This window comes from Nuphar pumila, chromosome 1, assembly GCF_984573655.1.
Source record: "Nuphar pumila chromosome 1, dmNupPumi1.hap1.1, whole genome shotgun sequence".
Taxonomy (NCBI): domain Eukaryota; kingdom Viridiplantae; phylum Streptophyta; class Magnoliopsida; order Nymphaeales; family Nymphaeaceae; genus Nuphar; species Nuphar pumila.
This window is the reverse complement of record NC_143249.1, coordinates 149,786,653-149,858,741: the sequence shown is the minus strand read 5'-3', so window position 1 is coordinate 149,858,741 and position 72,089 is coordinate 149,786,653. Positions and strand designations below refer to the sequence as shown.

Here is a 72,089-nt window from a genome sequence, read left to right as displayed (position 1 = left end):
CTAGGTTAAATTCCTATAGAATTGATAGTTTGTACGTCAAACCCCTGCGGAACCAATGTGATTTGTAGGTTGAACCCCTTTCAAACCAGTCTTATCCTCAAAAATTCGATATGTAGGTTGAATTCCTATCGATCCCCAATTCTTAGGTTGAACCTCTTCGGAACTAATCCCACTGCCAAAAAATTGATTTGTAGGTTGAAGTTCTCCTGATCTAATATTCTTTACAGTCCTTAGGTCGAACTCCTTTTGGATTGGTATTTTTCAGATATTTGATCTGTAGGTTGAAGTCCTCCTGATCCACATTCTTAGGCTGAATTCCTATTGAATCCATGTCGTTCCCAGTGAACCGATGTCGTTCTCAATTGAACCAGTGTCATTCTTAGGCTGAATTCCTATTGAACCCATGTTGTTCCCAATAAACTAATTTCCAATTTCGACCTCCGAGTCAATCAATTTCAAAATTTCCAATTTCCAATTTCCAATTTCCAATTTCCAATTTCCAATTTCCAATTTCCAATTTCCAATTTCCAATTTCCAATTTCCAATTTCCAATTTCCAATTTCCAATTTCCAATTTCCAATTTCCAATTTCCAATTTCCAATTTCCAATTTCCAATTTCTAAATTCAAAATTCCAATTTCCACCCTTGGGCCACCCAATTACCAATTTCCAAATTTCTAATTTCAACCTTCGGGTCAATCAATTTCCAAATTTCCAATTTCGACCTCCAGGTCAACCAATTGTCAAATTTTCAAATTCGACCTTTGGGTCAATCGATTCCAATTTCGACCTTCGGGTCAATCAATTTCCAATTTCCAAATATCAATTTCCAAATTCTGAATTTTCAATTTTCAATTTCCAATTTCCAATTTCCAATTTCCAATTTCCAATTTCCAATTTCCAATTTCCAATTTCCAATTTCCAATTTCCAATTTCCAATTTTCAATTCCAATTTCCAATTTCCAATTTCAAATTTCAAATATCAAATTTCAAAATTTCAAAATTTCAAAATTTCAATTTACAATTTCGACCCTTTTGGTCACCCAATACCAATTTCAGTCATTTCCTCTTGCGAGAGACCCTTTTTACAGGGAGAGTTCAAGGGAGCTTGTTCTTTTTGCATGCTATCCTTTGTTTACCTAGCCCCTTTTCAGGGAGAGTTTGAAAGGACTCGTGTCTATGTGAACCGTTTGCAAAACAAAATTCCAATTTCATACAAGGAACCCTTAGTTTAGGGAGAGCTTCGACGGAAGTTCATTTTCCTTGTGATCACAATTTCATACTAGGCCATTTCATCATGAAGGACCCTCTTTTCGGGGAGAGTGTGATGGACTCGTTCCTTCATGACCAATTCACCGACCTCACCATTATCGGACCCCTTTCCATAAGAGAAGCCTAATGTTAGGAAGTTTTGACGAAAGCTTAATTTCTCTTTGAAAGTTCGTTTTGCAAACACCTCCTCTTCAGGGAAGAGAGGAGTAATTTCTATTTCCAATTTCTGAATCTTCTTTTTTGGGGAAAGGAGAAGAAAATTTTTGTCATGGATGTGTTGAATCGTGCTTCAAATGCTCGCTTTCACAAAGGATTTCAAGAAAATCTTGCCAATTTGTCATTAAATATTTGTTGATTTCAAAATTTTTATTGCACAAAAACATTACCTCAGAATACCTTCAGTATTACTTCCGAAAGGACAAAGCTTTTGCGAAGAGGGATTCAAAATTCAAAATCTTTCAATCGGTCAACCAAAAGGATGAAGAATAAATCCTCGATATGGCCAGCAAAGAAAATTCAATGTTGTTGCAAAGCCATAAGTGAGCGGTATTGATTGCAGTCAATGGCACATTTTTAAAGATCATTCTTGAAAAATAAAGCAGTCGAAATATCTTGGGTGATACAGAAAAATCCATACAATCGTCATATCTCCTCAATCACCTAAGCTGCAATTAAATATCCGCAAAAGGGATCTCTCAATTGTCGTCAAGATGAAGGCGAATTAAGCGAGTAGACCCCCGGGGCCAAAGAAGATTCGGATCATCTCCGAGATGAAGGAGTTTGTGACGAATCATTCCAGGAAACGTTTAGAGCACCGTCGAGATGAAGGTGACTGCGATGAGCCTCCCGACAAACCCTAAAAGATATTTAATTTCTGCTATCATCAAGAGATTTTCAAGCAAAGAGCCAATAACTGTTAATATAATCCCTGAGAGAAAAGAAGGATCGAAACATCTCTGAGATGAAGGAGTTTGTGACGTACCCTTCCAAAAAGAGAGAAAAGTCAGGACATCTCCAAAATGAAGGATGATGTAATAAAATCCCCGAAAACCCAAGAGAGCTCTAATTCTGCCAAAAAAAAAAAAAGTGGGCAGAAAGATCGTCATGAGAAAAGAATCCCAGGATATCAGACAGCCGAATCTGCCAAGAATCCTCTTTAAATTTTGTGAAATTCTATTATCAATATTCTTTCATCAATGATTTTCGCAATATCAAGAATACTTTCTTTTTGCTCATATCAAGGAAATTGATAGATTCCTTGAAAGAAAGTCAATAGCAAGCAATTTGAATTCGAATCTTGATTCTACAGAGTTAAGCTCAGTCGAAGGTAATACTTCAGGTAGAAAAGAGGGAATATTTTCAAAAAAATGTGCATCATTTTCAATTATTTTAAATCAACAATAATTTTCAACATTTTGACAATATTTTCTAGCTATCCTGGCATGAAGCGAGAGCTTGAGGCTCATCTTTGACGCATCCTGACATCAGTTGTTATCCCTTTTAAGGACTTGATAATGGGAGTTTTCAAGGTTCCTTCCCTTCTGTTGGTATAATCTGAGCGCCTGAGCTCTCAGATTCGCACACTTCCCTGTGTCCCCACTGTCCCACCATAGACAGTTCAATTTTGGCTTGAGGTTAAGCCACCAATCATTTTCTCGCAAAAGGTCACCAATTTCAAAAGTTATTTAGTCTCAGCAATGAGATGCCCAAAATCAAACCCCTTTTCAAGCTTTAGGGACCCCAATTTCATCCTTTTGCAAAACCCCTATCAGATTCATTGTGCAGAAGTCCGAAGGTTCCATCATGGGTTCTTCTTTTGAGAATCCCTTCATTTTCTGCCCAATCAGGATAAGGGTACAAACCTAAGCCTCCTTTGATGAGGTATTTCATTTTTCTCCCAATCAGGATAAGGGTACAAACCTGAGCCTCCTTTGATGAGGTATTTCATTCCCCGGTCAGGTTAAGGGTCAAACCTGAGCTTCGTTTCTACACGAGGTATTTTCCGTCCCATCCAGGCTAAGGGCAAAACCTGAATCTCACTTATTTTTGAAGTAAAATTTTCTTCTTTATTCTTCACTTCATATCTATCATTTTCATCAGGGCTAATTTCTTCATACCCAGTCAGATCCTTCAAATTGGGGCATTTTTATAGCCAAAATTTGGTGTGTTTTTCTTTGTCACTAAGCTCGTCTTCAAGCCGGCTTAGTAGCAAAGAGGGGCATCTGTAAACACCCCAAATTTTCCTCATCCATTCTCAAATAACCCTTCTCGTATAGTGCCAACCCTGTTAGGTCAGTGTAGGAGTCAAACCTCGAGTCAGTTTCAGAAAATTATCATTTTACTCACTTTCATTAGAAAAATTACCATTTTACCCCTAGGTCATCCTGGACCCTAGTCAGTCGGAGTCAACAAAGCTCACTGGTCAGTTCAGAACATTTAGAATATCAGTCATTCCAAAGCTCATCTGAGCTCACAGTGAGAAGACCATTTTCATTTCTGACAATTCCTGCCAAAATGGGATCATTTCTTCAGAAATGAGCTCATTTCTCACTCAAATCTAAGCCGAGTATAACTTGATTTTAGCAAATAAAAACCTCCGGCACCACCCTTGTGGGAGATCCGAACTGTCCTCCAAAAATTACAGTGGATTTATGATTGAATCTACTAGTGATCGGGAAATTTTTAGGTTTTTCCAAGTAGTTTTAATCTCTGAAAAAAATCGGATTTTCCAGACTTCTGGGAAAATCTGGATTTTCCTTCGTCAGGGTATAGACAAACCCTAATGCACCGAGTACATCCAATATGTAACCTTTATGCAAAAACTTTCAACATGAAAGTTGTTCCTAACATAATTTCCTATCATTTCCCAAAATTTGGGAATTTTTTGATCTATTTCAGTATTTTTTATGGATTTTTAATTTCTGTCTGACAGCTTTCAATATCCAGAAATCTCAGAGATTTAGGTCTCTGATAATAGTATGGCCTTTTCCAAACCGTAACCCGAATCTCAATTGTGTCAAAATATCAAACTTTTCCCTGTTTGTCAGGGACATTTTCTCACAATTTCAGCCTTTTTCCCATCTGTTTACTATTTTTCCCATATTTTCTACCGAAACCTGTTTGTTTCCTTCATTTACTGGAGTCGCCGGATTCCGATCTGACTTGCCGGAGTGGCACAGCTCCGACCATAGGTCAAAACCAGAAAGTGTAAAAGGAAAAAAAAATTTCCTTACTGTCCTCTGTCACCCCCATAAAATTTGGAAAATTTTTATGGAAGTTTAATATCCTAAATCCCCTTTAGAAACAACATTTTAGGCAAAAATCACCAAATTTAGGGTTTTTACTTGAATTTCTATATTTAAAAATACAAAAAAATTAGATTTTAGAGCTCCATTCTATTTTTAGGGATATTTTAGGTGTCCATGCCAAATTTGGCTTAATTCCAAGTTCATTTGCTCCATGTGTTAGTTTATCTTTAAATTCAGAAGCGAAAATCAGGTTAAATTTGATATTTTATGATATTTTCATCATTTTAGGGTTTTTATCATGTACATGAGCATATAGAATCATATTAGGGTTAATTTCAATCTCATTTGCATTTCATATTTTTCAATTTTACAAAATTTATTTCAGAAAACCCAGATTTCAAGGCCATAGTCTTGTTATCAGGGGTATTCTGGTCATTTTGACCTAAATTTCGAAATTTCAATCTTTAATTTCATAAATTTTCATGCATATCATCATATTTTATCATATTGTATTTGATTTATTTCATTTGATTTTCAAAATTCCAAAATTTATAAAATTTCTTTCAGAAAACATTGATTTCAAGGTCATCATGGGTATTTTGGTCATTTTGACCCCAATTTTGATTTTTCAAGTTTATTTTCGAAATGTATTCATTATTTATCATGTTTATATAAAAAAGGGTATGATTTTGGGTTTATATCTGAATAATATCCGATAATTTCTCTTATTTTCGGATAAATTCAGAAAAACCTATATTTTTGTGCTAACCTTGTTTTCTAGTTTTGCAGGAACATTCAAGAAGAAGATTTAGCTTTTATTTCAATTCAATGTAAAAATCAATGTAATATTTGGAATAAGAGTTAGTTTTCTGCTTAGAATAGGGTTGCATTGCATATAGTTTAATTTCTGCAAAATTCCAATATCTGATGTATGATCCATGTGTATTTATTTCAAATCCACTATGGTTTACACGAATGGCACGTGCACAAGCTTTTATGGAGTTTATAAACTCGGTGGGATTCGTATTTATGGCCATAGTCAGAATACGAAGAAAACCAGGATTTATGATCTTTATATCAGCCACATTCAGCCTACACTCTTAGGCTAACTTCAAAATGCACTGCATTTCTCAAAGTTTTAAAAGGATTTCCCAATTCCTCAATGAAATTCCCCTTTAAAATTCATATTCATTCATTCATAGTATTCGAATTGCAAATTCATTTTCCAATTTCAATTTCAGAAAATTCAGTTTTCTCAAGAATTTCCAAATCTTTCTCAGGATCTGATTTCCTCAAAATCCCGAGTTTTCAAAAGAGATTTCAAAGCATTTCCTAAGTTCAAGCCAAGATTTTCCAATGTTTTAAAATTCTCAAATTCCAAAGTCTCAAGTTTTCAAAAAAATCGATTTTCTCGTACTTCTCATTTTCCTGAGAACCCAGTTTCCTGAGAATTCATTTTCCATTTCAAAAGTCCTTTTCCAATGAATTTCTTAGATTTTCTCAGAATTCTCAAATCCATTTTCTTAAGAAAAGCAAATTCCAAATCTCAAAAACCGATTTTTCCGAGATTCAAGTTTTCCTGAGAATTCATTTTTCAATCCACTTTCTGATTTCCAATGAAATTCAATGATTTTCTCAAGAATTCAATTTTCAAGTACTTTTCCAATCAATTTTCAAGCATATTTCAATTTTTCCAAAGCAAACATCATATTTTCTCAAACTTGCATTATTTTCAAAATTTCATAGCACAAGCCTGATTCTTTGTGCATTCTAGGAAAAATAGAGCATAATTTAGATATTTGAGTCAAGTTAAAGTACGTATTTGATCCTTGATTCAATTACCCCTGGTAAAGGCGCCAGGAACGGTTGAACCTCGTACCGACAGGCAGATCCCATTCCATGGAATTTTCTCGCAAATTTTCAAAACGGAGGCGAGTAATTTTTAAAACCATTTTCAAAACTTTGGTCGAGTTTGACTCGCGAAATTGATTTCTCTCTCGCAAGGGAGGAGAAAATTTTGCGATGATAACAGTCTGACCCCTGTTTCATAGAGATTACAGTTGATGAATAATCTTCGGTGTGGTGGCGCGATACAGGGGCGAGGCTAGGAGACCATGTTTCTATCCTTCCATTGATCCTACGATATTTTTTGTCTTTGTAAGCCCCACAATTTTTTACCAAAATTTTGAATAAATTCATGAGGCATTTTCATGTGAAAATAGCATATGAACCCAAAATACGAAACAAATCAATTTCAACAAACCAGTTATACTTATGATACACATATCCTCACGAATATATGCTCAAACAATCAGGGAGTCATAACTTCCTCCTTGAGTAAAATTAGAAGATTTGTACGAACCAACTTTCTTAGTTTCGTTGATACGAAGAGACTGGCGTACTCAAAATTTTTCAGAAAAAAATTGCCAAAATCCTAAAATTTTTGCGGGACCCGCAAAAATGTTGGCGAACCTCACAAAATTATTCCTCAAAAAATATCTTATGGGACCCAGAGAATATTTCAGAAAATATTCTATGTGGGCCCTATACAAAAGAAACCTCCAGTCTTTATCTGGAATGAGGGGCAAATTTGTAAAAAGGGGCAATCTAGAACTTTCAAGAAAGGGCTTCCTTGGTCTATAAATAGGAGCTCTCTCTCTCTCTCTCCTTTTATAAAATTTGACCCCCCCCCCCCCTCTCTCATCTTCTTCTTCTCTGTCTAAAACCTCCCCTACCTAGTCTAGCCTGGCCTGGTTTGAGCCTACCTAACCTGGTTTGAGCCTATCTGACCTGGTTTGAGCCTGTCTGACCTAGTCTGAGCCTACTTAACTTGGCTTGAGCCCAACTGGATCTAGTCAAACTTGATCAAGCCAAACCCCATTTTGGTTCTAAACCAGGTTTGATTTGCCTAACCTAGACCTAGCCTACTTTAGCTAAGTCGGAACCCACCTAACCCAGTTGACTTGGATCGAACCTAGTTTGGTTCAAACCACTTGAGTTCAGTAGCATGGTATGCTCTTCCTTTTTCTCAACTAGGTCGAACTCATCTGACCTAGTTTAGCCTTTCGAAAGAATGATCAAACACATTTTGAAGTAGGCTAAGCAGCTGAAGTCGTTCTTCACTGATCAAAACGTAAGTTTGATTCACCGATCACTCTCTCTCAAGTATTTGCTAGTTTTTTTGTTATTATATATATCATATATGTTCTGAAAGTAGTATCTGACCCCCGTCCTTGGTTTACACCTTCTGGGACACTTCGATGTTCGCGCACATCTCCTTGCGACTATCATTGGATATATTACGATAAAAGCTCTTGCTTTATGCAGTATATATGTATTTAAAATTACCATCGCGTTAAACGATGCTAAGTTTTTTTATTTTTGCATATTACATATATATGTATTTGAGATTGTCATCGTGTCGAACGATGCCAAGGCTCCTACTTTCTGTAATTTACTTTATGCTTTTAAGATTGTCGGCGCGTCGAACGATGTCAAGGTTTCTATTTTCTGCAATTTACTTTATGCATTTAAGATTGTTGTTGCGTTGAACGATGCCAAGGATCCTGCTTTCTACAAATATATATGTATTTGCTTTCTGCAAGTTATTTAGTTCATTTTTCTCTGCCAAACATTAAATATGCTTTCATTTAAGCTACTGCACTATAAAGCACAGTCTCCTACTTATATTATATATAGTTGCGCATAAATGAACGTTCAAATGGAGATCAACTCTAAATCGCTAATACAATTTCATATGTCGCACATCGATCAAGATTTTGCTTGACGAAAGAAGCCCCTATTGGAAAGGCTTTGCTCTTGCACAAAACTGTTTTTTCGTAAAAACCTAAGTCACTTGCGTATGGCCTAGCTAAAGCCCAAGGTTCCAGTGAACCTCGATGGATGCGAAGTACGCACAATGGTGTGCATTTATCCCCAAGTTAAAGTGTAATGTTCCTCCATCAAAAAGGGGAAGTGCTACTGAAATGTCTTAAAAGATGCTCACCGAGCTTAAAAGAAAAACATGTTTTCTCCATCAAAGAGAAGAAGTGCTACCGAAATTTCTGAAGAAACTCAACAAAACTGATAAAGATTGTAGCATGTTACTTCGTTGTACAGAAGAGGTGTTGCCGAATTATTGTCAAGTACTTTTTACAAAGTAAAAAGAGTTGTCTCGCTTCCTCCGTTGAACAGAGGAAGTACTGCCAAAATGTTTGGCAGAAAGCTTACTTGAATGGGACAAAGATGCCCTCTTGTCAAAACTCTACCGAAATGGCTCGTTCCACCTTCGCTTGTAAGGGAACCTTACTCGGAAGGGCCGATGCGCCAGAGTAATGGTTACGCCTTGACTAGGCCAAGTGCTCATTGCGGTTATATACGTCAAGCAGTCGATCCATTGAGATCATGTCATATGCATTCTCATGGAAAATATTATTGCACAACTAGACTCATATGGGTCGAAGAGCCAGAGTTCTATATTCAGCCGAAAGAGGTGAGGTGCTCATGATGGCCATAGATGCCAAGAACAGAGTCAAGCATGCATATGAATAAAACCTAATGGTTTTCTGGACCACACAGTCGGACCGTGCTTCAGAATACTGAATGGGGCCAGAGTACATATTTTTTTAGTGCGGGATGCACTAGTTTACCCAAGTGGCATTTGAATATCCGACAAGTAACTGTTAGACCGGCGGACTCCTTCAGGACTATTGCTCACTGTGGCAGATGGTGATGATACAACCGCGAGTAACATGTATTTTATTATGAACCAAAGAGTTCAAGGGACCTCCCGCCACTCAGGAGGTTTGGAGATCGAGGTTATCCTTGAGATTTGAGGATTGAACCCAAGTACTGCAGTAGAAGATGCATCTGAACCAGCCTGATAGAGTTATCCCAGTATGAGTTCTACCGCCCTATCATGGATAGGGTCAACAGGCCTCTGGGATATCTAAAATAATAAACCCCCAGAACGTCATGTTGATGTCAAAGTTCAGGTTTCTTTCTTGTACCAAGGAGTGAACGGTTAATATTGAAATAACACATTAGTTATAGGTTCAGCGATGTATGAATGTATGAATGGATATGTGTTGTTTTGAAAAGTCCTGTATAACCTTGAGAAAAGTGTCAATATCGGTATACTACTGGACTGATAGGGCAAAGACCTGTGTTGTATCTGCATGACTGAACTAAGCTCGAGGAGCTCTCGCTTGGATTCATGGGATATGGATGTGCCAAGTCTTGGAGACTTGAGCTTGATGTTCTAGTTGAGACCCTGAAAAGGCTTATGCTAAGTTTTAGAGACTTGAGCAAAATGTTCAATCATAGCCTTGAGAAAGCTTTCGCGATATACACTAAGTCACGAAAGACTTGGGCATCGTTATTGTGATCTATGGCCCTGAGTGGTCTGTGTATATTATATACTTGATTGAATGTGTGATTGAATATTTTCTTACCAAACCAGCAATGGTTCTGACCCCGTTTAATGGAAAATAAAGGTGTTGAACCTGTGATGTGATATGTAGAGCGAGGCAGTATCGAGTTTCAGGGTTTCTCCAAATAGTGTTGCATTGCTTCCTTTATAAAACCAGTTTCATAGAATATTGCTTTTTCAAGTAGTGATGTTTGTAATAAATAACTCATTTTGATAAATGAAACACTTTGGTGGTCAATGAGTGCTTGGCCACATACCTGTGACTTACTCGGTATTTTCTAAAACCAACGATTCATTATCATCTATTTTTGCTGCTAAAACCTTTTTTAAGTTCCGCTTCAAAGAAAAAAAAAAGAAATTCATGAAATTTTAACTTAGTATTATTTTGGAAATTTGAGGTGTTACAGACTTTTTGCATCTCAGTTAGACTAAGATGAACTTTGGACTAATATGTATAAACATATTATTATTCAGATGATTTATGTCACATTTTGATTAAGTTGGAATGATACTGCTTTTATTTCAATCTTTGTGGAGGCGAATTCCTGATAGAATCTTTAGTATGCAGACTTGGATCACTAAATAGGAATTGAATCCAATACAATTTAGAGTTATAGTTTCTGTAACCCACCAAGGATTGTCTAATTCAAAAACCAAAATAGTTTTCATTGTGTATCGATCCTCTCATTCGAGTTGGATTGTATTTTAAAAAAAAAATTGGTTGCAAATTTTCACTTATTTTGAGTTGAAAATTTTATGGCGTTACATTGGGAACCCTGGACCAAATCCAAAGTCGGGTTCCTTGGAGGATTTGTAAGATCCTTTTGTGGAATCATGGTTTAAGATCTAACACAAATAAGAGTCTAAACAAATCAAACAACATACAAATCAAGATTTCAAAAATAGGTTCTCTAGCTCAACTCGAATGCTCTATAGACCTGCGAGGTCTGTGTCAAATGAGGTTCTAATAGGACGAACTTTTCTTCATGTTGGACCTTTTGTGATATACCAAACTAAGGTTCCTGAACTATGAGAAAGTTCATGGTCTCCTTGGTCCACCATCGATATACCCAAGTTGATAGCTTCTAGTACTAGTGGAGGATCTGAAGATCCAAAATGATTGGACAGGATGGGGGTTTTGAAAATTCATATAGAAAAATAGAGGCTCTGCAATCAAAGTCCTGAGAAATGAGGATAAAAAAATAAGGGCATACACGAAACAAATATTATCTTGAACAAAATGGTTTCCATGCAAAAAAATAAAAGCGGATCATATTTTGGATCTGGATATAGACCTCATCCAACAAATCTACTTGGGTCCAAACGCCACAAAGAACAAAATCAAGATGCAAACATGGTTGTTAGGAACCTGGGCTTTGGGACCCAAAAGAAAAGAAATCTAATCTAGAAAAAAAGGTTTTACTGTATTATTTTCTATTGCAGAATAAGTAGTGACTTTTTCTACTAATTTTTTACCTAAAAACCCACAAATTTGGGAAATCACAAAACAAAGAAAAGATAAAAAATAAAATATCTTTTCGACGATATACGGCAGGTCGAAAACAGACAAGAGGGTGTTGAGATATAGCCACAAAAGTGCTCCTAAAAACAGGGGACAAGCAGGCATTGGTGCGCCTGTTCTACATGATACAACATATTTTCGATCTCCTACACCAGAAATCCAAAAATACAAAAAAAAATAACAAAACAAGAGAAATCGTTATCTTTCCAATGCCACTGAGATCACGAAGATCTGATGACAGTTGGGGAGATACAACTTTTGGAAGGCAGACAGGTCAACGGTTTCATACTACGAACACTTTCCCAGATTCTGTTTTGAATCCCAGAAACGAGAACTTTAGATGGTTTTTTGCACTAGCTTAAAACTAGAAAGCCTTAGATCTATTCTTTAGCTTTTCAACGAATATGAGAACATGAGTTTTTGGTGTCGGTTTGCAAAGTTATAGATGTGAAAACAAGAGGATTTCTAAAAAAAATAGTCAAAACAATGATTGTTTTCCTATTTGAGCATAGTTTCAAAGGTCGTAGGATCGAAATATGAGAATATGTCAAACATGTTAAATAAAGTGTCAATCATTTGCTTTTCAATGAATCCTAAAATGTTGAAAAGTGAACTATGGTCAGGGAGATATAGATCTGTCAATATAACAGCGCTAGTGTTCCACCCTCAATATATGGTTGAATCAATTTGGAGCTTGGATCAGAAGAGAGCCCAGGGTTAGCAACAGACGAGTACTCTAGTCTGAGCCCGACAGAAATGTGAGGATCATGTCTATGGTTCTTAGACTTTCGCAACTAGAACAAATGTGTAAAAGGGTATCAACCTTTGTTGAACACGATGGGGTAGAGGCCTAAGGTAACTGTGATATAGAGTTTAGGTGGTTCTGAGAAAATATCTAAGGAAACAAAGAAATTGAGTAGGCTAAAAATGACTCGAGAGGCTAATCGTGATAGGGTTTCAGTTCAGATCCGAGGTGGATTGAACCAAGGGTTGGTTGTATACCTAGGGATGTGTGTCAAGGTTAGGATAAGATGTTGGAGGTCAAGGAATGGTAAATAGGTCATTGGATGGCTGATGAGGTCAAACAAGCAAAACTACATGTTCTACAGAATCGACAAGGTGTGATTTTGGTATTTTGGGTCCCAGATGAGGGTGGGGTCTTAGTTAAGGTTGAAATCAATTGCAGGGGTCTACACATTCAAGTATGATCAGGGTATGTGTAGGATATTAGAAAAGTCAAAGCAGCCCACGTGACTGCAATACTATTTCGAGTGTGATCTTGGCCTAGAGGGCTTAAGCAAATGTAGAGAAGGTTAGAGAGTGGTCCTAAGGTACGATAGGGATCTAGGGAATGCATAAATACCTGACACAAGGCTGGAAAGATGATTGGTCAGCAAAACCACAATTGATAGGGCTCTAACATTAGCTTTTGCAAGTAAGAAGATGTTCCACTGAACTTTGAGGATACGAAAAAGGCTTGGGCACTTAGCAAAGGTGGACGACCAGATCCACAAATCTGATCCACATGAGAGAGAAAGGATCATTCAAAGAGAGAGGAACAACTAGAAGGAGAGGGAAAGAGCTTGAAAAACTTCAATATATTTTCAGACTCCAATTGGGTTCTCCATCTCTCTATTTATAATGTAGAGGTCTAGAGTCCAATCCTAAACTAACTATGACTTCATAAAGAATTTTATCAAGAATATGAAACTTAATAAAAGATATGCTTTTAAAGATCCATCTCTATCAGGACTCCTACATTAATTAAAACTCCTAAACAATTAAGCAAGAAAAACAATTATAACTAACTAATTAATGACTAATTAACTTTAAGAATGATCAAGAAGCCTCTAAAGGTGGAGAGAACGTCCCATGCTGATCTTCTTGTTCATATCTCCTATGCGAGCCCTACTAGGTAGCCCTTATTGGTTCTGACACTGACATGTGCCAAACTCTCCTTTTTAGTATGGACATATGTCCATTGACATTTTCACATGTGAGCAAGACACATCAGCTGCCCCATCACTCTCTTGGGTCTTACCTAGGCCTGAATGGCCCTCGATACCTATAAAGAAAGGCGTGTGAATCCTGAAACTCGAATCTCTTCTGAAATTCAGACAGTAACAGACCACCACGCTCTACACTACTTTGTCACCAAAATGAAGACCACAATCCTCTGAATTGTTGCACCGCCCAAGTCAAAGAGTATCAGTTGTGCATCCCCCCAACAAATTGTTAAGGATGTTTATCTTGGTTTACTTATTTCCAACAACCCAATGCAAAAAAATGAAAAATATAGTGATACCATTTGACTGAATATGTAAACGAAGATAAATATATGGTTGAGAACGTATAGGTAATTATATCCAACTTTCAACATTTAAAGAAACTCGGAGATCAATTCACATAATTTTTATGTTTTTTCATCCAAACAAGTGAATCATGGTCCGATGAGAATTATTAATACCAGAAATTCTTCACCTAGATATCCAAACATCACTGTAAAGCAAGGTTACAGGAAGCATCTACACAAGAAGCTCACATACTGATAAGTAGGGGTGGCAATTTCTGACACGACCCGCCAACCCGCCTCTTAGGTGGGTTCGGGTTGGGCTTAAGCCAACCCGTTTAATAAACGGGTCGACCCGCGTGACCCGTTTATTAAACAGGTCGGGTTTGGGTTGGGGGTATGCCAACCCACCAACCCGGCTGACCCGTTTAATAAACGGGTTAGGCGGGTGGGTCAACCCGCCAACCCGTCTGCCCGACCCGTCAACCCGCCAACCCGACCCGCCAACCTGCCTACCTGCCAACCCGATCCGTCAACCCGCCAACCTGAAAACCCGTTTACCCGACCCAACCCATTTATTAAATGGGTTGGTGGGTCATGTCGGGTTACCCGTTTATTAAACGGGTCAGGTTCGGGTTGAGGTATGCTGACCCACCAACCCGACCCGATTGCCACCCCTACTGATAAGCTGCTTCAGAAGCTGAAAGCCAAGGCTTCCGAAGGTCAGTTCCCTTTTCATGGGAAGCAAGCTTCCAAGAACGTCAAGTTTCAATATAAAAATTAAACATTTTACAAAAAAACTAAATCATATAATCAATAAATTGTGATTCCTATAATTGATCTATTTTAATTAGATTGACAAACAAATCTTAAATGACTATCATTCATTCACTTGAACGCTACCTATTAATCTCTCGCTTTTCATTTTACGTATCCTTATGAACCTCTCTTGTCTCGCCTCTGCTTCCCACATCGTTTCTTGATTCTACATCCTCTTTTGGAAACACCTTGCGGTATACCGTTGCACTGCAAAGTGGTGCGACAACTTGCCACAGTAGAACCTGAGTCAAGTCTCTATCAGTCAGATCATGTGTACATGTATCAGAAGAGAATGGTAAAACAGAATAGGTTCAGGATGTGTCCGTGGGTGCACACAAGCGCATTGTGTGTATGTGTGTACAAACATCTCATTGTCCAAACAATGGACGAAACATACAAAAATGACTAGGTTAATAATATCAACTATAGGCATCCTAAATGAAATAACTGAACATCAGAGTAAACAAAATATGCCACAACCAAGTCTCATGGATCCAGCTGCTCATGATGAAACAACCTCGTCCATTACAAAAAAGCACGTCTTCAAATGCAAAATTGTTGCCTTAATTTTTGGATCCCTTTCCACATGGCAAAATTCTTCCCAGCTACATTAAGTTCCTCGATACAAAAGAACACTTGTACCAGGAGATACAAAATGCGTGCATTGATACATGATCAGCATCTGATAGGTTTCACAGTATTACAATCTATAGGATATTTTTCTTTCAGGCAGTTATGCCAAGGACTGAAAATGATGTCAAAGGAAAAACCATTTAGTTCTACCTAATAAGAGTGCAAAAGCTCTTTACATACAGAACGTTGTGGACCCACTTCATGTTTTCAGATCCCCCGAAATCGCTGATGGAATACAGTGTGTTTTGAGAATATCAAGGGTTGCTGCCTTGGCTGTCTTAGTTTCTAGAACAACTATCTGCAAGAGGCAGCCGTATAAATGTATGTTTGTATGAGAGAGAGAGAGAGTGAGAGAGAGAGAGAGAGAAAGAGAGAGACCTGTTGGTATTCTAGATCAAACTGCAAAAATTCACCATCATAACTTTCCACCATCTCTGCCAGTTGTTTTAAATTCTTTATGGGTTTGTTATTGAAAGCAAGAACCTGCAAGCAATAGTTGTTTGAAATACAGAGATGAAAAAAACACACAATTATAAGATTGACTCAAAAATGAGATTTCATAAAGGGTCCAGTCCTCACTTGAGTATTGACGATGTCCTCATATCCAATGTTGATATCTGACACCAGCACCTACAATTTTCAAGTATCAAACATCTTGGCATTCTTTAATAAAGTTCAACTATGAAACTAAAGCGTTTGAAAAGGCTTAGATACAGATATTGGAAGGCTAAACGATCATGATTCTTAGTCCCACAATAAATAATCAATCCTAACCTGAGATACAACAACCAGTTGTTCATCTTTTGTTCGTGCCATCGAATGTAATAATTTATCAAGCAGCTTGACTGGTGCATCATAGTCATAGTCCTTCCCATACTGAAAAAAAACAGAGTAAAAACTCAATAAAATAGATTAACCAGTTAATTTATGCAAAAGAAGACATGAATCACTACAAATGCATGCACCATCAAATAGATTGTCCAAATGCCAAAGAATTCAATTACACATGAACTAAGCAGATAGATCTATGGACAGTCAAGTGGCTCAATAACTTTTTGAGCACTGGTTCTTTTGGAAGCTAAACTAGAGACCAACTATAAAGTTACACACTTTTTTCGTCTCTTAACTTTTAATGAAGCCCAATATGCAGGGAATGATGTGTCTACAACAACAACTACGCCTTCATCCCAAAACAATTGGGGTCGGCAATATGAACCAAAAATGAAAATCATTCTGGGTCTTCAACATGAATCCTCCTCCAATCATTTCTATCCAATGCCATGTCCTCGGTGAGGTTCAAAGCATTCATATCCTTTCCTATCATCTCCATCCAAGTCTTCTTAGGCCTACCCCGACCTCTTTTAACTAATATATTTTCCCTTTTATATATATTTATATATATATATAGATAGAGAGATACATATACATGTATATCTTATATATATATGTATATGTATCTATCTAACCATATATGTATAAATATGTATAAATACCCGATAAGGGTAAAACTGTCTTTTTACACATTCTTTTTCAAGAATATGTTTGTAATTTTGTTTATTTTTTGTATATTTTTATTTTCTTTATTTTCTTTTTTTAATTTCCTTGTTTAGCCATGAGGGGGCCCACAACATATATGTTGGGGCTCCCTCCAACGGTTATATTTATAACCGTTGGAGAGGCTCCAACATATATGTTGGAGCCCCCCATGACTCCCACATTGTATAAATAGGGGTTATTCCCCTTTAGTTTCTTCAAGCTTTTTGTAAGCCTTTTGGTATTCATTCAATAAAGAGGTTCTTTATTTTTTTATACCTTTGTGCACTTGTGAGAGTTCTCCATGTGCCTTTGTGCACACTTCTTATTTTCAAGAATTATGTTTTGTTACAGATACTTTCTTTACAGAGATTTTCACATGGTATCAGAGCGAGGTGCTTAAAGAAAGAGGATCATGTGGCTCTTCACATTATTGGGTGTCTCGAAAGTCGAGCCTTCAACTTATTGTCTTGGTGATTGGCATGGAGACCTCTTTACAATCAAATTTGTGAGAAGTATACCACAACAAGTAAGCTCTAAAGACTTATTGTGGTAAGTAACTTTATCCTTCTACTCTCTTCTCAAATAGGTGAAAAAGATTCTCATTTTTTTCTTGGCTTCAAACTTAATGACTCAAACTATCATGTTTGGGCCGGCAACATGAAAGCCCATATCAAAGGAAAAGGGGTTTGGGGTTATGTCCAAGGCTCAATTCTGGAACCGAAACCGGAACCGAAAATCGCCTTGGTATAGAAAGTTGAGATTAAGATACTTGAAGGAGAAGAAAGAACTAAAGCTCTTAAAGAATATAGCAAGAGACATGATGAGTGGGAAATGAAAAATTTTAAGATTCTATCATGGATCTTTTCATCCGTTGAAACTAGAATCAACGCGAACATTATAAAGTTCAAAAAGGCATCTCAAGCATGAGAATACCTTGAGAAAATGTATACCTCAAGAGACTTGTCTCATAAATACTATCTTCAAAAAAGGGCCTTGACCCTTCTTCAAGGTGAAATGCCTATTAAAGAGTATTTCGCTGAACTCTCCTCCATTTGGGATGAGTTTGTCATGCTTGAACCAAAATGAAGTGAAGAAGCCATAGAACTTCGACACAAGCAACTAAAAGAAGATCGATTTTTTAACTTTTTGAATAGGCTAAGACCCGAATTTGAGCAAATTAGATCTTCTGTCCTATCTTCATTCACTTCTCTCTCCCTTGAAGATATTACTCGTATGGGCATAAGCAAGGACAATCCAAGTGTCCTTGCAATGCCTTCTAATTAAGAAGAAAATGATGGAGTAAATGTCGTTTCTAGTTTCTAGACCGAAAAATCACTTGAGAACCTACAAACCTCCTCATTTTAATGTCGATTATTCCTTTGTGTTTGACTTATTAGCTAAGAGTAAATGACATTTCTAGTGATGATGATACAGTGATTGAACAATATAGTGAACCTAGTGAGTCTACCTCCGAATATGATATAAATCCTAGAAGAGCTAAAAGAACTAGAAAAACTCCTTCTAGATTCGTATCCTTTGATTCATTCCCACCTAAATATAGAGCTTGTCTTAGTGACATTCACTCATATTTTGAACTTAAAATTTTTTAGGAAGCCAAAAAATGCGTAGAATGGAAAAAAACTATGAAGAATGAACTCAAAGCTCTTAGGAAAGCTAACACATGGGAATTTCAAAACCTTCCCAATGAAAAGAAAATTATAGGATGCAAATGGGTATTTAAAGTCAAAACCAATAGTATTGAATCTCTTGAAAGATATAAAGCTCGCTTAGTAGCAAAAGGGTATAGTCAAGAATATGAAATTGACTATCATGAGACATTTGCTCTGGTAGCACGTATGGTCACTATCAGAGTCTTGTCACCATCGCCTCAATTAAAAAATAAAATATTTTTCAAATGGATGTCAAAAATGTCTTTTTAAATGGAGATCTTAATGAAGAAGTCTATATGGATGTTCCACCAGGTATGAAGATTCTTAAAAGTAAAGTTCTCCATCTACGAAAAGCACTTTATGGTTTAAAGCAAGCTCCAAGGCTTGGTATGATAGATTTAACAATATAATGATAGAAAATGGTTTTTCTTCATGTTATACTGACACTTCATGTCAAGAAATCTAATGCAGGAATCGTAATATTACTATTATATGTTGATGACATGTTAATAACAGGTGATGATACTAAAGGAATCAAGAGCATTAAAGCCACATTGACAACAAAATTTGAAATGTCAGATTTAGGATTTCTGACATATTTTTTGGGAATTGAGGTTGCCTATTCTGACAGAGGCTATTTTTTATCTCAAACTAAACTTGCTTGTGAGGTTATTGACAGATCAGAAATCACATATGACAAGGTCTGCGAAACTCCTGAAATATTGGGTTCAAAGATGAAGATTGACGATAGGATTCTTCTAAAAGATCCCACCCCTTACAGGCAACTGGTTGGATCATTAACATATCTCAACATTACCAGACCTGATATCTCTCATGTACTGCATGTTCTAGTCAGTTTCAACATGCCCCTACTACAGTTCATATGAGCGTCATTCTCCGAATTATCAGATATATCAAGGAAACTATAAACAAGGGGGTATTTTTATCTTCTTCCTCTGAATTAAACTTAATTGCTTATACTGACTCTGATTGGGGAGGTGACCCAAATAACTGTCGCTCCACCACTGGTTTTTGCATCTTTTGAGGGGAATCCTTAGTTTCTTAGAAATGCAAGAATCAACAGAAAGTATCTCTCTCATCCACCAAAGCTGAGTATAGAACCATAGCAACCACTATCATGGAAATTGTTTGGATTCAAAGATTGCCGGAAGATATGAATATACAAGTTCAAGAGCCTACAAAACTATGTTAAGATAATAAAAGTGCAATCTACATTGCCAAAAATCACACATTTCATGAGCGCACGAAGCATGTTGAGATGGATTGTCACTATATTCGTGAAGAATACCTATATAGATCTTCCTTATGTAACATCTGAATATCAACTGATAGACTTTTTCTCCAAGGTGCTCTGTTCTCCAAGATTCAACTTCCTTCTTAACAAATTTTCGGTTATTTCACCCTGAGTTTAAAGGGGGTGTTAAATTGTAATAAGGATTTGTCCCTTTTATATATATTTATATAAATAGAGAGAGAGATACATATACATATATATATATGTATGTATGTATATGTATCTATCTAACCATATATGTATAAATACTCGATAAGGGTACAACTGTCTTCTTACACATTTTTTTTTGAGAATATGTTTGTAATTTTGTTTATTTTTTGTATATTTTTATTTTCTTTTTCTTTTTTTCCTTTTTTTCTTTTTTTTCTTTTTTTAATTTTTGTGTTTAGCCATGAGGGGGCCCACAACATATATCTTGAGGCTCCCTCCAACGGTTATATTTATAACTGTTGGAGAGGCTCCAATGTATGTTGGAGCCCCCCATGACTCCCACATTGTATAAATAGGGGTTATTCCCCTTTAGTTTCTTCAAGCTTTTTGTAAGCCTTTTGGTGTTCATTCAATAAAGAGGTTCTTTATTTTCTATGCCTTTGTGCACTTGTGAGAGTACTCCTTGTGCCTTTGTGCACACTTCTTATTTTCAAGTATTGTGTTTTGTTACACATACTTTCTTTATAGAGATTTTCAGTGTCAAGATGAAGATGATAGCCCAAAGGTGCAGTGCAAGATCACAGTAAAAGTTCTAGACTTCTAGTTTATCCAGATGCTGAGGTTAATTTATAACCAAAATAGTCCATATGCCAAAGGAGGAAAAATATCACTGTTTGATATTAACATGTCAACTGTATTAAAGAATCCAGGTGGAATACACCTCTTTGCAAATATCCTCATACCTTCTATGGCATATCAAATTACTGAAATGAAATTTAACAGAAGACACAAAATAATGACCCCTGAGGTGTAAGTTCAGTTAATGATTTGCATAACAGGATACAACAATTAAATAAAATTATTGAACACTGCATACCTCAGAACGGAGATATGGAACAGAGATGGCTGAAAATACAAATCCAGCAATTATGTAATATGATGGTGGCTTTCCCTTGATGTGTGCAGGAACAAGGCGTTTGTGGGTTGCAACTTCTACATCAAATTCAAGAATTTTTGATCGCCGAAGGACTTTAACTGTAGCACTTTCTCCAGTATACTTTTGAGAAACAAGGTAGCTAAAGCCAATCCGCTCCCCATGCCTAAAAGGAACTGAAAGACATAGGTCATATAAATGAAAGTAACATAAGACAAACTTCAAAAGAAAAGGAAAAAGACAAAAGATAAGAAAAATTAAATAATACAATAAAGTCCATATTTGATTGGGATTACTGTCACTATGAAGCAGAGATTGTGCTTTGCTTAGCTACAAAGAGATTCAGAAGCATCTACTCTAGGGATTAGGATAAAGGTCGATATCACAGTAATTTGCAATAGTATCAGCAAGGATACAGCCCATTGTGAACCCAGCAAATAAGTAATTAAATCCTACAAAGAATATTTAATATGATGGAAACATATGAGGCACATAGAGCGTTAAATCCTACAAAACATATTTAACATGATAAGCAATATGTACAATTTTCCATAGTTAACAATTTTCAGGAAATGCCAGCTCACTTATTGCACCAGCTACAGAAATCAGCAAACAGTCATTCCTTCATATCATATTGCACAATCATCCTATGTTGAAATTGGATTTGCCTACATCCAGAAGAACGCATTCTTCAAGGGGGTGATTTATTGCAACAAAGGGAAATTTATCAGGAAAACACAGGGCTCACATCCTTCTCTCATGCATAAGAAAAGAGGCACAGAGAGTGGTTTCCACAGGAAAAGAAAAAGGACACACCTTAAGGAGTATGCTTCCTTTTTTCTCATTTTGCAATATAATTATTAATGCACCTTCCCTTTTTCATCTGGAGGGGCTAATAAACTCCCCTTGCTAAACAAAAAGGAAATTGGAAAAGAATCTCAAGGGAAAAGCATATTCCTAAAAGTCCATCCAAAAAACATAAAACCAAGGGCACATTTGTTTTGGTCACAGCTGTGATCCCTCAGCCTATGATTCTCAGCTGAGATTCTTCATACTGTGACTGTTGGATTGTTGGTCACAAGTTCACACTTGTGACCAACTTACACAGGTTAAAAGGCCTGAACTTTCACAGTTGAAATTTCAGAATCACAGGCAACACCTTTTAACGTGTGTAACATGTGATTCCTTTATGATTGCAATAAAGAATCACAGATAGCTGAGAAAGTTCAAGAATCACAGGGAAAAGTAAATGTTCCCCAAGAAAAAATAGTTGGCTGCATAAAGATAAATCAATGGCCACAAAGCAGGCATTTGTTTAATATAAAATAGAACTATATACATGTCTGGTCAGAATATATGGCAACCAGGGAAGACCAAAATCCATCCAATTTATATGTATACTATGAAAATAGCACGTATGGTGTCAGATTTAGGCAGATTGTAGAGCCATTTGGCAAGGTGGTCACGCATGGATTGAAAAAAACAAAAAAAACTTGATGGCCCAATCATATGGCAGTGAAATCTAGGCTCAATCCAGCTTGCCCAAGACATGGGCATCAGGATCATGTATACAGATGAGAATTGATTAAGTGACAGAATGACCCTATTAGGCTCCATACTAGCGAGCCAAGGACAAACATGGTGTCAAATTATATGTATATATATTCTGTTTTCGTGTGTTGTGTAAACTGAAATACCCATTAGGGGTATTTCAGTCCTTTCTCATGTAATAGGTGTCAGTCCTCTAGGTACTGACTTTTTGTTTTGTTTTTTTGTTTTTTTCTGTTTGTCCTTTTATTATTTTTTTGTCATATAGCTGTTGGACCAGCCCCTTGTATCTTGGAGTGCCTATTTTCTCTCTTGTTTTTTCTCATGCTTGTTCTAAGCATTCGGCTTTCAATAACAGTTATTTTTTTATTTTTGTTGTGCACTCTTTTGGCTCTTTGAAGCTTGTATTTGCACTTTGTGCTCTAGTAGTGACTTAGTGTCTTCTGTTGTTGTAACGCCCCAAAATTTCAAATTTGTGAACCTTTCAGAAAAAAGGCAAGAGACTAGAAAAAATCTCTTTCCTTTTAGAGTTTATTTATAAAATCAACGGAAGACTATTTTTTTGTTGAATTTAGAAAGGAAAGCTAACAACTTTGGGCATGTTAGCTAAAAGAACTAAAACTCACAATCCATGTTTACTTGCAAAACACTTGGAAAAGTCACTTTCATTAAAAGAAGTTCCCAAATAGTGCAAAATTCGGATATTCCAAGAAAAATCCGTTACAAAACCCAAAAAACATGCAGGACGCGAGCTAAAAGCAAGAAAAAAAGCAATCTTGAAGTCATATTGCATCGCGTCATCGCCCGTGGTGTACCTAATCATCACCTGTACCCATAGAATGGGTTAGTTTCGCGAAAAATTAGTAGGTGCACAAGAGAGACTACAGGAAATTGAATTAAGTACATTTAATTCAGTATACTAAGCAGTTAAACAGGTAAGCTGTTTTAAACAAGTAAGCAGTTCAAAACAGGTAAGCAGTTCAAAGCAAGTAGGCAGTGCAATTGTTAAACGCAGCATGACGATTCATTTTATCGTAAGCTATGAACTACCACGCAACAAGCTTGTTTTCGTTCCTAGAATGGGGTCTCTGCATTTAATCATTATCAGGTCATCGTTTGTCGCTCTCACTATTTCTAACAAACTCTTTGTCCAGAACAACCTTAATTTATTTTTATCTCTTAAGGTCTTACGCGGCCAACTGTCACCTGTCATGACTCACTTAAGGCGTCATACTTTCTTAGAAAAGCATACCCTTCCATAGAAGGTCCAAAACATGATCATGATCTAAAATCAATAAAGATTTGATTCTCATATCTGAGTTCAGCATATAATCATGCTAAAACAGAAAGCCAAAACTATAGATTCATAATTGGCTATCTCAATCAATCTCAGAAGATCATCACAGCTCACCATAACTTTTTATGGTAATCAAAATTCACAAGTTCCACGTCGGATCGCCTGGTCTGAGAAATGTACGACCTCACAAGGAATTACCGCCCTAAATGGTATACCTGGTCTTGGACAACACACTTCCTCATAAGAGATCACCGTCTTTGCGGCTATCCGCTCTTGGACAATGTACATCCTCGAGGTTCTACCGCTCTAGTCGGATTGCAGATCTTGGACATACATACCCTCACAAAGAATCCTTTGGGAACCCGACCCTCAACAAATGTCATATTCAATGAAAATCATTGTGATACACGCATCAACACAAATGACATTGATTACGAGGAAACATTTGCTCATGTGGCTCGAATGACCACAGTTCGAACTTTAATTGCCTTAGCCTCTATTAAGAAATGGCCCATATTTCAAATGGACGTTAAAAATGCATTCTTAAATGGGAACCTTGTTGAAGAAGTATACATGGAAGCTCCTCCAGGTATTAGTCTTCCTAAGGGTAAAATTCTTCATCTTGAGAAAGCGCTTTATGGTCTTAAACAGGCACCAAAAGCCTTATATGACAGGTTTAGTCATGTTATGACTAATATTGGTTTTCATTCTTGTTTGACTGACACTGTCTTGTTTATTAAGCAATCTGATGCAGGTATCATTATCCTTCTTCTTTACGTGGATGATATGATCATCACTGGATGTGACAAACAGGCAGTTGCTAATATCAAAACTCTTCTTAAAACTCATTTTGAGATGTCTGACCTAGGACTATTACGATATTTTCTCGGCATAGAAGTTGCTTTTTCCCCTAAAGGGTATTTGATTTCTCAAACTAAATTTGCTTTTGACATTTTTTGCAGGTCTGGCATCTCAGATGAAAAGAAAGTAGATACTTCAGAAGTAGTTAATGTTAAGATGAAAATTAATGATGGAGAACGACTTGAAGATCCTACTCCATTTAGACAACTTGTTGGAGCTCTTTTCTACCTTTCTAACACTCGGCCAGACATTGCACATATTGTCCACACAGCTAGTCAATTTCAACATGCTCCCACCTTTGTTCACATAGGAGCAGTGTTACGCATTATTAGATATTTGAAGAGTTTTCTTTCACGATGACTTTTCTTGTATGCATCATCTTCTTTAGATTTAATTGCTTATACTGATGCTGACTGGGAAGGCGATCGTAATGATAGGCACTCAACCACTGGTTTTTGTGTGTTCTTAGGTGAATCTCTTATATCATGGAGGTGCAAGAAGCAGCAGAAGGTCTCTCTTTGCTCCACTGAAGCCGAATATAGAGCCATGGCAACCACCACAATGGAAGTTGTTTAGCTCCGAAGACTGTTAGCTGACATGGGAGCTGAAGCAACACAGGCCTCGTGCATGTGCTGTGACAATAAGAGTGCAATCTACATCGCAAGCAACCGAACCTTTCATGAACACACCAAACACATAGAGATGGATTGTCACTATGTTTGAGAGGAGTATTACACGGCACCATTGACCTACCATATGTTACATCTGAGTATCAACTAACAGATTTCTTCATCAAACCTCTTGCGGCTTCCAGATTTTACTTCCTCTTAGACAAACTTTCGCTCATTGTACTGTGAGTTTGAGGGAGAGTGTTAAAATGTAATATAGATATATATAATAATAATAATATATTATTATTATTTTTTTTATTTTTTATTTTCTTTTGATTTATTGTACAATAAATATTATCTAGTTCGTATCGAACTAGATAATATCTAGTTTGGTTAAGTTCCACTTGGAACTTAACCAAATACTAGCTGGTGGAACTAGTCCAACAACTAGATTTCTAGCCGTTGGACTAGTCCACCAGCTAGAAGGGAGAGCTCTTCATTAGCTCTTATATAAATAGGGGTGCAGCCCCCTTGTAAACTTTACTTCTTGTAATGCTTTTCAAGCATCCTTTTTACATAAATAAAATTATTTATTTATGTGTGTTGTTCCTATTTTACTCTTTTTAAGGGCTTTGCTTAAAGTGTCTTTTAGACACTTCGTTCGATCATTCCAAGGGCGTTCGTGGAAGACCACCATTTCATTACAGAAAGCAGCATCAATTCTCAATTATGTCAACTTATAACCAAGTATTGAGTATCAACGAGAAAAATCATGCATAAATACATATACGTGCACACACACAAACTACATGGCTTTAATTATGAATTATGATTTATTGTTGTCAACAAATAAGTTCCTCTACCAATCTCAAACTGCATAGATTTACCTGGATTGTGGTTAGACATATGATTTGTTAAGAAATTCATGTCGGATAAATATAAAGTTCCATTAATACATGAGCATAGCAACATGGAAACCGCTACAACTACAGAGCTATGTTCCTATTGGAAAAACAATGTCTATAGATTTGATTGGTGCATCATCCTGATGAAAAACAATGTTTACAAGGTAGATGAAGTGCCATGCTTGCTAAATAAGTTTGATGGAACCGAAAAATTTTCATGTAGAGTTGAAGAAAATCCAAACATGAAAAATCTTTTTGTTTCTGGTAACAAAGTTGTGAATGAAAGGTTCTTACAGCACAATGCAAAACATGAGAACTGAGAAGAATTAATCTTGCAACAGACTACTGATGTATTTATGCCATCTCATCCAACAACAAAAGAGTTTAACATTATTAAAGAGAATAAAAATAGAGAGTAACAACTTACAAATATTATGCATAATTTTTCAATTTGTCAAGAAGGAAAGCTATTTAATAAAGAAACGCAATTTGTAAGTTGCATGTGCGTATGCACATTGTTCAACCATAGCCTAAGCCGCAAAATAAATGCATGTGACAATTATAGATTTTCAGCAACTTTGCCAATTGGACCCTACAGGCTTTCAGCCTTGCTGTCCCCAAAACAGGTCATAGTACAGGGATAGTCTTATAGATGACCGGCACATGCAGGTGTGTGTGCACATGCATGCATGCACACACACACAAACACAAAGCATGTATGAATTATGAATTCGAAATGCAAGCATCTGGTGCAGTTAGCTCCATGAGTCCATTCAACTAAGTGAAGTTGTCAGCCTCAAAGGCAAGTACTAAAAGTCTAGAGCCCATGTTGAAGAAGTTGGTTTGATCTAATTCAAAGATACCAATGGTTCAGAGCTCATCTCAGCTTTGAAAATGATATGTAGTATCTAAAAAAATAGGGGTTTTAAGCTATAGATTTTCTGGAACCTCTCTCGACTAAGAAAATTTTTGCCTAACTTCATCAATCTAAAGAGCTCTCTGGAGTTCAATAAGACAAAATTTCACAGCACTAATCCTTTCAAAGTGTTAACTAACATAATCTCAAGCTCAAACTAACAATTATAGTCAAAACACAAAAAACCAATGCATATTTCAGATGTTTAAGAGTTTACGCAGTGTTTACTCTATTTCTCGAGTCTTCTTACGAAACTTAACCTAAAATATTATATATAAACATTGTTTCCGATTCACAAATTAATGCAGCTCAAAGAACAAAAATGCAATGTTGAAGCTCAAATAAACGACCTCTACCATCAAGAACAGGAAAACATTGTACTTTTTCGATCCTCACAAGCACGAAGAACAATCTACTTCATTTCAGTAAATTTCACAAACAAAATTGTAAAAACGAAGCGGCACTACCCAATATCTCTAATCAACCGAAGAAAATCGAGGGAAAAAACATAAAATTGAGCATATGAAAAGGGAGGAAAACCCTTGTATGGACAAAGGGAGCCTACAAATAGATCAGGAAACCCCCAAAACAGAAAAAAATCCTCATAACATATTATTGGAGTCCCATGCTGCTGTAGAGAGAGGGAGGGGTAACCTTCTGAAAGTTTGTTGATCGTGGGAACGCTTCTTCCTCAACGGCAACACATAGGTGACCTTAGTGGCAGAGACCCCTTCTTCCTCAACAGAAAAGAAAGAAACTGGTTGGGTTGTCGGTGGTGTTTCTTTCTCGGTAAAGCAGTGGCGCCCTTTTGCAGAGGCAACCAGCTGTGAGGGAGACAAGTGGTGGTGGGTTATGAGAAAGAGGCGCCTCAATGGCAACACAGTGGCGGCAGAGAGACAGGGGCAACTGCAACGCAGGGGCACCCTTTGCGGGGAGGATTGTGTGCTGCCCTCCTCTGGTGGTGGTGGTTCTCGCTCAGGTGGCAGGAGGTGAGACGGAAAGTCGAGGAAGGTAGGGGTGGACGAAGCACCGACGACAACCCCGCTTCAAAGTCGAGGCGCGCCCATCAAGAAGATTTTGTTCCCCTCCTCCCTGTTATTTTTATAACAAGGGGGGAGGGTGGAACGAAAAGTTCATATGTTTAAGGATGCGACAGATGCGCGGAACGTCGTCCGCCGCATCCAACGTTTGTTGAAAATCTCTGTTTCCGGCGAGATTTTCGTTCAAATCATGCTAGGAACAGCGCATCAAGCATACCCTTAAAGAACTACAAGTTAATCAAACAAAATGAAACTAATGAACCAAACATGGCCAATACTGGCATACACACACGCACGTGTGCACGAACACACACACATTTTACTTCCAGTTGTGTCATACAATCTAGTTGAAAATCATAGTTGCAGGTTAAATAAACTTTACTTGACCTCATACATGACTTCAACATGGTCTCTTTGTTAGGGTTCATTTCATGGATCATGTTTTCCCTATGTAAAAAGTGATTTTTTAAACCATGGAATTTCGGTACATTATGGGCAGTTGATTTTTTAAGTTCTTGCAAAACCTGCATACACGTCACAATTTAGTGATTCATAATTTATTTTCAACTAAACAATGGCTTTTACACGGATGAGAGAGTGTGTATATACCTCTCTAATGGCTTTTACACGGATGAGAGAGTCGGCCCTCAAGAGGTCTTTAAAACCCAAAACTGAAAAATTATGATTCGACTCTTTTTAAGTGTGTCAACCCTGTATCATGGTACAAGTGTGTATCATATCGATATTCCTCATAGTAACGATACGTACAACATTGCTTTTAAGAACATTTCTAAAACAAAGATATCTCATAAATCACATGAAAGTCCCTCTACAAAGACGCACAAATTGTATCTCACGGATCCTTTAGTAGGACATGCAACAGTTCTTTGATCAGAAAACATAGTTCAATCATTGCCACCAGCTTCAATCCATCTTTTGAGATGAAGTCTTACTCTACGGTAGACATTCAAATGTTGCACACATGCCTCAAGAGTGTGAATAATTTACACATTATAACCTCATCTCACTCACTATCCAAAAAAGGGAAAACAGAAAAGTATTGTGAGGAGGCTAGTCTGAAGCCAACTGTGAACAAAATATAACATGCTCAATATTTTGCACTTCACCACAATGCTTAAGGATGACAGTCTAAACTCTAAAGCCTATGGCTGAGATATGCAGAACACTGCCAAAAATCCCTAAAGAACCAAGATGTTTCAACCCAGAGAAGTTTGTCGTTGGCTGGCAGAGCACGGCCACCATCTTCTAACATTGAAAGATCAAATCAATCCAGAAAAGAGCCCCTAAATAAAGCCGTGAAGCTCCACATTGTGAAATTTTCTGAATTATACAGATAACTGTATGATTAATTTGTTTACTCTAAAATAATGAGTCATGATAATGCATTGTCACAAGATTAGGATAAGAGAAAAGGCAAGCTAAGAAACAAAAGGTATTACAGTAGCACTCAGTACTCAATACAGATATTGTAGAGGAACTATTTTTCATTTAGCACTTGTTAAGATTAGTTGACCTTTAGAGGTTTTAAGCTTTATTTTTCTTAAAAGAGGGTTATTTGATATTTCATATATAAGGAGGGACTTGTATGTTATTTTTTCATTTAGGCTTCTCTCTATTTAACTTGGAGGAGATTAGCCCTAAAAGAAGGTTAACGAGTCTCTCTCTCTCTCTCTCTCTCTCTCTCTCTCTCTCTGCCTCGGTTCCTGTGCACCTCATTGAAATTTCCACATGGTATCAGAGCAGTAGATCTCAGGAGCGTGAGCACGTGATCGATCGACACCAAAAGGCTAGAAAAAAAAATTGGAAACAGGTGTGCTTATTCTGTTCTTTTTCTAATTGGATAGATCTGATAACAGATTTGCTGTCTGACTAATGTCATGACACAGATCTGTAATCAAATCTAAAGGTCACGGTGACAACTTGTCAACAGGATCGGGTTACGACAGAGTTGGGTGATGCGGAAAAAAAAAAGGAATTTTTTGTGGAAGTGAAGAAAACCTATATTGATCAGTAGCAGATCGGGGATCTGGATGTCAAAATTTGTTGTCTTGCCATAAATCATGTGTCGTGGGGAGCAGTTGTTTTTTTTATATATGAAGCTGTCGTGATTTCTGTGTCGTGGGATTTTTTTTTGTGCTCATATCAGATCATAAACAAAATGATCTTATCTTTGGTCGTGAACTTGGATGTCGTGTTTGACGCGGTTCTGGTTTTCTCAGATCTATTTTTCTAATCTGGTCTATCATTGTTTCTGATGTAGGTTGAATAACCTTGTGTAGTTGTGAAATAGGTTGTCGTGTGATCGTGAAATACGTTGATTTTTGTCTCTGCTGGCGTGATTTTATCTCTGATGTGGGTTGAACAGCCTTGTGTGGACGTGAATTTGTTTCTGATGTGGGTTGAACAGCCTTGTGTGGACGTGAATTTGTTTCTGATGTGGGTGACGCGTGATCATGAAATACACTGCTCCTGTGTCAGCTGGCGTGTGGTTGATGAACATCCCAGATTCTAATTCTGAGTGATTAAGAGAGTGAATCTGATTTTTAATTTGTTTATTGCAGCAGTATTAGCATCAAATATCTCTCATACCTTGTTAGTATTATTCATTATGGGTAAAGCTCCGAAATTTGATTCCAAAAATGAGACTATTGGGGAATATAAGGCATTTGCAAATCCCTTCTCGTATGGTTTTCTGTGAGATTGAAAGCAACAAACTATGTCAGGTGGTCCAGAACTTTTATAATGTCGATATTTGGACATCGTAGAAAACATATTTTGTTGGAAACTGAACCAAATGAAAAAGTGGGAAAATATATTACTTGGGACGAAGATAATGACATTGTTATGTCATGGATCATGAATAGTGTCGAACCTCATATTGCAGATGGTCTAATTTACTATAATACAGCCAAATAGATGTCGGACAATCTTCAAGATACGTACTCACAAGAGACTAATGTGAGTCGTATCCTGCAAGTCGAACAAGAGATATATAATTTGCAGCAAGGAGATCAGACCTTGGCGCAATACTATGCCTCCGTCAAAGCAGCGCTTGAAAGACTCAATGCTCACAGGCCTCTTTGTTGTTGGAAGCAAAAGGATCATCAAGAACAGACTATGGTTGCTCGGTTTCTCATAGGTTTATCTTCAGAATTCTCTGCTGCAAAAGTCCAAATGTTGACTGGATCCGATGTACCTACTCTTGCTGATGCATACAATCGTTTGAGTAGACTTGTGATTTATCTTCCACACTCTCATCCTATGTCCCAGTCATTTGCTCAAGTTGTCCCATCTGGTTATGGACGTGAAAATATTCAGAATATTAGAGGACAAGGTCGTGGAAGAGGTATGGGAGGCAAAGGCAAACTTCAATGTACTTTCTATTGAAAATTTGGACATTTAGAAGATCGTTGCTAGGATAAGCATGGACGGCCAACCTCTTCTTCATCAAAGCCTAATGTTCCAAAAGCTAATGTTACAACACTAGAGGTAGCAAATGCAAATGATAATTCTTCTGCAAGTGACAGTATCACTCTTAGTCGAGAAGAATATGATGAGTTGATAGCTCGTCGTCCTTCAAGCTCCTCTTCTCTTGTAGCTAGTGTGGCCTACTCAACAGGGGATCATCTTCATCTAAATGATAGTAAGTGGATTATTGACTCTGGTGCATCCAGACATCTGTGTGGAAATTCGCTTTTCTTTTCAGATCTAAAGGATATTACTGTTTATCGACGAGTCTCATTAGCAGATGGGAGTTTCTCGCCAGTTGTTGGTCAGGAAAATATTTATATATCTTCTTCCTTGCAGTTGAAAAATGTTCTTCATGCTCCCTCATTTCCTCAAAGTTTGCTCTCTGTGAGTTGTCTTACCAAAGAACTAAACTGTAGAGTGATATTTGACCCGGTGGGTTGTCATTTTCAGGATTTGCTGACGGGGAAGAAGATCGGTGGAGGCTATGAAGAAAATGGAGCCTACTACCTACATCATCCAGTGGACAATGTTTATGATGCAGTAGATCACTCATCCAGTCTTCTTCAGTGGCATCGTCGTCTTGGTCATCCTTCATTGTCAAGGCTTTGTTATGTCTTTCCTCAAATTCCGTCTACTACGTCATTTCAGTGTGAAGCATGTCAGTTGGGCAAGCATCATCGGAGTTTGTTCCCTTCTAGTCAGAGTCAGTCCAGTCATAAGGTCTTTGAACTTCTTCATGCAGATGTATGGGGACCTAGTAAGATTCCTACCAAGACTCAGTGTCGATATTATCTTGTTATTGTTGATGATTTTTCTAAGTTGTCTTGGGTGTTCTTAATAAAAGAAAGATCTGAAGTTTCAAGTATTATCAAATCATTAATTCTTGAAATAAAAACTCAGTTTGAATCTGTTGTCAAGACTGTTCGCACTGATAATGCTCTTGAGTACAAAACCAAAGCCTTGTTGCAAGTTTATCAAGACCATGGCATTCAACCTCAAACCACTTGTGCCTATTCTTCTCAACAAAATGGTGTGGCTGAGCAAAAACACAGGCATCTCCTTGATGTAGCACGTACCCTTATGATTCAATCCAACGTTTCTGCTTTATATTGGGGTGATGCGGTTATCACTGCGTGTTATCTGATCAACTGCATGCGTTCATCTTCCGTGGGAGATCAAATTCCGCTACATATCCTAAATCCTAATGCTCCACTTTTCTCTTTCTCACCCAAAGTATTTAGGTATGTTTGCTTTGTGCACAAACTTGGACCTAACCGTGATAAATTAGTTGCTCAAGCAACAAAATGTATGTTTATAGGTTATCCAAAAAATAAAAAGGGGTATCGATGTTATGATCCGATTTCTCGACGAGAGTATGTCACTGCGGATGTATCTTTCTTGGAGTTCATTCAATATTATTCTAGTACTGGTACTCAGATGCAAGTTGATCCAGATGATTCCTTTTACACTTCCTGTACCTCCTTTTCCTTTGGAATTTGTGCCCCAATTACCGGACCAAACTCTATCTTCCTCACGGTTTCATAATCCTCTATTGGTATATGTGCGTACAGCTCCACCTCCTCCCATGCCTTCATCTTCTTCTTCTCCTGAGGCAAGTGCTACTGACAACAGTGACCTTCATGTTGATGATAACAAGCCAATCGCTCTACGGAAGGGGATACGACAATGTACCTTATATCCTATATCTCATTTTGTGTCCGATGCCAGAATTAGAAGTCAAATGAAAGCATTTATTTCAGCTTTATCTGCTGAAACTATTCCTCTGAACTATCAACAGGCAGAACTTGATAACAGGTGGAAGCAGGCTATGCAAGAAGAAATGGATGCCTTATTGTCTTAACATACATGGGATCTAGTTGATTCCCAGTGGATGCTGACATTGTTGAATGTAAATGAGTATATACCATAAAGTACAAATCAAATGGTTCAATTGAAAGATACAAGGCCAGATTATTAGCAAAAGGGTATACTCAGACATATGGTATTGATTTCTTTGAAACCTTTTCTCCTGCCGCACGGATGGGTACCATTCGCCTTGTTCTCTCCGTAGTTGTTCACCATGGATGGAGTTTGTGTCAACTAGATGTGAAAAATGCATTTTTATATGGGGATATGTGTGAGACAGTAAACATGCAACAACCTCCTAGGTTCGAGGTTGAGGGGGAGTGTCAGAAAGTGTGCAGATTAAGAAAGGCGATATATGGTTTGAAACAAAGTCTTCGTGCATGGTTTCAAAAGTTATTTGAAGTGATGTCAAGTTTTGGCTTTAATAGGTCGGCGGCAGACCATACATTATTTATTAAGAAAACTAACTCAGGTCTAGTTGTTATGGTGGTATATGTGGATGACATCATCCTTACAGAAGATGATATGAAAGTTATTGAAGCTACAAAGGCTCATCTTCCAAAACATTTTGTTACAAAAGACCTTGGTTCACTTAGATATTTTCTGGGTATAGAAGTTGCCAGGAGCTGTAAAGGGGTGGTTTTGTCTCAACGGAAGTACGTTCTTGACTTATTAAAAGAGACTGAAATGTTGGGAGCTAAACCAACAAATATTCTCATCAACCATAAAGTTCAGTTGTTTGCAGAGGGGTCAAAACCTGTTGATAGCAAAAGCTATCGCTCACTGGTAGGGAAGCTACTATATGTAACTGTGACCTGATATTGCTTTAACAGTAAGCAAGGTTAGCCAATTTATAGACAAACCAACTGAAGTACACTGGAATATTGCAATAATGATACTCAGGTACTTAAAATCTTCTCCTAGAAAAGGGTTATTATTCAAGAAAGGTGGAACCCTGGAAATAGTGGCTTACTCTGATGCTGACTATGCGGGATCTGTAGTGGATAGAAAATCTACAACAGGATTTTGTGTGTTTATGAGAGATAACCTAATTTCATGGAGAAGTAAGAAGCAAAATGTGGTTGTTAGGTCGAGTGTTGAATTAAAATATAGGGTTATGACCCAAACAGCTCCCGAATTAATGTGGGTTTAAACCGTACTAAATGATTTTCAGGTGAAGGTTTCATCTCCTATGATAATGATGTGTGATAACAAGGCAGCTACATATATAGTGAATAATCCTGTTTTTCATGAAAGGACAAAACAGATTTAGGTTGATTGCCACTACGTAAGAGATATGGTTCAAGCTGGTCATATCGCTACCAAATATCTGAAGTCAGAGGACCAAGTTGTAGATATTTTTACAAAGCCTCTTGCTAGATCCAGTTTCTCAAAATGTTGTGGCAAGCTGAGCATGATTGATATTTATACTCCAGCTTGAGGGGGAGTGTTAAGATTAGTTGACCTTTAGAGGTTTTAAGCTTTATTTTTCTTAAAAGAGGGTTATTTGATATTTCATATATAAGGAGGGACTTGTATGTATTTTTTTCATTTAGGCTTCTCTCTATTTAACTTAGAGGAGATTAGCCCCAAAAGAAGGTTAACGAGTCTCTCTCTCTCTCTCTCTCTCTCTGTTCCTGTGCACCTCATTGAAGTTTCCACAGCACTCAGTACTCTGTACAGATATTGTAGAGAAATTATTTTTCATTTATGTGTTTATTTCATAAGAAAATTTTCTGTAAATCCTTCTAACTTGAAAAAACATAGTACCAAGAATATGATAAAATGTTACAGCTTGGTTCAAAAATGATCATGAAGAAAAGCATCAAGAATCGGGCAACCTACTTCAGGCATCTCTAGATCAAGTAAATTAAGGGTGCAAAGTTCATCAAACACAAAAAAGAAAAGGATTACATATTATCTAATGAACATGCTTACCAGTCCCATCATTTGCAATATCAATCCCATCAAAGCTGAGAATGATATCCGATGGCTTCAAGAAGCGAGATGCTGGAGCTGTGGGTTCTACTCGTCTTACACGAACCCCCTTCTGATTTGGTGTCATTCCCATAGCCTTGCGCAGATCAGGATTCTCCATCTTCTGCCACTCAACCCCAAGGATTGGAAATCCTGTCATGTAAATAAATAATTAAAATATCCATTGATAACAGAGTAATCAAAATCTAGACATGTTAATGAAGCATCTGATCAAAGTCATGAAAAAATATAAATGAATCAGTTTATTACATTACAGTGATGGAGAAAACAAACAGCTCACCCAATGATACAGAAGCAAAAACAGTATTAGAATATTTAGGAAACAACATATCCTAGCATGAATTTCATGATACCTGTATATTCCCCTGACTTCTCATAGTTTTTAATGAAGTGCATAATAACAGGAGTTGGGATGACATAGCCTATGTTTTCTACATCTTCATGTTTAAGGGACTGAAATGCAATTCCAACACACTGGCCCTTGTCATTAAATGCAGGACCACCAGAGTTTCCAGAGTTTATGGCAGCATCAATCTGCATAAGTATGCAGTAACAGGAAGAATTAGCACATGCTTCACATGTACACATACACACAGGTGATTACTACTGCAATTTATCTATTTTTAGATTCAGGTCATAACCAACTGGAAGAATCTGGGAAATTGATGAAGGAGAATAGTAGTTCAAAAAACAAACCTGCAAGCCCAATAACTCTGTGGCCCCATGGACATAAGATAATATCTCCATCCTTGAGACAACACCGCTTGTCACAGAAATTGTGTCGCCGCCAATAGGGTAACCAACAACTGTTACAGCATCTTGTAAGACCGGCAAAGAACCAAACTCCACCGGTGAAACACCATCCCAGAACTCATCATCATTCACAGTTAACATTGCTGTCACATCACAAACAGTATGAGAATAGCAACTATTCAAATATTTCTGTAGTACAAAGAAAGTTATTAGTGGCATGCAATGATTGGATACAAAGACACACATGCAAGAAAACATTGGCATCTGCTGAGGCAACACTTGCCGATATATACCAAAATATTTGGGTTCAAAATTTTTTAAATGAAATTTGAGCACAAACTTATTAGCATATGTCTACTTTTCTCATACTTGAAAACAGATAACTAAAATCTATTTGTCAGTAAGAATAGCCTCCTTGTCCTTCCACCAAAACATTAAAACAAAATAAAAACTTTAGTAAACTAGCTGAAAGTGTTTTAAAACCTTCCAAATATGGTGCATTTATAAATGATTGAGGACACATATTAGAACTTGGACATGGCCTATGCATAGTAAAGTTAGTATGAGAATCTATCAAATCTTGCAAACAAAATGATCTTGTCCATTTAATCACAAGAGATAACAAAACTTAAATCCCAAAGTGACCTTTTTTCGAAAGAAGAAACCCAAACTGAACTAATGATGCAGCTCATTAACAATACCTGAGTCTCATTTAAGATAAAACTCAATGGGTTTAGCTGATCCACATGAAACATTACAATGCTTAAATAGGTCCCATATGTCATTCTTACAATAAAATGTTTTGCCCCAAAGCCATAGGTGATAGTGTTATAATTGATGGCATTTTCCCAGCATGCAGGCTAATCATTAATTCAAAAGCCATTTTTAGGGCACTGATTTGGTTCTTAATTAGATGGATATGGTGAAGTTACCAAACATTTATGTGATAATTTTATGCCCAACTTTAGGAAACAATCTATCAACAGTTATGTTGCAATTAGGGCATATTTTATTTAACATTGTTAGTTGTGTTCCTATAGCATTTGGAGTCAGTGTTGTTAAAAGCATGCTCAAGGCACAAAAGGCGTGCCTCGCCTTGAGGCGAGGCCCTTTGTGCCTTGAGGCACTAGCCTAAGGCATATTGGCCCTGAGGCGTATGCCTCATATGCTATGAGGTGCCTCATATTTATCGGGTCAAATGGGGGTTGCCTCATATTTTTTCGGTCAAATGGGGGTCAAAGCCCCCATTTGACCCAATTTTAGGGCTAAATAGCCCTCTCGGTCTCCTTGCTCTCCCTGCGTCTTTGACAGATAAGAAGAAGACGAAGAAGAAGATACTCTCTCTCTCTCTCTCTCTCTCTCTCTCTCTCTCTCTCTCTCTCTCTCTCTCTCTCTCTCTCTCCATTCTTTTTTTTTTTAAAAGCAAGCTGAGGTTAGTCAAATCCCTACCAGTTATACAACTATACCATTGGGTTTTAACATGCAACACCCCAACACAAGGTGACATGCACTAGCCGCTCCTACCAAACAAGCGGAGCCCCAGTTGGTTAGAGATGAATTTTTTTGGCCGCTTTCTAAACATATCCATGATTGCCTTTGATTTTAGTATGTCTTACTTTAATGCCACATTCTAAAAGTTTACTACACTATACTAAATTGCAATTTTTGTGGGTTCATTTGAAGTTTGAACTTTTTTCATTGACAATCAAAACATTGTCAAATGATACAGATGGCCATCCTATATTTTTGGATTTAAGTATGGTGTCATAGCATTATCTTTTAATTAATCATAAGCTTAATCATATCATAAACATGACCATTTTGTATGTCATTTTTTCATTCTTCAATTCAAAAGGCAACACTATATAACAATCAAGTTGCATTAATGTTACTTTTACATGTTAATCTCATATTTTTTTGTATTTATTTGATTTTTTATTTCTTGTTGGTTGTTGCTTCATCAATAAAGCATTTTTTATTTATTTATAATTTTAGATTTTTTTTATAGCTTTTTTAAGTTTTCAAAAAAAAATGGAGGCTTACGCTTTACACCTCGCCTCAGTTTTTGGTGGAGCGTCTTGCTTTGCTTCAATGCTTTTCACAACATTGTTTGGAGTTCTCATATTCTATGAGCGATTAAGAATTGTCTTGTTTGAAAACTTTCTTCCACCAAGTCAATTTGTGAGGGCAACTGTAAAACCCGCAAATTTTTGATATTTTACCCAAAATAACAGTGAACTTAAGTCTAAAATATTATTTGAAATTAAGATAAAAATTAAATTATAATTCGAGCATTAATTAAAATTTAGAATAAATTTCAAGTTGAGAATTTATTCTGAATCAGGGTTTTGATTTTTAACCGGATTTAACCTGGAATTAAGCTGAACTTAAAATAGGATTTAATTTGAGTTTCAATATTAGTCAGGACTCGAATTAAGTTTGCATTTCAATTCGAAGTCTTATTGAATTTTGATTTTAATTTCTGAAGTTTTGTCAATTTGGATTTCAATTTGGGAATGAGAATTCAGATCAAATTTAGATTTGAAATCGAATTTAATAAATATATGTTGAATATTATAATTAGATTTGAGTTTGATTCGAATCTAAATTAAGATTTAACTGAATGTCAATTCAAGTTCGAATTATACAATAATTTGAATATTCGTTGAAATTGAGTTTAAAATTTAAATTGAATTCGAATGTAATACTTGTGATTCTTTAGTATATTTTTAATTAATAAAATAATATTAATGATAAATTTTACGAGAAAGAAGTGTAAAAATGCAAATTAGCCAAAGAAGAATGATAAGAAATATCTTATAAAAAATTAAAGTTGATTCAAGTTGATTTTAGTGAAATTTGCATTCAGAATCGAATTTATGAAAAAGATAAAATTTAATAAAATAATTGATACATTTTATCGAAATAAAGTCGAATAGGATTTCAGACGAATTCATGATAATTTGATATATATGTAATGTAAATTCAATAAATTTGAATTTAGTTTCATGAGTTTGGAATCTAATTTACCAAAAAAATAAAATAAAATATTCAAAACGACAATGAGTCTTGCCGACCTTGATAGAAATAGCTTTCGAAAATCATTTTTGAGAAAAAGAAATTAAATAATCTAGATAAACTATTAACGCTAATATGTACTAAGTATTATACTATGTGTTACAAAAGACTTAGAAAAAAATAGATAGCAAATACACTTACACGCCCCATGGGTCCTTCGACCCTAGTGAAACCCTTTTTGTCAAAATTTATTTTTGAGGAATTCGAGATTTTCTAGAAAAGAAAATTATATAATAAATAACTAATGTATATATATATCCAAAAATTTTAGTTGAGACACTCACCTACATGTAAACCTAATTTAAGTTTCATTTAGTGTCATTTCACTTAATTCTAAATTTTAGTTTTTAAAGAATTGAAATCCAAATTATAATTTAATTAATTAGAAATTAATTAAGTGAAATAAAAATTGTAACTAAACTAAATTTTATAAATGTGTAGGAGTCCATAGGTGGGACGTCCCATCTTATGTGGCACTCCATTTCAACTTTAAAAAGTTAAAATAAAACTTAGCTTTAAAAACAAAGTTAAATTAAAACTTACCAAATAACAAGACATGTTCTTAAAGTCAAAAGTTTCTTTTTTTCAAAACAAAGCCTCCTAAGGGGAGAGGGGTGTCCCCTCCTAGATGGTTCTAGGATGGGGATGGCTGGAATAAAAAGAAAATGGAAAGGGTAATGGGAAAAGGAAAGACAAAAAAAAAAAAAATAATAATAAAATATGAATTAAGCCTAGTCAAACTTGCTTGCCAAGCAAGCAAGTTTGAAAATCCAAACATGGAAAGGTCCACCCTATCAGGGTCGACCAGCCCATATGGCTCTTCTATATATATAATATAATATATACATTATAACATATGTATGTAATAAATATTATACCCTAAGTTAGCTAAAATGAAATTAAAAAAAAAAGTTAATAAGAAAGAAAAGGAAGGTAGAAAGAAAAGAAATTTGGAAAGAAAACCTTGATTGAAATCAAGGGTCGAGATTCATCTAGACCTTGACCTCACCCTAAGCCTATAAAACCATGGGAGGGGTTCACGCCCCCCCCACCCCCTATGGGAGGGGCCCACCCGAATGCATATTTTCCTTAAATACGTATTTTCGGCCTGACACCCGACCAGTAAATCGTTCGTATCTCTCTCATCCGGAGGAGTTTTTATGAACGGTTTGTTGCTTGGAGAGCTAACAAAATTTCACAGCTTTTGTAAAATTTTAGCGTTGTTCATGGACTGAGCACTGAACTGTGACAGTCGAAACAAAAAAGTATAGGTGTACACTAAATCGTTTATAACTCCCGCATCCAGAGGAATTTATACAAACAATTTGTGGCATCGAAAAGCTGACAAAATTCATTGCAAGCTGTGTAAATTTCAGTTATGTCCGACGACTGTAAAAAAATTTGTAACCTCTATAACAGTCGGCAGAATTGAGTTTCTGCAAGTGTGAAACCGATTTGAGACCTGGTTATCGTATACTTGCGAATTTTATGCCTTTTTATGTATGCATTTGCAAATGAATATTGGACTATCTATGTACTGTAAAAAGTCTGATTGTGGAAGGGAATTAAGTGCCTATTTATGGGGCATGAACTAAGATGCTAATGCCAAAAGCATGCCTTCATGGCATTTCGCTAATGTATGGACGGAAGTGTCCGCTTTGCAAATTTAAATGTGACTGTTAATGACTCAAGCATGTTGTATTTTTTTAAGATTGTCATGTACATGATGATGATGTGAATGATTGAATGTCTTCAATGTTTAAGAAAATTCATTGTTTTGTTTATGCATATGCGCATAAGTTTAAAAAGAAAGAAGCATGAGCAATGTTATCGAACTCAAGGTTTTAAAATGTGCATTCATAGGCCATGAAGTGGTCGAATCCCCTTAGTGGATTCCTATACGGTGTTGCATGTAAAGCAATTTAATTTAAGAAGTTTAAACATGTAACACTAAAGAAGGAGAGGGCAAACGGTACTTTCGACTTCGTAGAAAATGTTTTGAGTATGGAAGGTTGCTCCTCCCCAACCACGAAGATAGAGAGAACCTCTGAAATAGACTGCAACATAAAAGAATGAAACTCATGAATGAAAAACTGATGCATCGGGATGACAGTGTTGTGAGCGCTCTCTCGATACGCTCGTCCCTCAACCGTAGGACTGGTGAAAGGTGCCCAAGGAGTGCAAAGTCACCCATGTTTGAAAATATTGCCTGCGTCATGGCTCTGATTCAGGTTTAAGCCGATGTTAGTACCCACAAGGCTAAGAACTGAAACTTAACTAATTGTGCATTAGATACGCATGGCATGCATCATATAAGAAAGAAAGTGTAATTAAAGATGATAAATGACTCATGCATAAAGTCGGCTTCTACCGTGGTAAGTGCATGCATTTTAACTATTCATGCATCTTTAATTATGCATATTTAAGTGAATGTTTGATTGAAAGCAATTTCATGATTTATACGTGAATGATATATTAGTAATTTATGTTTGTATTTATGTTGTATTAAGTCTTGTTAAATGGATGAAAGATCGAAGTCATTACTGCTTACTTATTTTAATTTATGTGTTATGAATAGCTCTACCCTACTGAGACATGATTGTCTGACCATATTGATTTTAAATATTTTTAGGTAGTGAGTGAATTCACATGTGATGGCGGGAGGTTGCGACGGAGACCGAGCTATGCCCTTCCCAACCTTCGAGTGTTTTTGGATTGCGATCATTTTAACATACTCGAGACTCTAATTATTGATTTAATTTTCAAATGAACTGTCATTATTTAATTTGGAGATGTAATAGACAATTATTCATTTATGATTGTTAATTTTTGAATTTAATGAATGTATGAAAATGAATGTGATCATTAAGTAACACGCCAAGTTTTTGTCCCATTTAGATTTTCGCTGCAGTTTTTAAAAAAAGTATTTCAAAAAAATCATGCTTTTCGGGATACAAAATTTAGGGTGTTACAGCAACACTCTATCGGCACAAATGTCTTTTTTTCCATTAGCAAGAGTTAATCATGTTACATTTAAACAAAGATGCTAAAATAGCTGGTAGATCACTTTTTCCAGAATTTCATTTCCCCTTCAAATGCAACTTAAATAGATTTCAATGGTGGTGTCAATAATGAAATAGAAGATGTTGGATTTGGATGAAGTTGCAACCATACTTGCTCAAGATCTGATTCAAATATTTGGTAGTGAAGAAAACACACTTCTGAAAATCAATATATCCTAAATTTACGGTTCAGAAAGTATTCAATTATAACACATAATCAAATATTCATGGAAAAGAAAATACAGTGGTTAAAAAATCAAAATTACTTGACTCACATTAAAATATGAAATTGACATTGTTTTCCAATAAATGGAAGAGTACAGGAAAAGAAAAAAACTATACCAATCCATAGTTTAAGACTACAAAAAACTTCAAAAGACTCAGGGGATGAAAAAAATAGTGAAAAAATGATGGATCTAGCAAATGGACCAACTCTAATGATTTCACCTTAGGCACAAGGCCACACACTGTAATGTTTGTTTGCCCAAATGGTCAACGAAAATGGAGAGGGACAACATTAATCTGTAAACCGTGCCCTTCCGAAGTAAGCTTCTAAGGTTTTTAGAAGCTTCCGATAACTATGGATCATTCACATGATCACATTTGTAGTTTTTTGTGATGTTGAGACTTGAGTCCCTTTATTTGATAACTTCTAATCATGCAATAAAAGTTAGCCTCAAACCCTATCCAAGATCCAGCAAGGAAATTGTATGGAGAAAAAGCATATATATATATATATAGAGAGAGAGAGAGAGAGAATTGTGAATATATAATAACAAAGACCATTCCAGGTCCTAATTAAATCTTGTGCTAACCTAATAGAAACAAAAAGGATCAGATACAGTTTTAAAACATCAGATTGGCTTCTAATATGTTGAAGGGTTCTATAGAAAGGAAAAAGAGGAACCAAATCACAATGGGGATGTCCTCTTCCTCCTCTCAGGTTACAAATTTACAATTCTCTTCTTGCCGAACAGCTTTTTCTCCTATGTTCACACATGACCAATTGTAGGACCGGTGCCAACAGTTCATCATACAAGAAAGGGCCAACCAACATGAGATCACTACCTAATACTAAGAAACTAGAAAAGAATATAGATTACAGAATTCTATGATAAAACTTCACTGAAATTATGTGGAAGAAGGGGACATGAGACTTAAATGACATGATTGACCATGGAATTTTTCACACCCATCATCTTCAATGAAGATCCTGGACGATTATTTTCTATTTTGAATTACCCATGATATTGGGTTGTAACGTGAATAGTACGCAGTGTATCTCAAGCTGGTAACCAAACCTAAATCCACAATTCCTTTTTTTGTCCCTTTATTCATTCCACTCCAAGTCCAAGGTTTGCCAAGTTTTATTTCATTTTTATTCTTTCTACTTCCCTACTCAACTAAAGTAATGAGGGGGCTAATTAGCACAAAATTTATTCATATTCCTATGTAGCATCATACCTAGTCTTATCACATTGATAATACCAATCAGTAACTAGAGTAAATGATAATGCATCTTAAAACAAACGATTGAACTCTATCAAAAGGCCGCGCTACTTTTGAATGGCATGTGTTAACTTCACATACTGTCAGATCCCACATAAGGCATCTCAACATGCACATTGGTAAAATCCTAAAAAAAAAAACTAACAATACTAAAAAAAGCTCATACCTATGTCGCACTCGGTGCCAATAGCAAGCACGGTCGCCAAGTACTTAGTGTCTGAACCACGCTTTTTAAGCTTGACTTGTGTATAGTGCTCTACAGAATGCGCATTGGTAAGCACCCTACGCCCGCTGATGACAAAACCACTGCTGCTAGAGCTATACTGCCGTTTTCTTTGCCACGGCAATGAGAAGTTCGGCTCTGTGTGGACGCAGAACACCTTAACAACTGCATCCATCGAAAGCACAACTTTGATCACATTCTCCTTCTTAACTTCACCAACATTACCAGCAGTAACCCTCAACAATTCCCCACCACTGTCTTCAACCACCCTTGTTCTCATCCTAATCGGCGAACCAAGAACTCCCTCGACTACCCCATTGTCCAATTCGGATGTGACCAACTCCCGTATTGCGCCTTCTTTCGAATGTGCAATCCCAGTACCCTGAGCAACACAAGACGAGTTCTTCCTCGGTCGTCCACGCTTCCTGCGCTCGGAAGCATCATTCTCGACAACCTCAACATTAGCCAGAGAGAAATCTTCGACAGGAGAATCAGGAATCCCAGTGTTCGCATCCTTCGTCTTCCTATCCCTCTTCCTACCCGACTGCTTCATCTTCTCCTCAAAAAGGTTTCTTTTTCCAACCAAAACTATCCAGAATCCGCAATACCCAGTTCAAACAAACCCTTTACGGTAAAAAATTAATGGAAACCACGAACCTCAAAGAGATTCCGATGCCCCAAAACTCTCGAAGGCCTCCTGTCGATTAAAAAATACGAAACCTACGAGACAGAGAATGACACAAAACCCATTCTGAATGAGGAAAGCCCCAACATTTTCCCTACCAATTAGTGAAAAAACGAAGCTATCTTCTTCAAATTTGAACCATTTTTAACGGGGAAAAAGGGAAACGAAAGCTAGGGCCCTGGGGGGAAACCTCACCTGGTTAAGACATGGAGTTACTGGTTCGGCTTTGCTGTGTTCCCAAGAGTAAAGAAATTTTTTAAGCGAACAAAAAAGCAATAAAGGAAGATTTTTTTTTGTGGGGTGGGGTTGGGGTGGAGTGGGTGGGGGGGGACAAAAAGGCGATAAACTCTAAAGCTGCACTTGCAAATAAATTCTTTAAGGGTTTAATTGCTAATAGATTCTTCCGAATGAACAGAATATGAGACACGAATGGTTGTTTTTCGGGAAGACAGATTGTTGACACAGATTTTTTTAGGGTGGGTGTTGTGTGTTCTCCGCCGAAGACGCACCGTTTGCTAGGGTGTGTGTTCGGGGTCCGAATGAGATAAGCGCGTGGGGCTCGTATCTCAGTGTGTCGGCACCACTTAGCATCGAAGTTCGGGTTTGGTTGCAAAGACTTAAGTACCCTTTCCTGTTATTCTCATCATGAAATGATGATTCGATAAAAAAACAAAAATATCTTTCATCCAAAAAAGAGAGGATGATCTTAACTCTTCAAAAAGTCCAAACGTTCTGTTTTCGCTGTAAGCAGTAAACTCTTATGCTGCTAACGGATCACCCTTTGACGATGCACCATTTGCTGTAATAGGAGCTCTCTTTGACGATGCATCATTTACTGTTGTCAGTTGCCGTCAGAGCAACTTTTATCACCGTCTCGAGTATAGGTTCCTGTCTTGGTTTTTATCTTGTGTTACAACACATTGTTGCATTCTCATTCCTGCCTTGTGTTACAAAACATTCTCGGGTTCGTTCCTACCTCGTGGAGATAACTATAAATCGATCGACTGGTTCGATCATTGGTGGGCGTCATAGGGGCATTTGTCGGTCATCTCTTTTTACAGTCTTCTCTCCTTTTTCATTTTCATTAAGCAGTATGGAAAAAAGCAATGATGCACAAGCATTCCAACAAGTGTCATTAAGGCGTCATGAGTACATTTCCATGTCATCATGCTATTGTTGAAGAACGTATATCATCATGAGTGCCATTAAGGCATTGTTTTGTTATTGCAGGTGGATCTTGTTTTTTCGACGATTGAAAAATTAAAAATATTTGTAAGACGTTGGGACTTGTTGACAAGAATGCTTGGTTACAGATACGAGGAAAGGACTCTACCCCATCTGATATCGTCCATTCACTTGATATATGCAATGTATCGCAAATCGCAGTTATAATAACATACTACCGATTTATGAGATATTGTTTTGTTTGTTAATATCAATTTGTAAGCTATTATGTTGAATTTTTATATCGATTTGTAATATATTTTGCGATATGTATATTGATTTGTAAGATATTATGTATTTTATAGTGTCGATTTGTAAGCTATTATGCTGAATTATCATATCGATTTATAATATATTATGCGATATATATATCGATTTGTAAGATATTATGTGTTTTCTAGTATCGATTTGTAAGATATTTGTAGAAAGAATTTAAAAACGTGTGTGTGTGAAAATACATTATTGCGTGCTTGCGGTAGCGATTTTCGTATTCAAATCGCTGCTCATTTAGCGATTTCTATTGAAATCGCTTTACAGTGTCGTAGATATAATTAAATTGTTGTCACGTGAATCACTATCGTCAACACACATATACGACAAATCGTTTATTTTATTGGCATAGTAAATAACAACTCAATGCATAGTATAAGCAAATAACAAATTGTTGTTGTTTTTATACTATGATTCATTCAATCATTTCTTTGACTTACTTAACCTTATCAGTATCTGTTGTTATATGCATCTTGAATAAATCGTAGTAAACATATGTGTTAGCTAACGCAAATTGATATCTCGCTTATGACAGTGGTGAGCTTAGCATCTGGTTGCAGTGAAGATGATCTATCTCAATCATTAGAAAGTTATGGAGAAGTGAACATTTGTACTAATGACATATCTGAAGAAGTGAACATGTGCACTAATGATGCATATGATAAGAAGGGTGCAGGTATTAGATTCACTCTTGACTTGAATGTTTCAGCAGAAGAAATGCAATTCGATAATAAGGTAGACGAACATGACAGTACACTTGATAAAGGTACATGCACTGGGAATGTACATTATAGTACATTTGACTTTGTTCTCATAGAAGGAATGCAGTTTAATAATGAGGAAGCCACATATAAATTTTACAATGATTATACCTTAAAACTTGGCTTCAGTGTTAAAAGGTATTCTTGGTCAAAAAATGCACAGGGTGTTGTGGTGAGAAAGATATATGTTTGTTCTAAGGAATGTCAGAAGAAATCAAATGGAAATCCAACAAGGAGCAAGTCAGATTCAAGATATAGATGTCCAGCGTAAATGGTATTAAGAAGACTTCTAAATAAAAAATATGTAGTCCATACTTTAATCAGTGATCATAACCATAATTTAGCTGATTCATTTATGACTCCTATGTTAAGGTCACATCGTAAAGTAACTGAAGCGCATGTTGCAATTGCTGAAATAGCTGATAGCGTCGGCATTGCACCAAAAAAATTATACAATTTATGTGCGCATATAGATGGTGGTCGCAAGAATGTGTCATTCACATCTATGGATCTAACTTGAGAAGAAAGAGGACATATAACATGAAGAATGAATAAATATGTTCTTTGGTTGATTACTTACAGAAGAAATCAAGGATTGACCCTAGTTTCTTTAGTGCAATGCAACTTGATGAAGATGAATATGTTGTGAATATGTTTTGGGCAAATTCAAAGTCAAGAGTAGATTATGAATGCTTTAATGATATGCTTATTTTTTATACGACCATGAAAATTAATACTGAACAGTGGTCATTTGCGCAGTTTGTTGGAGTGAACCATCACTCACAGAGTTGTATATTAGGCGGTGCTTTTTTTGTATGACCAAACCAAGGAAAGCTTTGAGTGGTTGTTCAGAGTATTTACACAGGCAATGAATGGAAAGCAAACTGAAGTTATACTTACAGATGGTGATCATACAATTGTGACTGCAGTGTCTCATGTATGGTCAGATGCACACCATTGCCTATGTTTATGACATATCTTTCAAAATGCAGCAAAGAACATAAGACACATATTTAATCAGAATACATGATTTGACAAAAAGTTTACAAGGTGTGTACTTCAGAGCGTAGATGAGGTCACATTTATGTCTAATTAGGAAAAAATGATTCAGATGTACGACCTTGAAGACTGTGTATGATTACAAAATTTATATGCAGAAAAAAAAAGAAATGGGCATTGGCATATGGAAGACAATACTTTTGTGCAGGTATGATAAGCACATAAAGAGTTGAATTTATGCATGTCACACTAAAGAAAACCCTGTATTCATATTTAACAATGTTTCGCTTCATAAAATAATATGAATTATTTGTAGACAGTCTTAGACAGAATGGGCTTGAACAAGATATGAAATGCTTCAATACACAGCCTGTAACTTTGGGTATGAAAATATTGATGTGTCCTGCAGATCTATATACACTAATTATATTTGAATAGATTAAGAAGAAGGTTATACAGGTCATGAATTGCAACATAGAAGGACGCGTGCAAAATGATAATATGCATAAATACCATATTATATGGAAGGGTGAAGAGCATTCGAAAAGGCAAGAAGCACATGTTACATACAATGTTGACAACGGAACAGTTGAATATACGTGCAAAATGTATGAATTCAAAGGTATTTTATGTCATTGTGCATTAAAGGCACTTAATCAAGAGAAGACACAAGAAATACTTGAATTATATTTAATGTGAAGATGGACGAGACAAGCACAGATTAAAATGTTGGATACAGATAATGTCAGTCAATGTAGCATTGATGAGAAGTGTCACATAGCCTCCCGTTACCAACAACTATGTAGGTCACTTATGCGTATTGTAGATTTAACATCGAAAAATGAAGAAGCCTATGTATGCATGAGAAAAGTATCAAGAGAGTTACTTGAAAACATGCAATTAATTCACCATCAGTCAATTGCAGCTCATGAATATCAGTCCAAGAAAATGGGAGTGAACAACGGAGGTGAAAATCATGTTTCCCTTGACCTGCATAAGAAGTTGCGCCACAACGTAAACATCATCTTCAACAAGTCAGGAGTCAATGTTATAGATTATGATGAAAAAATTCACCTAATGAAGGTTATCAAAAAGAAACTTGTCTCTGATCGTAGTCGTCGGAGGACAAAGGGTGCACTAGAATTGGTTGACAAGAAAAGGTCTAAGAAACAACCAAGCTCTTCGCATGAACAGATATGTAATACATTATATTGCTTCTCATATAAATTACATTACATGCAACTTATCAATATCTAACTTGTGTAATATCTAACATGCAACAATATCCTACAAACGTGCACTACAATATTGGAACCTTCAATCCTTCAGACTAGTTGATATGGAATGATAGCTTCAATTTTAAAAGTCTTTTGGTATATAATCAATGTTGAGAGGATGTTTGCATTTCTTGTGAAACTTAATGTAGTGTCATATATTATTTTGTTTCATAACAGGCTCAATTAATTTTGAAAGTGTGCTATGAAACACAGGAATCACGTGTGAATTTTGTTTAATAATGTATCATTCACATGTATAAATCATTGTAATATGTATCCTTCACATGTATAAATTGTTGTCTCATCTAGCCTACAGAGATACAATTTTGATACTGTAGGTAAATCATCAATGTTCAATGCTTATACCATTAGTGAAAATTGTTGTCTCATCTAGCCTTTATATATACAAATTGTTATACATATATTGTAGTTGAATCATTGCGCAAAAAGTTCTGTAAATAAACTGTCTTAAAAGTAAAAAGTTATTATATTTATTACATGTGCATGATCGTTGTTAAATCGTTGTAGCTTAATTTTTACACCATCAGTAAATCACCTCTATGGTGATTTATTTGGTATATAAATTGTTATACCATGTAGTGTCCTTTTATGATTTATACAATAACGTCTATGTCGACCACAATTGGATGAAAAACATACGTTTAATTAAATTATATACATGTCTCATAACGAACCCAATCTAATCACTCCCCCACCTAAACCCATAAATACAAATTGACGTGAAATTCAACGATAAAAATAAAGGTAAATTCAATGATACATATCGATTTATAGCATGATATCGATTTACGTTTTATACATAAACAATATTTTAGTAACTGCGACAACGATATGTCTTTGTTTGTTTCTGTGAACGATATCGATATGTAATATCGTGATTTACTCATATCGGTTTGCAACTGTTACTTATATCGATTTGTAAATCCCTATAAAACATATCGTTGACATAGACAAAGCCCGTAAAAGCAAATCGTGATAGGACAAATCGCTTCCGCTTAGTGTCCTTGGCTCTACATGTCGAACACTTCCTCTATGAAAAATAATTCGCGATCTGTTATAGAAAGAATTATATAATCATAGAATGTTACGTTACATAATGAATTATAATTGGTTGCAAGCCAATCAGTGTCAAGCAAATCGCGATAGCACATAGCCTTTATACCTACAAATCGTAATTTCCACTGTAAATCATTATGTAAATCGTGATAGAAATACCGTAAAAGCAAATCATAATTTTCGCTGTACACAACGCTAATCGCTTTTACGATTTTCATTAATGAAGGCCAAACATTACAACGATTTGTTTATAAAAGAACCGATATACAATGAAATAAGGGGTGACGACGCGTATAGTATTGGTTGTTGCGTTGCTTTGAATATACATGATGAAATTATACATAGTCTGTTTGAAACAAATATGCATGTATTAACATACATACCCATGGCATAAGTAAATATACAACTAATTGTGGTTTCATACGTACAAAATTACTGATAGTGTTTCCTTCTGTAAATTCATCTTGCAGCCGGTTGATATTATCTTGGAGCCCTTTGCAGAGTTTTCGGGCACCTTTTTTTTTTTGATGTTCCACTGACATTAGTAGAATATTCAATAAACAATATTGCAATTTCTTTCTACAGTACACAATACAAATCGAATATATGCCATAAAAGAGATAAATTTTGAAGAAACTCATCACGAGGTTTAGTTAAAGCACGTAAAAGCAAATCGCGATAGAACAAATCTTTTTCACTTTATATTTGTGGCTATACATGTCGTGATCGAACACTTTGTCTATGAAAAATAATTCTCAATCTGTTATAGAAAGAATTATATAATCATAGAATGTTACGTTACATAATGAATTATAATTGGTTGTAAGTCAATCTGTATTAAGCAAATCACGATAGCACGTAGCCTTCATACGTAGAAATCGTTTCAACCTTTTATCAATCATTACGTAAATCGCGATAGTAAGACTGTAAAAGCAAATTATGATTTCTACTGTACACAACGCTAATCGCTTTTATGATTTTTATTTACGAAGGCCAAACATTACAATGATTTGTTTAGTGGCACTAATATTTTACACTTGTTAAAAAAAAAAAATACATTGTCCAAGTCTAAAACCCTAATATATTTAACCTATCTTCCTCTTTTCTTTGATACACTTCATGTGAAATATGCTACAGTCATGCATGCTCCAGCTTCTCTGCCTATTGCAATTCATACCTTATGGAGTTTCGTCAGCTCTGCCTCAAAGCTTTCTGCACTAGCCTACAAGCATGAACGCATGAGAATGCTTATATGTGCTCAATCTAAAACAAATGAGGGGACCACGACTGTGGCGTATTTATCATGAAGTATATCAAAGTTTACGCAGAATACAACAATGAGAAATATGCTACAATCGTGCGATTCCATCTTCTCTGCCTGTAGAAACATATCGATGATGATGGGATCTCATACATTCAGCAACTTCATCAGCTATGCCTCGAAGCTTTCTACGTTATCAGTGTTTTCTTCTGCAAATTCATCTTGCAGCCACTTGATGTTATCTTGGAGCTCTTTGCTGAGTTTTCGGGCACCTTTTTTGTGGATGTTCTACTGACATTAGTAGAATATTCAATAAATGATTTGTCGCATTATATTGTAATTATTTTCTACAATACACACAATAAATCAAATATACGATATAAAAGAGATAAATTTTGAAGAAACTTGTAACGCGATTTAGAAAATATATGCTTAATTCACCATCGTTGGTCGTGTAGTTGTCGAAGTCTCCTTCCTCACCATCGATACCCCCTTTGCAATGAAGCAGGTTATATGTTCAACTCACAAACACGTCGTTTATAAAGGAAATGTCGGTTTGTCTGTTCCTTACTCATGAAGCAAAGCGAAGCAATAGCCTCCTGAACTTGTGCGATGTGTCATTCATTTATAAAGAAAACGTTGTTTCACATACTGCTCCTTTTCAAAAATTACACGCAAAGTATATAATTATATAAATAAATAAATTACATTGCACATTAATTAAAAAATGTCATTTCATTTGCAAATCACTATAGAAAATAAATTAAAAAATGTCATGTTGATTTGTTTATTGTTTTGGTTTTACGCCTTTTATGAATCAGTAATTGTGTGTTACACTTATTAAAAAAGGATTTATACACATATAGAATGTCACATTATAAAAAGGTAAATCGATTTCTATCTATGAAGTTACCTTGATTTGTAGTTTACTAAGTCTAAACATCACGTCGATTTGTTTATTGTTTTTCTTTGCTGCCTTTTATGAATCAGTCATTATGTAAAGCACTTTAGGACATATCATTCACAAAGACAAAGCTCGTAAAGTAAAATCATGATAAGATAAATCATTTTTGCTTTACGTCTATGGCTTTAGGGTTTAGGGGTTTAGGGTTTAGGGTTTTAGGGTTTAGGGTCTAAGGTTTTAGGGATACATACCTAAACCCCAAACCCCAAACCCCAAACCCTAAATCCTAAACCCCTAAAACCCTAAACCCTAAACACCAAAACCTACAACCCGTAAAAGCCAAAAACCTAAACCCTAAACCAGTACTTTACTAATTCTAAACAGGACGTCAATTTGTACCATTAAAGCAGTCATTATATAAATCGCGATAGGACATATCATTGACATAGACAAATCTCGTAAAGCAAATCATGATAGGACAAATTGGACACTTCCTCTATGAAAAACAATTCACGATATGTTATTGAAAGAATTATATAATCATAGAATGTTATGTTACATAATGAATTATAATTGGTTGCAAGTCAATCAGTGTTAAGCAAATCGAGATAACACGTAGCCTTCATATATACAAATCATTTCAACCTTTAATCAATCATTGTGCAAATCGTATCGACTAACAACTCTCGTTCTATAGGCAGTCTAAGGTATATCCTCCTCTTTAACTCTGAGTTGATGATACCCAGACTTGAGGTCGATCTTGGAGAACACTCTCGTTGTTCTAAGTTGATTGAATAAATCCTCAATCCGAGGCAACAGATACTTGTTCTTAATGGTTGCTTGGTTAAGCATCTGATAATCGATGCATAATCGAAGGGATCTATCCTTTTTCTTTACAAATAGCACAAGAGCTCCTCACGGTGATACACTCGGACGGATGAACCCTTGTTTCATTAGTCCTTCCAACTGGCATTTCAGCTCACTGAGCTCTGCTGGAGCCAAGGTTGTTAAATGTGATGAGGCGAAGCGAGGCGTTGAGCCTGTTATGAAGCGAGGCGTAAGCCTCGAGGCGTTGAGGAGTAAGCTTCATGATCAAAATAATAAAATATATAATATTAATAAAATAATAAAAATTTTATATAGCTAGCTTCCATTTCATGTGTACCCATATCTCTCAAGTCATTAGATAGACTTGGTTTCCTCTATGTTCATAATTGACAGGCTTATCTTGATCAATGCTAGAAAACGGTAAAGGAAAAAAATTTCAAAAGCTTCTCTTCTCATGTTTTTTTTTTTAATTTAATATGTACATATTTTAAACAAAGTATGTGATTTAGAAATCGTAAGAAAGTTCCGTAAAAAAAGAGAGAGAAATAGTTGCATTAATGCTAGTATGTTGATAATTATATCATTTCCTGCCCAGCCAGTAAGGAAGAAAATACGGACTGGACAGTCTACATCGCAATTGAAATCTCCCTCTCTCTCTCTCTACTGATTTACACTTATCTTCCTCTCTCTTTAAAAAAAAACAACGAAAAGAAAAAACTAGAAAACAAAAACTATAGAAAAGAAAAAAGAAGTATGACATCACTACTAATAAATATCGAGAATGAATAAGAAATCTCAAATCAACTCAAAAAAGAGGTATGGCTTTTGTTGGTGGTATTGGTACCAGTTTCTTATTCTCTAAAGTGGTGGTTTGCTTTCTCTATTTTCAGGGTTTGTGTGGTTCTTGAAATGGCGTGGGAGAAGATCCAGATAAAGAAGATCGACAAGGCAAGTGACCTTCTTAAAGCGGAGGAGAGGGTTGTTCAAGAAAGCCCAAGAACTCTCCATTCTTTGCGATGCTGAAGTTGGTACCTTCCCCTCCCCTCTCCTGCCAAGATTTTAGAAGTTGCAGGGGGCAAGCCCATGCCTGCCGAAAACAGAAAGGGAGAGAGAGGTGGAAGGTGCAGAGAGAGGGGAGGCGCAGGCTGAGATTCTGAGAAAGCTATCCCTCCCCTCTGCGATTTTTAAAGAGGTTTGGGGGAGGCACGAAAAGGGAAAGGGGTGGGGGAGGGGAATGAAGGTTTAAAAGAAACCCTCCCCCCCTCCTCGCCCTGTGTTTTTTATTTTCGTGGGTTGTACATGAAGCGCACGCTTTAGAAGAGAAGCGCACCTCGATGCGAGGCTTGCGCTTCACCCATGTGAAGGGTGCACTTCAAGCCTGCAAACGCCTCATACAACGCCTCAGTACCTTGAGCTTGCGCTTCGCCTCTGAGGCGTACGCTTCAGGTACTGAGGCGTAAGCCTCTCACAACACTGGCTGGAGCCATTCGATAGGGGGGCTTTGATATTGATGCTGTTCTAGGTAAGGATTAAATTCCAAATTCATCCTCACGAAGTGATGGAAGTCCTAGCAATTCCTCAGAAAACTCCCGCACCACTTCCACACTCTCAATAGGCATGATAGTTGAACTTTCTGCCGAGAGACTTAGTAGAAAGGCTACACAACCCTTCTTAAGGTATTTTTGTATCTTAAGAGTTGATATGAGTTATTTCTATAGGACAGGTTTGGACAACCGGTATTCCACCTTAGGCAATCCCAGTCGAGATAGAATCACCATGTCCTCGCGGTACAAAATCTTGGCATTGTTCTAGGCCAATCAATTTATTTGCAGAATGATATTGTATTGTACTATATCGATTAGGATGACATAAGTAGGCAAGTGTTGCCTAGCTATTTCTATATCCAGGTTCTTCACACACCGAATACATTTGGTGCGTGAACCCAACGGATTGTATACCTCGATCATTTTATCAACCGGCTGCACTAAAGCATGGAGTTGTTCGGTGAAGTCATCGGAGATAAAGGTATAAGTAGACCACGTTCAAACAAAACGTAAGCAACATGTCCATTCACAGGTACAATGCCTTCAATTAGGTCACCATTTTTGTCTTGTTCAGTCGTTACAACATATACACGACCTGCTGCAGGCTTTTGTTATACTCTAGGTGGCGATCGTTAGAACTAAGGGCACTGTGGTGCTTGTCGAGAGGGTCCGATAGATCTAAGATTTCTGCTTTGTTCATCTGCAACCTTCTTGATGCAATCCCTTATAAAGTGACCAACTTTGCCATAATAGAGGCAACCACCAGTGTCATGAGGACAAGGTCTCTCAGGGTGGTTCATACGACACCTCAGGCAGTTAGAGTTGGTTTGTCGATTGTTTAGAGTTGTGTTCTGCCTTGGCAGTGACCTCACAACTTGCTGAGCGGAGTTCTTGTTCAGGAACTCTCTCTTACAAAAAGGTGGTCGTGATCCTTGCCCAGTCAAAAACAATGTCTTGCGGTTCCCACTATCTGCTATCGACCTTTTTGCTACGATCACCTTGGATTAGTCCCAGTCAATTTGAATTTTTGAAGCTGTTGCCACAATAACTTGAAAAGTCTGGGGCATGTTGGTTATTACTCGAGACCGCAACCCTTCTCATAGTCCGTTGATATTCTTGTCAGCCCTTTCTTGATCTTTTTTGAACAATCGGGAGCAATACCGTTCAAGATTTTGAAATTTAGTGGTATAGTCGATGAGACTCATACCACTCTGCTCTAATTCTAGAACTCTGTTTTTTTTTTGTTTCTGGAATGCAACGAGAAGTAGTTATTCATAAAAGTTCTCCGAAATTCCTCCCAAGGGACGACCTCAAGTTGTGAAAACTGAATGATCTTAGTGATATCCCACCACTTCCGTGCATTATCCTTCAGCCTATAAGTGCCAAAGTTAGTCTTTTTCTCTTCTGATACTCCCAATACCAGAAATGCACGCTCTGTTTCCTCGATCCAACTCTTTGCAAGCTTTGGATTGGCTTTATCGACGAAGATTGATGGATCAAGCTTAAGAAACTTCTCGTAAGTTATTCCTCTAAGGTTCTCATTTTGAAGGGTGACTGGTTCTGGCCTTGTTTCACGAATGGCTGTTACCAGGTTGTTAAGCGTCTCTAACAGGAATCCTTGTGTATGAGACTCCTCGCTCGGCATGGTTCTCCTCGTCGTAGGAGTTATTTATCTATTCACACAAAAGCACATGTTTTAGTTTTTCGATGTATATAGAGAAGTAAAACTTTATTTACTTATATATATTCTATTACACAAGCATCACCATTATATACAAGCGTCATGCCACTCTGGCGGACATAGGCTGTGAAAAACTATATACATGAGTCTATTGACTTCAAAACATAACCAGTTTCTAAGAACTAGATTTCTTTTTTGACGTAAATAACCCAAAATATCATCAACTGCCACATTGCCTTGGCTTAGGCACAACTAGAGTTGACTTGGGTGACACTTCTACACTCTCAAGCAAATCCTGCAGATAGATCAGTGATGCCGGTCCACTTTTCCATACAGTGACATCATGACTCGGGGAGTATGAGATCATAAAGGGATAATAAAGGTTGTATTCTTCTCCTTGGCCATCCAGGCTCGGTGTTTATGATGCCGCTTCATTCTCCCATACAATAGCACCATGACTCTGAGAATCCGAAATTATAATGGGATTATAGAAAGAGTTGTTGTATCCCTCATCCAGACTGTGCAAGCTAGGCGTATGTGATGCCTGTTAATAGCCTTGCAAGAGATTGAATTTCACAAAGAAATTCAAGTCAAAATCCACCAGATGTGGTAGTCCACCTGAAGTGGATGGGGTATGACTACTCCAAACACTTGAGTAATGTGGTCTACTAACACGCGAGGTCTCATCCTTAAGACCAAGTGATCCCCGTTGACCCATATCGGCGGTATACCTCTTTTGGCATTCGTTGGCAAAATGCCCATCTTCTCCACAATACTGGCAGTCTTGGACTTCCAATGGGCATACTCACTCATCGAGCATGATCTCGCAATGATAGCAGTATCCACGCGAGCCGTGAGTTGCCATCTATACAAAGATGCACCGAAATGAGAAAAAATATAAAATTTATACTTACAGTGCGATACTGCAAACATGACAGATCTTGAACCAGGTTTCTCAGACATATGTTCTGATACTAATTCTGTAACGCTCTGAATTTCCAAAACAAAGCTAAATTAATTTTTCATGAATTTCTTTTTTTTTCTTTGCAATGGAACTTCAAAAAGGTTTTAGCAGCAGAATCAAACGATAATAAGTCATCAATTTTAGAAAACTTCGGGCACATCATAGGTATGTGGCCAAGCACCTCTTGACCACTAAGGTGTTCTATTTATCAAAACTACTTGTTTATTACAAACATCACTGCTTGGAAACACAACATTAGTTTAATAAAATAAAGCAGTATAACTCTGTCTAGAGAAACCCTGAAACTCGATGTCGCCTTTCTCCGCATATCGCAACACAGGTCCAACACCTGAAATCCCCATTAAATGGGGTCAGAACCACTGATGGTCTGGTAAGCAAGCAATTATGCATCCATTCAACTCAAGTAAATGCATTGACAACTCAGGGTCACAGTTCACAATAACGATGCTCAAGTCTTCACGACTTGGCGTATATTGTAGGAGCCTTTTTTGGGATGAGTTGAACACCTCTCTCAAGTCTTCATGACTTAGCGCAAGCCTCTTTAAGGCTGTGATTTGAATCTCTCACTCAAGTCTTCATAACTTAAAGCAAGCCTCTACAGGGCTGTGATTGAATAATCACTCAAGTTTCCAGGACTTAGCATTGACCTCTTTAGGGTCTCTAAGGGATGTCGAGCTCAAGTCTTCATACTTGGCACATCCGTATCCCACGAATCTAAGGGCAAGCTTTTCGGGCTTCGCTTAGTCAAGCGGATACAATATGGGTCTTTGCCCAATCAGTCCAGTAGCATACCGACCATGACACCTTTCATAAGGTTATGCAGGACTTGACACAACAACGTCCATCCACTCATACATTCAATACATCGCTGAACCTAGAGCTAATACATTGTTTCGATATTAACATTTCACCCCCTGGTACACGGGAGAACTCTGTGTCCATGCATCAACGCGATGTTCTGGGGGTTGATTATTCTAGGTATTTTAGATACCCAGAGACCTCATGACCCCATCCATGTTAGGGCAGTATTCTCATACCGGGAGAACCCTAACAGGCCAATTCATATGCATCATGCTACTGCAGTAGTTGGGTTCAATCCTTAGATCTTAAGGATAACCACGACCTCAAACCCCTTGAGTGTCTGAAGTCCCATTCAACTCTGTTAGTTTCAGTATTAAATATATGTCACTCAGGTTGTACCATCACCGTCTTCCATGATAAGCAAGTCCTAAAGGGGTCTGTCGGTCTAACCATTATTTGTCGGATATGATATTGTCATTCAGACAAGCCAGTGCTTCCCGCGTTAATGATATATGTACCCGACCCCATTCAGTAATCCCCTCTAACATAGACATTTAACCATGGGGTTCATGAGACATTTAAGTCTTATTCATATGCATGCTTAACTGAGCTCTCGGCTCTTCGACCGTCACGATCATCTCACCTCTTCGGGTGGACAACGTACTCTGGCACGACGGCCCTTATGAGTCTAGTTCTATAACAATATCTATGAGCATGCATATGACTCGATCTCTTTTGGATCAACTGCTTAGCGTGTTTCACCGCAACAAGCAATTGGCCTAGTCAAGGTGCAACAACCACTCTGGCTTAGCGGCCCTTACGAGTGAAGTGCCCTTACAGGCAAACAATGGAAACGACCATTCTGGCAGTGTTCCAACAACAGGGCATCCTCGTGCCATTCAACTAGTTTCGACAACTCTTCTGTCAACCATTTCGACAACACTTCCTCTGCTTTGATGGTAAGAGTGAGTCTAACCTTTCTACATTGTAGAAGGTACTGAGAACATATGGGCAACACCTCCTCTGCATGATGGAGTAACATGCTCCGCTCTTTTTGAGCTTGGTTGAGCTTCTTCAGAAAATTCTGCAGCACTCCCTCTCTTTAACTGAGGAAGCGTGTATTTTCTTTAAGCTCGGTGAGCATCTTTTTAGAATTTCTAGCAGCACTTCCCCTTTTTGATGAAGAAATTATCATACTTTAACTCGAAAATGGATGCGCACCGTTGTGCGTACTTTGCAACCATCAAGGTTGATTAGAACTTTAAGTCATAACCATGCCATATGCAAATAACTTAGTCTTTACAAAAAAGCGGTTTTGTGCAAAGGCGAAGCCTTTCCAACGTCATTCGTCAAGCAAAATCTTGATCGAGAAGCAACAAAAAAATTACATTGGTGATTTGGAGTTGATCTCCATTTTGAATGCTCACTTACGCGCCATATATGTAATAGAAGTAGAAGCCTATGCTTTATATGACGGCGATGTAAAGGAAATGCATATACTTATTGTTCGGAGTGTGTAACCGAACAAAATATTCTACATATATATTTGCAGAAAGCAGGGAAGCCTTGACATCGTTCGACGTGACATCAAGACAAAATGCATAATCGGAAATTGTAGAAAGCAGAGAGCCTTGACATCATACGATGTGATGACGAATGGTAAATTACATTTAAGTAGGAGCCTTGGTGATATAAGATGCGACGACAATATCAAGATAATATATGCGAGAATCAACATCCAACGATAGTTACCAGGTGAGCGCGTGAACACCGAAGTGTCCTAGAGGGCTCAACCAAGAACTAGGGTGAGATACTATTTTTAAGAACACATATACTGCGCATTCAAACATATATATCCAACGATAGATACGAGGTGAGCGCGTGAACACCGAAGTGTCCTACAAGACTCAACCAAGAACTAGGGTAAGATACTACTTTAGAAGGTATATGCTATATACAAACAAGCGAGTACTTGAGAGAGATAGATCAACGAAGCGAACTTACTTCAAATCACGAAAGAAACGGCTTTGAGATGCTCTGACTGCTTCAAACTGAGTTTGAACCTTCCTTCGAGAGGTCAGACTAGATCATATGAGGTCGACCTAGTTGAGAAAGAGGAAGAGCAGGTCAAGCTACTCAACCCAAGTGGTTTGAACTAAACTGAGTTCGGTCCAAGTCTACCGGGTTCAGCAGATTCAGACTTAGCCCAAGCTGGCTGAGTCTGGGTTCGGAAAATCAAACCAAGGTTTAAGACCAAAAATGACTTTGACTTTAACTTCAAACCCAACTAGGTTCAAGTCAAGTCAACTGGGTTTGGACCAAAGTCAGGTGAGGTAGGACCAGGTCAGGCATGCTCATACCCACTCAGGCAGGTTCAGACCCACTCAGGCAAGCTAGGCTAGGTAGGGGAGGTTTAGGAGAGAAAGAGAAGGCAAGAAAAAGGTGGGACAATTTTTTTAAAGGGGAGCACCTTTATTTATAGCCAAAATTACTTGGCTTCCAAGTTATCTAAACTTGGGGCCCAAGTTTTCCTTTTACCCTTGGCTTCTTTTTAATTCCAAGAGGTTCCTTTGTGTGGGGCCCACATAAAAATTCCATGGAATATTTTGTGGGTCCCACCAGATAGTTTTTGAGGAATATTTTTGTGGGTCCCACCAACATTTCTGTGGGTCCCACAAAAATTTTTATGGGTCCCAGCAACATTTCTGTGGGTCCCACCAATATTTTTGTATTTTCCCAATATCCTTGAGTGTCTGCCGATATACTTTGGACTATGACCCATGGTACGTGGCAGGGAGGTGTCAACCTAAATAAGTGGCCGAGTTGTGAGACTTTGTCTCAAACTTTGGTTATGGAAGAAAGTACAACAACGTGAAGACTGGGTAGAGATAGGTGGGGTTGTTTTTAAAATATGAGCACATGCAAGCAAACAGAGGACTCTAAGACCTAAAGAGATAGATTTTTGAAAACCTTGAAGAAGCAAACAATGTTTACACACAAATACTAATTGATGAGGGTTGTATGAGACCTAGGTCTATGTGAGCATGGATAATTCATCCTCAATTGGTCCTACCAAACCATGCCTAATCTACATGCAATCCATGTCAGCTGGGTTCGAGTCTAGGCTCCTAGGTTCACATGATATCAGAAAGTAAGAGCTGACATTTCATAGAACACGATTTTGATAATTGAGCTAAGTCAAGGAACATGATTGATCAGGCGAAGACAGGTCCCATCTTGGTCGTCAAACCTATTATCGTCGCAAAATTTTTCCCTCTTTGCGAGACAGAGAGAAATGATTCTGTGAGTCAAACTCGACCAAAATTTTGAAAATAGTTTTTTGAAAATTACTCGCCTTCGTTTTTAAAATTTGCGAGAAAATTCCGTAGAATGGGACTCGCCTGTCGGTACAAGGTTCAACCGTTCCTAGTGCCATAACCAGGGCTAATTGAACCAAGGATCAAAAGTGTGCTTAGCTAGGCTCAACTGTCTAAATCATGTTCTATTTCCTAAATGCACAGAGAATCAGGCATGTGCTATGAGATTTTCGAAAATGCACATTTTGAAAATATAATGTTTGCTTCTATTGCTTAGAAAATGCTTGGAAAAGCTGTTCTTGGAAAATCATGGATCTCATTAGAAAATGTTTCTTGAAAGACAGAGAAATCCACTTTACAAGGAAAAGGCTAAATTTTTTGAGAGAATTTGATTTTCAAGGAAAATTTTATATGATTTTGAGAAAATTGATGAGATTGGAAATTGTATGTCAGGAAATGGGCATGTGGCCTTATGAAGCATTTTCATGATGCAAACTAAATGAAAAAAATGAATGAATGTAGATTTGAAAGATATTTTCAAAGGAAGTTTGAGAAAATTATTTGAGAAATGCAGTGATTTTGAAGTTAGCCTAAGAGTGTACGCTGAATGTGGCTGATACAAAGATAACGAATCTGAGTCTCGTTCGTATTTTGACTATGGCCATAAATACAAATTACACCGAGTTTGTTAACTTTCTAAAAGCTCATGCACATGCCATTCGTGTCAACCATAGTAGATTTCAAAAATGCATGAATTGTCATTCATCATATATTAAAAATTACGAAAGCAAACTATATGCAATGCACCCTATTCTATGCATAAATGTAAACTCTTATTCCAATATTACATCGAATAATAAATAAGAAAATAAATAAATAAATAAAGTCTTCCACTTGAATATCCTTGCAAAACTAGAAAATGAGTTAGCACAGATATGTAGGTTTTTCTAGATTTATCCGACAATATCAAGAAATTATCGGATCTTATCGAGATATAAACCCAATTCATACCTCCCTGATATAAATATGAGAAATAAATGATGCTAATGTATGAAAATAAAAGAATTAAAAATTCAAAATTGTCATAAAAATGACCAAATGCCGTTGATAACAAGACTACGACCTTGAAATCAGGGTTTTTAGAAAGAATTTTTGTAAAAATAAGAATTTTGAAATTCAAATGAATGCAAATGAGAATAAAATTAAACATAAGATGCTATGATATGATTATATGCATGCTAAAACCCTAAAAATGCAAAAATATAACCAAAATATCGAATTTCGCTTGTATTTCGCGTGAATTAGACATCTCATTTTGATAATTTGGCTAACACACATGTCAATTGAACTCAAAATCACACCAAATTTGGCATGAACAACTATATTAACCTTAGAATCTGAATAGAATAATAAAATATTTTTTAATGGCATGATTTTAATCTGAAAACTAATAAAAACCCTAAAATGCATGATTTTTGCCTACAAATTTGTACCTTTCTTAATGTCAGCCTATTTTCGAGCACCAACTTACCATAGAAATCTACAAGAATTTACAAGGTAATAATAGACAAATAGATGATGGTTTTTTCCTTTTACAGATCCATGATTCGACCTATGGTCGGAGAATTACAACTCCGACAACACAGATCAGATTCTGGCAAGCCCAAAACCAATGAGAAATAACATGCTTTTATCTAAAATTATGGAAAAATACTAAACAATAATCAAAATTCATAAAAATTTAGGAGAAAATTTCAAACATTCTGATAACAAATTTCTTTTTTGATAAACTATGTATCCGACTTACAGACTGGGAGCTATGATCGACCTAAGTCAATTTAAAACTCTGGCAACCTGCAACAGGCTTTATGAAATGGTCTGTATAACCCAATTTTTGAAAAATAGCAAACTGTGGAATAAAAATCTAATAAAATTCAGTAAAATCCTAGATCCATTTTTGAATCCACTATATTTTAGTGGATCATTAATTTGATCTTCCATGAGGGAGATCTTGAATTAACAAATCAGCTTTTTATGTACCTAGCATTTTCACAGAACTGAAAATCTGATTCAGTTTTATAATTTTAAAATGGGGCTACAAACTTCAAAATGATCCAAATTTTTTGCAAGAAATCGGTAACAAATAAAGGCATTCAGAATAAAAATTTCAAAATTTATTGACGAAAATTTCTGCATAAAATAATGACTGTACTGCACGCCTAGAATCAAATATGTAAAATAACAATAAGACCTTAGTAAAACTAACCTAAATATTTGAAATAAACATAGAAACAATGCTATAAATCTAAATATGATGCTTGAAAACATGAAATCTATATGAAAGATATAACAAAATGAAAAAAATAAATCAGGGAGGCATGATTCACATTTGATTTGGCTCTCTAAATGAGAGATTCAATCCATCGAATGGATGAATCTCATCGTTTATATAGCCTCAATACATAAGATGAGAATCTTATTGTATCCATTGATTTAAAACCACAAAAAGGACCTTCACACATCTGTAGATCCAGTCCTTGGTTCGGTTCCATACCATCCACACAAAAATGAAGCCTAAAGACCTCATGTCAATGGGCGACAAGGGTGAATATCATAAGGACTTAACAAAAACTAATGAAAAGCATAAAGTAAGAGAATAACATCTCATCTTGGGGTCTTGCTGCAACAAAGGAAACTGCTGCCACGATGGAGGCTCAAATCCTTGCTTGCTCCAGCTGTAGCTATACTGGAGGAAGGGTTGAACCGGCTGAAGGAGGTTGCTACTACCTTAATGTGGCTGGAGATGTCTGTTTTGGGTCTTTGCTTGGATCGGCTAAAGGGGGCTTGGAGATGGCTGTTGTGGCTGCTACAAATGGACGACTGAAGGAAGGAAGAGGGAGTGATGGCTTGATGTGGCTGGAGATGCTGCCACCAATAGAGAGGGCTGAAGGAGTTATTTAAGAAACAAGGAGAAGGGATGAAGAGATTAGTGCGTGAAAGAGGGGAAAAGGGAGAAAAAGAGAGTTAGAGAGTTAAAAAAAAAGAAGAGAGAGAGAGGTTCAGTCGTGGCCTCTTTGTTGAGATTCTTGAGGATTTAGAAAGAGGAGAGGGAGTTTAAGGAGAAAGGGTGGCGACAAAGAGAAAGGGAGAAAGGAAGAAGGAAGGAAGGAAAGAAAGGAAGGGAGAAAAAGGAAAGAAGGGAAGGAAGAAGAAAGGAAAGAAGAGAGAAAAGAAGGGAAAAAGAAAGAGGGAAAGGAAGAAATCTGGATTTTTTTTAGTGTGGCGCCACATTGGAGTGGGCCCACACAATTTTTAAAAAAAATTTCAAAGTGTAGCGCCACATTGGAGAGGGACCCACACAGTTTTTAGAAAATTTTTCAATAAATAAAACCAAGAGATTTGGAATATGGCGCCACTTAAGAGGGACCCACATTCAATTCTTTGAAAAGCTTTTATTTGAAATTCGAATTTGGAATTAAAAAGAAAACGAAAAGTCTTGGGATCTATTTTGGAATTTTTCTAAAAATTCTAACCTAAACAAGAATTTACTAACTAGACCTAACCTAATTGAAAATTTTAAATGTGGCACCACTTAGAGTGGGCCCCACTTATTTTTAAAACAATGACTTAAAAATTATTTGAAAAACCAAAGGCACTAAAAATATTTATAAAAATTTTGAAATAAAGACTTTTGAACAAAATAAAAAGCTTTTGCATTTTGAAATGAACTTCAAAATTCAGAGTTTTGTCCCCTTTGGCAAAGTGGGTCCAGCTTAAAAAATTTGAAAATTGAGTTTGAAAGAAATTAAGATTGTTTTCTTGGAAAATATTTTGAAATTCAAAGTCCTGGGGGTTAACAAAGGGTAAAAATGTTAATTTTGAAACCCAGGGGTTTTGGAACTGATTTCAAAAAGCTTTAAAATTCGAATCTAGATTGAAAATTTCAAAACTAGAGTCCTGGACCTCAAGATGACATGCTGTAAAATAGAATATTGTGAAATGCTATGCAATGATATACAATGAACTCTGAATGAGGGATTTGAAATCCCAGACCCCTGACACAAACAAAATTTTGAAAATTCCTAGTTAAGGATGACTGTTTAAGCCAAATTAGAGAAATACTGAGAATTTGAAACAAAAATTGGACCTTTGAGTGATCCAAGCTCAGATGTTGACCCATTTGATCTCCGGAAGTCCCAAAGAACAGATCTAAATGACCAGTATGAAAGTGTTTGCGAGTGTAAGTGAAAATTTGGGGTATTTACAACATTTTAAGTATAAAATTTCTTCAAATGTAGAGCTTTAATAGGATCTGACAATTCCATCCCATCTGCGTTGATCAGACGATACGCATTACGGGGTAATGCTTCTTTGACCACATAGGGACCTTCCCAATTGGGTGACCATTTGCCACATGGGCGGTGCTTGATATAAGCTGTTGATCTGAGGACTAGATCATTAACTCGAAATCTCCTCTCGATGACGGACTTGGCATAATGCCGAGCTATCCTTTGACGATAAGCTTGAGCATGCTCCGCTGCCTTGAATCTTCTTTCGTCCAGTTGTAAACACCCCAATTTTTCCTCATCCATTTTCAAACACCCCCCTCTTGCAGATGCCAACCCTGGTAGGTCAGTATAGGAGTCCCACCCCAAGTTTGTCTCAGTTTATGTACCATTTTACCCCCTTTCACCAAGAAAATCACCATTTTACCCCTAGGTCATCCTAGATCCTAGTCAGCCAGAGTTAACCAAGCTCATTTTTAAGCTCAGAACAGTTAGAGTGTTAGTCATTTCTATCTCACTTGAGCTCACGATGAGCATATCATGTTCATTTCTGATCACTTCTACCAAAATGGGTTCATTTCCTTAAAATGAACTCATTTCTAACTCGAATCCAAGCCAATTGTCTCTGAGTCAGTCATTCCTAGTTAAACCTATCCCTCTGAGTCTAGCTTGAGCTCACCAGGAGTTCAAGTGCTCCAGTTTCAGTTCAAATCCACTTCTCGCAGTCTAGGAGTCCATTTTAGCTTATTTCAGCTGAAATTGAGCTAAGTCCAGTCAGTTGATCTAATGTTTGAGCTTCAGTTTTAGTTCATCTCAGTATTACTGATCTTTGTTCCAGCTCAAACACAACTCTTGTTCGTAACTCACTTCACTCCAGTGATCATTTCTCACCATTTCTCTAAAAATGGCATCATTTCTTGACAATTCAGTCTAGGAGTTTAGTTGAGTCAGTGTCTTGTCAGTTCATTTGAGTTCTGAAACCATAGAACCCAGTTCATTTCAGTTTAAAACAGCTAAAACCCTAGTTTTCGGTGTCACTCCGGGCCCAGTAGGGACCAGAAACCATTTCTTGAACCATTTTGCCCATTTTTGTCAAAATTATCACTTTTTAAACTGGTACAACTGTCGATCGGGGTCCAATACCTAAAATTCTTTATTCAGGGTTTGCATTTCATATGACATTCCATATCATTTCTCATCATTTTCCATTATTTCATAATATTTCATTATATTTCATTTTATTTTTGAGATCCAGAACTTCAATTTTGAAAATTCCAATCCAGATTTGAATTTTAAAGCTTTTTGAAATCAATTTCAAACCTTGGGTTTTCAAAATTAAAATTTTTACCCCCAGTACTCTAAATTTAGAAATATTTTCTTGAGAAAACAATCTGGATTCTTCTTCAAACCTGATTTTCAAATTTTCAAACTGGATTTGTTTTGCAAAGGGGTATAGAATTTCAAAATTTGAGTTTTATTTCAAAATTGTCAAAAATCTTTCATTTAATCCAATTTTTTTTCTGAGAAATCATCCTACCCCTTTAGTTTTCAAAATGAACTTCAAAATAATGTGTGGGCTCACTCCAAGGTGGCGTCACACTCAAAATCTTCCAAAAAACAAAAACAAAATGTTTTTTTTCCCTTCTTTTTCTATGTTTTTTTTATTACCTTATTTTATTTAGAATGGGTCCCACCAAGGTGGTCGACCCCCTCTCTCTCTTCTTCCTCTCCACCTTCCTTTTCTCCCCCCTTTCTTTCCTTTCTTCTCCTTTTCCCTTCCTTTTCTCTTTCTCCTTTCTTCTTTCCTTCTTCTTCTTCTTCTTCTTTCTTCCCTTTCTTTCCTTCTTCCTTCTTCCTTCTCCCTCTTTTCCTTCTCCCTTTCCCTTCCTTGACGCCAGCCCCTCTTCCTTTTCTTCTCCTCTTTTTTCTTTCCTTTTCCTTGCTTTCTCTTCTTTCCTTTTTCTTCCTTTCCCTTCCTTCACTTCTTTCTCCTTTTCTTCTTTCCCACCAACTAAAAACCCAACATCATAGGGCTGGAGCATGAGAGCTCCCTCACATTCACGCCTCTCCCATCGACTCTCTCTCTCTTTCTCTCCCTCACGCATTACCCTCTCTGGTTTTCCCCTTTGCTCTAGCCACCAGATCTTCCTCCTTACACAACAACCTCCTCCATCAGTTTAGCATCTCCAGTCGGTCCAGCCTCCACTTCCCTCAACCTTGAAGCTACAACCACTCTAGCAACCGGTCCTCCCCTCTTGGTACCTACCATCTCTAGCAGCCTTCATCACTGATCATGCATATAATTCAGGGTTTATTAACATTTAAATATGCATGATTTTATGAAATAATGTTTCAAAAACCCAATTTTATGTTAGTTTTTGAGTAAATGTGCTAAAATGATTTAAAAATAGAAAATGCATGAAAAATAGTTTTATTTTACATTTTTATACATATTTTAGTTTTTGTTATATTCATAAGTAGTTTAGTTTTAGTTTGCAATTAAAAATGAAATAAAATAAAAAAATAGTTTTTAAAATCATTTTAAATGTTTGTTTTTTAGAAAAGAAAAAAATATATAAATATAAATAGCTAGAATAGTTTTTTAGTTTTGATTTTAATAAACTAGTTTACATAGTTTTTGTTTTTGCAAAAATTGAAAAAAAAAATATATAAAATAACCAACCGGTTTACACGGTTTGGGTTTCTTGGAAAAAATTGAAAAAAATAATAATAGTAAACCGGCTGAACCGGTTTGAATTAAAAAAAAAATAAATAAACAAACCGGTTTGACCCGGTTTGCATCTGTTATAAACCGGGCTAAACCGGTTTGTTGCTTTTAAAAACCCCCAAAATCGTAAAAATCAGGGCCTCCCCCATTTACGCCTGAAACCTCTCCTCTTTCCCCTCTTTCCCCTCTTTCCCTCTCTTTCCCTCTTTTCTCACTCTCCTCCACCAACACCGGGCCATTTCTGACCTCTTTCTTCCCCTTCTCCCTCTTGCTCTGTTCAAATCCAACCGGCGGTGGTGGAGCTTCCTTCCGGCGATGGCAGCGGTGGTGGAGGTCGCCAGCTTCTTCCCTCAGATTCATTCACGGTGAGTGCTGAGTTCTTCTTTCCTTCTTCTTCTCCTATTATTTCTTCTTCATCCTCTTATTCTTCTTCTTCTTCCTCTTCTTCATCCGATTCATTTACTTCTTCTTCCTCCGATTCTTCTTCTTCTTCCAATTCCTCTTCTTTTTCTTCTTCTTCTGATTGATCTTCTTCTTCTTCAGATCATATTTTGGTTGCTATTTCTGTAAAACAAGGAAAAAAAAAACAGAAAAAAAATATGTAAAAACGAAAGATAAAAAAATTTCGATAGATCGGATGCTGATTACTTTTTCAATCCTTCCGTTAATTTGATTTTCAGTATTGTTTTAATTCAGTAATTGTGTTTTGATTTCCATTTTCATTTCTATTTCCTGTTTTTGCAGTTTTTAAATTTCTGTATTAACCGTGTTCTACAATTTCTGTTTTCGTTGAGTTTGTGTTTTTGTCTAGTTGATGTATGTGTTGTTTTTCCTAATAGTGTTCATGTTTACTCTTTTTCACTTAATTGATTTTGTTGTTCTGTGTTCATTTGCTTGTTTGACATTTAATTTTGTGTATGCATTTGCTTTGGATTTGTTTGCTTCTAAATTTTTATCTTTACTTGTCATTTTCTAGTTTTGATTTTAGCTCAATCTCTGTTTTTTTTCAATTCTTTTCATTTCTAGTTTCGTATTTCCTGATTTTCTTATTTCAAGTCATTTTCTGTTTTTGTAATACTGAATTTTCCACTTGTTTTCATTCTAATTTTCTGTTTGTTTTATTCTTTAAATTCATGTTTTTACATTACAGTTAGTTTTTTTTTTATGCATTAAATTTCCTGTTTTCTTTAATTCTTGGAATTAATATTGTTTTCAAATTCTTGTTCTTTTATCATAGTTAATTCATGTTTCCTTCATTGATTTCTTGTTTTCATAGTTAGTTTAATGTCTTGTTAGTTAATTGAGTTAGTTGTTAGTTAATTTTGATTTTAAATTTAGTTCATAAAAGTGCTTAGTCATAATATTTTTTTAGCATTTAAATAAGTTGTTTAGTACAATTTCTATTTCGATCTCTTGTACTGCTCGTGTCCTTTTGACTTGTGCAGGATAGCACAGGAGTGGAGCAGAAGCGATTGCATGACATGGAAAGTGCAAGAATAGAAGATGTTTTTCTCTTATTTTAGAATTTAGGAATTTAATTGGGTTTGTAAATATTGCACTTTACGCCCTCTGCGAAGGGTATTCATTTGTTGTAATAGCTAGTTGTTTTTACTTTTTTGAACATTTTACATTTCAATAATTCAGCAATAAAGATTAGTTTAGACTGGTGTGTTTGAATACAACATATTCCCGTTCCCTGAGTTCGACCCGGTCTCATCCACTAGTGAGAACCGGTTTTTATTATTTGATGTCTGGTTTTCACATGTTTTTCATATAAAAATCTTTTCAAAATTTACAACGATTTAAAAGAAGACATCAAATTTTTGGCGCCGTTGCCGGAGAACGGCGTAATATTAGTATTCACTTTATTGCCTAGTGTTTGTGTTGCATTTAGGTTTAGAACCACGTATGTGCATATCTTAGAGACGAGCTTACTTTTCTGCACAACCCACCTATTAGGACCCCTTAGAGGTGACTGTGTACGATTGGTACCGTACACATAGATTTCATATTTCGTATGCATAATCTCTGTTATGTGTAACTGCGTGGTGTTTGTTTAGTTTTTGTTGTTTTTAGTTCACTCGCTTTGTGGTTTGCGTGGTTTGGCCGCTTAGTGCGTTAGTTAGGTAGAAAACCTAAAGTTAGGATGTGTGCTACACCAGTCTACTCTAAGGTGTACGCAATGGCTGGCGATCATCAATTGATCCGTCCTTTGAGGGAGTACTTCATGCCAAATACGTATACTCCAGCCTCCTGCATCACGAGACCTGATGTAGGAGCGAGCCATTTTGAGATTAAGGCCAGTGTGATTCAAATGTTACCTTCGTTTTATGGCCTTAGCAATAAGGACCCATATCGTCATCTCGACGAATTCCTTGAGATTTGCTCGACTGTGCGAATTAATAACTTTGGAGATGATGCTATGCGGTTGACTTTGTTTCCGTTCTCTCTCAAAGATAAAGCCAAGCACTGGCTAAAATCTCTAGAGACGGTTCGTATTACTACTTGGGAAGGAATGCAAAAAGAATTTTTAAAAAAATATTTCCCAATTAGTAAAACGAATCAGTTTCGTAAAGCTATAACCAGTTTTTCTCAAATTGAGGGAGAACAATTTCACGAGTCTTGGGAGAGATTGAAAGATCTTCTCCGCAAGTGTCCCCATCACCAGGTGCCTCGTTGGCAGTTGGTGCAGTATTTTTATGACGGGCTTACTGAAAAGCATCGTCAAATGGTTGATTCGTCTTGTGGGGGCACTTTTATGCTCAAGAGTGAAGATGAGGCGTGGTCTCTATTTGAGACCTTGAGTGAAAACACGATGCATCATACCTTGTCTTCACGGCTCGATAGGACTACATCTCTGTCTAGTGGTCCTAGGAAAGTTGGGATTTCCGAAGTTGGGTCCGAGTTAGAATTGCGTACCAAGGTTGACCAATTGACTAGGAAGTTAGATCAATTCCTAGCCAATTCTTCGAGAAATCCAGTCGAAAGAGTGTGCGAGCTATGTGCTAGCCCTGCACACTGTGTTACGGATTGTCCGGCAGCACCATTATATCCTGAATTTGTTCAGGAGCAGGTGAATGTTGCCCAAGGTTTCGCTAAACCCATGCCCGATTCATTTACATCTTCATATAACACAGGTTGGAGAAACCAGTTTATTTCCCCATCCCATCAGCCCTCCCAGACACAGTATAGACCCAGTAACCCTTCACAAGGTTACTCGCATCCTATATTTCCACAAGTTCATCCCCAGTATTGTCTACCTTCTCCTCAGGAGCCCATTCCAAGTTCATCATTTCAAGAGAAGATGTTAGAAGCTTTTTCTGATATCAAGGCCACTCTGTGTTCCCATACGCAGTCAATAGCCAAGCTAGAGACTCAAATGGGACAGTTAGCTCAGACATTGAGTAGACAAAATCAAGGGAACCTTCATAGTCAGTCTGTTGTCACATCCAAGGGAGAGGATTCCATGTTATTTGTCTTGCA

At 36.8% G+C, this 72,089-nt stretch overlaps 1 protein-coding gene across 1 annotated transcript; it reads right to left on the bottom strand.

Annotated features, from left to right (window-relative positions):
- Positions 1-14,995: 14,995 nt before the first annotated feature.
- On the bottom strand, positions 14,996-45,159 carry LOC149849216 (protease Do-like 9). Its single transcript, XM_090013708.1, has 10 exons — positions 44,859-45,159; positions 43,922-44,698; positions 36,050-36,249; positions 35,707-35,887; positions 35,294-35,485; positions 20,763-20,995; positions 15,989-16,090; positions 15,794-15,844; positions 15,593-15,697; positions 14,996-15,512 (listed from the first exon to the last, which is right to left on the bottom strand). Exons 2-10 carry the CDS (start codon positions 44,529-44,531, stop codon positions 15,414-15,416), a joined length of 1,773 nt encoding a protein of 590 aa, XP_089869834.1. The 5' UTR covers positions 44,532-44,698; positions 44,859-45,159; the 3' UTR covers positions 14,996-15,413.
- Positions 45,160-72,089: the final 26,930 nt, after the last annotated feature.

Bases quoted from the DNA above. Each gene is read 5' to 3' on its own strand.
- LOC149849216 (XM_090013708.1), bottom strand. From the start codon at position 44,531: ATGAAGCAGTCGGGTAGGAAGAGGGATAGGAAGACGAAGGATGCGAAC. The intron at 36,250-43,921 runs GTATGAGCTTTT...GTGATGTGACAG, and splicing joins TGGCACCGAGTGCGACATAG to CAATGTTAACTGTGAATGAT. The intron at 35,888-36,049 runs GTTTGTTTTTTG...ATACTTATGCAG, and splicing joins CAGAGTTATTGGGCTTGCAG to ATTGATGCTGCCATAAACTC.